Genomic DNA, 72,089 nt, shown 5'->3' on the forward strand with positions numbered 1-72,089 from the left:
CATCACTAGAGGACTTAAAATTCCATTATAGTTGTGTTGTCCAACCACGATTAAAGGATTTTATGATAAGTTAAAACTAAAATTATTCATTTCTTTCATAAGACTCCATAGGAGAACAAGCGAGCCAAAGACGATAGCGGTGGCGTAAGATTCATTGGGAGCTCAAATATTCACCCTTTTCATTCATTTGAATCCTAAATCGTTAACATCTTCATTCCTTACGTGCATAAGGTTCTTCAGCTTCGAAGTACGATACTCTTCATCTTTGGATTTCATTCCTTTTTCTGGGTTTATGTTGCTTTCTTCATATTTTGTTCATGTTGTAAATGCTCAAGTCAGTATGAGAGTACATGTTTCATTTGCTTTAGGTTTAGATTTGCATATGCATATGCTTTATTTTTTGGATTAAATTTTGCTGTGTCATTCACAATATTATTCGTGTATAAATTTCAGAAGTTGTTATGGACCGTAGTTGGATGAAAGTTGATATATTAGGTTCGATTTATGAGAAAGAAGTTCTTGAATTCCTTGAATACACTAATAAAAATCTTCCCGACAATAATGGTATCTTTTAATGTTCTTGTGTTGTTTGCGCTAATATCAATAAAGGTACAAAAGAATAAATATTCCATCACCTTTGTTGTGATAGTTGAAATTCTGGTATGACAGACTCGGATGTCAATCCCGATGTCAAGACATCTGATATGTTATTAGTGTAGCAGAGGCAGAACAGAAAGATCCCTCATTTATTAATTACTCCTAAACAGGAGTCAATGAGACATGGGATCACACATGTTCAGTAAACATAACCAGATTATAACATTTATATGGTTCTGTTCAAGACCAGCTAACACTTCTGAACCTGATGTTATAAACAATGTCATAACATTCATAAGTGAACAAACAATGCAGAAGTTAAATAACACAGTTAATTGTTAACCCAATTCGGTCTAACTACCTACTCTGGGGACTACCAAGCCAGGAAGAAGATATCACTATCAGTAGTACTATTTTATATAAACAACCTCTGGTTTACCTAGTCACTACCCAATGCAACCTTTATCTCAGAACTCCATCCAAGACAAGAGAACCTCTGCTCACTCCCTAGAGATACCTAATTGTTACAACCCTGCAACAGCTATTTACACAATTAACAATGAACAATAACTTGATCTTGCTTCACAGCTTCGATCAAGAATACAATACTTCTCTTACCTACAGGTTTCGAGAAGGACATGGCAGCCATCCCACAACCTGGGTGGTCTACCTATTGAAACCCTAATGACTACATCGTTTCTAAACAAGGTTTTCTATAAAAACTAGGTTACAAAGTTTCCTATTTATAACCTGATCCCAATTGGACTTGGGCTTACAAATCGCTGCACTCCTTGCTGTTACAAACCTGCCGAAATATTCTACTATAAATAAGGTCTTTTATTCATGAGTTTCCTAATTTATCTCCTAAATTAGAAACTGCTAAATCTTCAATCTTCTGATTTGATTCTTCCTGAATCTTCAATCTTCTGATCTGATTCTTCAAATATTCTTTTGACATTTAAATTTGCGCCACATAGGATTACAAAATATTCTGCGAATATCCTTATCTGTTGAGTACAAACTGAATCTTCCTTCCAGTTCTGCAGGCGCGATGTCATGAGTTGATGTCATGACATTCCATCTAACATCTTGCTTGTACCTGTTTTGTTCTTTTTATATTTGCAAGATTCACAATGATATTATGTTTTACTTCTATTATGTTTTAGCCAAACATAGATGCCAATCAGCCAATAAAAGCACTAACAATCTCGCCTTTTGGCATATTTTGGCTAAAACTTAAACATTCATTAAAAGTGCAGCAAAACATAACTACTTCAACTTTCAAGACACCAAGGAAGAACAGAATTTTACATTCTCATAATTGGGCTTTAATCTATACCTTCGGTTCTTCAGGACTTGAACCACATCATAACATCGTTAGTCTGCTACAAAATCCTTTGTTTCTTTTTACAGTAGCAAAATCAGAAGATGGTATTCTCTCCCCATTTTTAGACACAATATGACAAAGAATGGACTGATGTCATAATATGTAGTGGAACACCTTCATGCAACACTGATGTTCACGAGGAAGATGATGGGAAAAGCCCTGCGTCTTGAAGGACCAATGGTGGCATAAGGGACCCCTTCATTAGTCTTGTACCAGAAACCGAATCCTAGCATAGACCTAGAGAGAGGACGTGAGTGAAAACTGTCCACCAGTCCTAGTAACTCAGAACACAAATCATAACGAAAATGATTCCTATACTAAAGGTTGTATATTGTGGAACATCTTTGTTGTTATTGCAGAAAAACCCATGGTAGAGACCATCAACATCCCCAGCCCATGTTTTTCTTTTTCTGAAGAGGTTTTGGTACAGCAACCCATCACAATACCAAACCCAGACACGACTCATAAGAACACAAACGAACGACATTTTGAGAGAGTTTGATTTATGCAATTCATGGAGATGCTATTATATAGCCATTGGAGATTATAGGAAATAACGATGGTCTTTGGTCTTGTTCAATGGTCAAACAGTTAATTAGGAAACAGTTCCAAAAGCAATTACTCTTTCCAAAGCAGTTTTTGACAGTTTTTCTGATAGGAGTTATCTTGAAATACCAGTGCATGCATAGTCATTGATTGTAATTTACACCGACCACTGATGTGTAGATAAACTTCAAGTCAGATTTCCTTGTTTGACTTAGAAGATTCAATGTCTTTAAACATGTAATGACATCCTGTCAGACATTGTCACTTTTCTTCCCTTTAAGCACATAGCTCAAGATTCTGTAAAAGATTAAAACAGAGCATCTTTTGGACCAAGTACCAGACTCCCTACTTACTCACTAGTCATAGACATAGACTTCTGTTGTTCTGAACACCTTGAGAGTGTCAAACATACAGCTACCTCTTTAGTGTAGAGAAGGAATTGTGGTTTCCAGTTGCCCATGGTTAGCGTTAACCATTTACAAATAACTGACAAAAGTATCACATTTTCTTCATGATGTTAAAGTATTTTTAACCAAGAACCTTTTCTTGACAAAAGAAGTTACTCCCCCTATCTGAGATAGTCTGAGCTTCCCCACGGAATAAGCTTGAAATGATGAATGGAAAATAAAAGACTCATCTTCATATCTTCAAGAGCCGCACCCTCTGTTCAACTATCCTGCTGAACACACTCACTATAGCAAATTTGTTCCTTACATTAAATACTTACACTAGAAGTAGAATGTCATAACATTGTGTCTGACATTTGTACTACCAGTATTCTCCATAAGTTTCATCTCTTTCTTCAATAGACCCTTGCCTAACAACTTATCTCCTCCAGAAACGATCAATTGATGACCTCTTGATACTAGAAGCACACACAGAGAGGTTGCCACAATCTTAACAAACAGAACTGCCCACTCCTTGAATTTTTTTGAGCATAACCTTACCGTGTTTGAATCAGATCATGGTCTGCTTAAGAAAATTCAAAATCCTTCTTGAAATGATGTTTTTCAATCTCACACATTTATTAACATGCTCATTGAACATAAGAGATTCTCCTTAATCCTCAGCTGTGTTGATCCGATCATAGAACTTTTGTCTTCATAGTCATCTTCATTAAGTGAAGTCTTCATCATGAAAGTAATTATGTATTGCCAGAACACATTACTTACATCCAGATCAGAACCTGCCCATTCTAATCCACATTATGCCTGAACTGCCACTTTAGACAATAATGTTGCTTTTTCAAACTTCTAATGTATAGTCCCAGTCCTTGTTCCAGGAAATATGTACCTTGTGATGTTGATACCACTCAAGACACAAGTTCATCTGAACTCAAACAAACTCTGACTATCCATAGAGATAACACTTATCTATAGAGGACTTGGAACACAAGAAACAATTTGTGTTCACAACACACAAGACTCTTTATTCTTTACCAAACAATTGTAAAGAATGACCTCAGACTTAACAATGCATGACCACTACCCTTAAACCCTATGATTGACTCAATTAGACAATCATAACCTAGACTCTAGACACTTCTCATATCCGAAAGAAGAACATGAGAACTCAAACAAGACTCAAACAAAATGAAAAGACTTTATAATCCTGAGCAATATAAACAACATACCTGGACTTTAACCAAAGTCTTCATCAAGAAATGTTATTTGAGGACGAACTGCACCAGGTGGACTTGTGCATAGGTTGGATCATGCACTAGATCAGAACAAGTGATACACACCATCAACTCATGTCGACAAATTATAATGCAAAGAATATTCTTTGCTGGTCTTTTAAGAACAAACATGATTTGAGTTATGTTTTGAGGTTTTTGTGTGACTTTGTTCTTCTTTCTTCAAGATTAGTCTTTGAAAGACTTTGCAAATGGATAGAAGCGGAAAAACATTGTCTTTTCTGATCTTCATACTCTTTTACCCCCCCCCCCCCCCCGAGATATACAACTTTTAGGACATCTTTGATGTCCGTCCTTGAAGTTCCCTTCATTTGGAATTTGCCACAGTTTCCAAGTTTAGAAACCTCAGTTTGCTTGCTACACAAGATTCAGATTGCCACACTCTGCAACTTGAAATAGAAGAAACTATGATTGTATAACCATAAATTGATCTCCAATATACACGTCTGAGTTGTTTTATACAGACATTCTAAATATCCAGTTCCCATCAAGATATTTAACATAATCAGTATGCTACATCAGAGACTCTTGCCTTCTTCTTTGATGTGTGAAGATAATTGAGAACTCAAGGCTAGAATAACTTCTTCTCAGTCCAGCATCCATGTTCTAAACTTAATAAGTACTAAGTCTCCCATCAAAGTACTTACCAGCTTTTCAGTTAGAATTTTCTACTCACACTAGGTCATTCTGATTGATTACCTCTTCACATTTATACTTTATTTTCTTGGCAAATAAACACAAAAGAACTGAAGATCTTGAGATGATGTTATAACATTAGATATGACATCATCCTTCATGGTTCTTGGTTAACATCTTTAATGTCAAATTGATAACACTCGGGGTAAGAACAGAATAATCCAATTATCAGCAATATCCAGACATATCAAGGGATAAAGTAGCCAGCATCTCAACAAGCTTTTCTTCAGACTTTCATTCTGATTTTGAGATGATGGATGCCATAGTCTGTACCTATAGAGGAGATTCTCTCAGTTAGGTTTCTGGAACAGACTTAGTTATAACATGACACTAATTTAGTCAGATTCATCTGACTTCCTTGATTTCAAACAGACTACCCTTTATGGATAACAACTAGGGCAGTACATATTCTTAACCATATTTCACTGTGATTGAGACACAATATTCAGCTCCAACAACTGCTCTATGGTTATGAATACTTATCTGGTTTCGTTGATCAGAGGAAACTCGCAGATATAGGCTCTTCTTAAGTACAACACAAAGGATTAGAAAGGAATACCTTCATGAGTTTTCTTAGTAGCATTGAGCACATGTTTATCGTGTCCTGATTAACTTAGCCAGATGTCTCCTCTTCCAGACCAGGAGTAGGTTCCAAACCAATATTCTCACACTACATTAGTTTAGCACCAGAACATCTGTTCTTCAGCTGGTAGCTGCATACCAGTTCTTAATGTCCTAACACCTAGCATGACATTTGTTCCTCCTTCTAGGAACACTCAGCCTTGAAATTTTTAAGGTACACACTTGTAGATAATTATGAATATCATTGATTAGTTGACATTCATCAGCTCTAATAAACCATACCATTATGAGTGAACTTGAGAGATTACTCAAGTATCTTTGACACTTTAATTATAGCTGTCAATTTCTGCTATACATCCTGTTGAATATACATAACCCTAGGGTTTCTCAGAGACTATGCAGCGGATAATAGTCATATCTCAATAGAATTCACACAATGCTTACTTTAAGTGTTAGTTGTAAGCATGACAACTACAGATTGATTGCTGCTCAATCTTGCATAATGCTTACTTCTGCATCAAGCAACAGACTAAACCTAAATCCTGACCTGACAAACTCATAAAAATACATAGGTTACCTTATCAATATCTTCACTCCCGCATGAAGGTTTTGATGTGATTCTTCTCTGTACATAGATATCGGTCGAATTAGTTCTGAAATTCAAGTTCTTCACTCCCGCATGAAGTCTTTGGATTTAGCACTCCTTGTTCCAGCATCACAGCTCTTATGCCAGGTTGGTCTAATCATATAGGTCCATCCTCCACTTCAAGGGTCCATACAATATGAACATTCTTTGTTCAAACAATCTTCTACCTTTACCACAACCAGAATTTATCCCTCATGGATCTCAACCAGAAACAGACAGGACGCCTGCTCTGATACCAATTGAAATTCTGGTATGACAGACTCGGATGTCAATCCCGATGTCAAGACATCTGATCTGTTATTAGTGTAGCAGAGGCAGAACAGAAAGATCCCTCATTTATTAATTACTCCTAAACAGGAGTCAATGAGACTTGGGATCACACATGTTCAGTAGACATAACCAGATTATAACATTTATATGGTTCTGTTCAGGACCAGCTAACACTTCTGAACCTGATGTTATAAACGATGTCATAACATTCATAACTGAACAAACAATGCAGAAGATAAATAACACAGTTAATTGTTAACCCAGTTCGGTCTAACTTCCTACTCTGGGGGCTACCAAGCCAGGAAGAAGATTTCACTATCAGTTGTATTATTTTATGTAAACAACCTCTGGTTTACAGATAAACAACCTCTGGTTTACCTAGTCACTACCCAATGCAACCTTTAACTCAGAACTCCATTCAAGACAATAGAACGTCTGCTCACTCCCTAGTGATACCTAACTGTTACAACCATGCAACAACTATTTACACAATTAACAATGAACAATAACTTGATCTTGCTTCACAGTTTCGATCAAGAATATAATACTCAACTCTTACCTGCAGGTTTAGAGTGAGGACAATCACTTCTCTTACCTACAGGTTTCAAGAAGGACATGGCAGCCATCCCACAACCTGGGTGATCTACCTATAGAAACCCTAATTACTACATCGTTTCTAAACAAGGTTTTCTATATAAAACTAGGTTACAAGTCTTTTGATGGTGGAAATTTTCACCATCAAATTTCCACCAGGTTACTACATCAGGTTTTCTATATAAAACTTGAAGCTGACGTGAAGAGAATAACTTTGTAGTTGGATATTTCTTCATTTGAAGCTTGGTTGAAAAGATATTGAGGTTTGAAGTTAGAGGTTTTTCATTTTATACAAGTCATGATGCTGGATAAAAATTTTGGGCAGCACAATCATTTTCACAAACAATTGGTGTGCCGACTTTGAGACTAATTCTAAGGACCTATAAGCATCCATTAGGTTCAAACTTGGCATTCATCTCTTCTCTTCCATTCCCATTATACAACAAGCCAAGAATCAAGTCATTTGAGTGGATATTGAATCAATTATGAAACTCCAAAGTCACGCCCTCACACTGAACAAAGTAGGGCATCTGGCTGGGCAGAATTCCAAGTCACGCGCGTGCATTTCTACAAACACGTGGTGTGCCATCCTTGAGGCCAATTCTAGAGAATTACATGCACCTCTTTGAATCAATCCCAACATCATGATGTTCTCCCTCATGGCCTCCATTGAAAAAGCTTAAGATCGGGAATTTTGGCCATATGATTGTCAAGATATGGAGGTTCCAAGTCATGCCCTTGCCAAGTCACGTTTTGGAGTAGGACATGAGCCAGATTCAAGCCACCCACACGTGCCAGTTACTAAAGGCAGTGTTTGTTACACTTCAAGTATATTTTAAAGGATGCTATGATCATCATTTTAGGAAACCTTCAACATGTCTTTTGTTCATCTCCACGTCAGCTTCAAGTTGATACCAAGATTGAGACAAGTGATAACCTATGGCTAGAGTTATGCATGCACAAAGTCAGCACCATGGACATGGTTGTTCTTGGCATAAGGAGTAGGATTCTACTACATGGAACGATTGGCCCACACACAACCTTGCCTTATTTTTCCAGGCGTAAAGCTTGCTACGTGAAAGAAGAACAAAACTTACCATAGTTACTCAAACTTGTGCATTAAGTGTGTGGGAAAGATAAGCTACACAACACCCACACCAAAACTTTCATACAACCTCAACACACAATATAAACAACACACACCTGATAAGTACAAATTATAGCTATTTTTGCATATACGTTTTAGTGCACTTATCGACTCTTTATTGTTAATTTCGGTTGAATAAACCCAACTTTTGTGTAAATATGTTTAGTTTTTGTATACTTTTATTTTTGATTCATTTATATACCATTTGATAGTTTTCCATTCATTTTGTAGGTATTGAAGTGTATTTGGAGCATGAGCAATAAAGTGTTGAAGACACGGCTTCAAACGCGCGATTTTGAGCAACAGAACCAATTCATCAAAGAATAAGACTCAAAATAAGGATGATACAAATCATCAATTTGTTTGCCATTTTGTCATTGTTAGATAGATCATTGAATAAGCTTTCCAACGCTTTGAACCGGGCGCAAATCAGAGTTACGGTTCTCAAGTTATGGCCGAAACAGTGCAAATTTTTTGCTGTTTCTGGTGTGTTTCGCCGGGCGAGATTGACTGATTAAAAAAGTGAAAAAGTTGCTGCGTTGAGCCGCCGGGCGAAGCCGTTTAGCCGTCGGGCGAAGCGGTGGTGACAGAAACACGTTTTAAGGGCCAAAAACACGTTTTTTTTAGGTTAAGGGTTTGGGTATTTTTTGCTCCCACTCCATCACCAAACATTTTTTAGTTAGATTAGCTTAGAAAACAACTTCGAAGCTTGCATACGGATGATCCAGGGTGGATTGATCATCGATCGGAGCTGACAAATCGGAAGATTTTTGGTCCATTTCTCTTCCTCTTTGTGTATTTTCTCTTTGGTTGGGTTTTGTATATGATTTTAATTTGAACTCATGTATATTTGTTGACCATGGTGTTGTATAAAGTTTGCTTTACAAATCTTTGTTGATTGTTGTCTTAGATTTTTGCTCTGTGCTAGGGATTTGAGTTGTTTTAGAGATAGACTTCTTGAATCCTTATCTAGGATGACTATTTGTTAGTTTCTGGATTTTAGAGATAGATTTAGAGCTAACAATCTTTATGGGTGTCGAAGCTTAATGCTTTCGTGTTAGTTGTGTCGGTTGAGAGATTGTCGATACAATTGATATGGATGTTTGTTGTGTTGTTGAGGTGTGCTGAGAGATTATCGCCGAGATGATATAATAGTTCTCTCTACTTTGGGTTAGAAATGACTTGGGGTGTGAGGGATGCCAGATGACATTGACGAGTATTGTAGGTTGATTGTAACTGGTCGATAAGTTTAATTTTGTGAGAAGTAGATTATATACAATGCTTGATAAGTCTTTTCTTTCTAAAGAATGAATTATTTTGTGTTGATATTTACTTTTCTGTTTTCATATTTAAATTCATTCAAAACCAAACTCATAACTTTGGAAAATGTTGAACGGCAATTCAATGCACTAGTCCCTGTGGAGACGATAATTTTCCGGATAAATATTTCCAAAACTTTTGTTGCTTTCCGCTTTACCGCTCCAACAACACCTTCATTTTCTTGTCACGATTCCATTTTTCATCCTCTTTTCATTTTCTTACTCTCTTCCCTCTACTCTCAAATATCCTCTCTCTCTCCCCCACGAAAAAGTTTGTTACAGTTGCAACAAACTCTCACAACACTCAAAAACACACTTCCATAACTGAATCTCATATCTTCATCACCTCATTCTTCAGGTTCATCACCCCCAATCCACCTTCTGGATTCAAATCAGAATCATCATCACCTTCAAGCATCCATATTTAATCTTCAAGATCCAAGCACCAGCGGTCTATGAACTCTGAGTATATTTCTCAGAGTTCTCTTTGCTCTTTTTGAAGTATTCGTTATCAGCATCAAGGATCTCTATTAGGCTTCGGCATCATCGCACCAAGCTTGGAGGTGCAAGGTTTTCTGGAATTTTCGTTCAAGATCATACAGGTGAGTTCTCTAAAATCCTCCGAAGCGTAGCATCATGTGATTAACTGAATGTTGCATTTGCAAGTATGTGAATTTTGTGATTCTTGCATTATCTTGTTATGTATGCAATGTTGATTATTTGTGTGTCTGGATCTTATATTCAAGCTATATTAGCGTTTACGATCATGTGGATACTTTAAAATTGAGTTTTGGTGAGATTAGTTCATGTTGGGGTTTTTAAGTTGAGTTCGGTTCTTGTGATTAAGTGAGAATTAATGAAAACTAAAGTCAGATTCGAAATCATCATGAAATTTTTAGGGGAAAGGTGTCATCTTTTGGCATTTCTGGAAAAAATCAGGCCACAGCTGTCGTGGACCTTGCCGGAGAAGACGACCGGAGCGGTGCTCCGGTGTCTGTTTCTTTCCAATGCCTTGCCCTCAGTTCGCACACATGGCACGTGTTTATTAGTCTTTATTCCCATTATTTTGCAATTTTGTTTTACTCATATGATAGGGAACGTGAGGTGTTTAAATCTGATTGGCTTACATTTTGCTTTTGTCTTATTATGATTAAACAAGACTTGACCAGTTGATAACTTAGTGCATGTATTCACGTTATATTTTCACATGTAATAAATGCCATAGCCAAAAAATGATATCAACATGCTGAGTAAATAAATGGAATTAGTGAGTGAAATTGGGCCATGCAGTCTGGGCTTTGGACGTTTCTGATTTCTACACCCCTGTGTTGCTGAAGCACTCGCTTCTTTACATGATCTGGGCTTTAGCGCTACTTTCCCCATTGTCGCACGCTCGCGAAAAATGAACAGAGTCGCCACCAATATATTTATCCCATAAGGGAAAGGAATATCAGAAAACCTAACAAAGGAATAAGAACAGGGTCTTGCGACCAGAGAATCAAGGTACGGGAGTCGGTTACGCAAGGGGAAGGTGTTAGCACCTGTGGACCTCCGATTTTTTAATCCCGGGCCATACCTCTGTTCTGTAGAGATACGTGAACTGACTCTTTTTATCGCTTAATGCTTTCGCATTTTTGAAAATTCACAGAGTCGCCACCGACCTTTTATTTTATCCAATTAAGGAAAGGTTTATAAAAGAAACAGAAAAAAGACCTTTAAGAAATTCTGGGTAAGGGGGTAGGTTATACAAAGGGAAGGTGTTAGCACCCTTTGTATCCATGGTTATCCATGGGCTCTTAAGTTTGCTTAGCTCACTTGTTTTTCGATCACTTTTCAATTGCTCTGAAATTGCTCATATGTGGTTTCAAATACCTTTGTAAATTGAATTTTGTAATGATCCGTGTGTGGATGTATACAAAATGCTTGTTTATCTTTCGAAAGATGTTTTGAAAAGAACGTTAACTTTGTAATAATCCGTGTTTGGATGTATACAAAGTATTGTCTTTTTGAAAGTTTTGTTTTGAAAAACAGCAGTGTATGAGAATTTTGTTTGTTTTGATTTGAGCAAGCAAACTAGGAGGTCTACCCTGAGTTGTAAGGTCTTTATCCTATTTCCTTTAAAAATCTATCCTTTCACCGGATATAAACGCAAGGTTCGATTTTGTACTCAAAACAGTAGAATTTTGACTTTTGATTTTGAAAAGAATGAGAAAGGGATTACCTTAAAAGGTGCAAGTGTGATTGTGATTGGATTCAGATATTTTATCTTTGAAGTTAGTGATCTAACGGTTCAATTTTATCTTTGACATACATGCAGTTTATATTTTGCTGGAAATTAAAATGCGGAAATGTAAAGTGCGGAAAGTAAATCTACGCTATTACATCGATTGTGCAGGAAATGTAAACTAGCCTATTTACATGAATTTGACATCCTATACATTTATCTAGGAATTTAAATTGCAAGAAAAATAAAAGGCATATTTTTGGATTTTTTATGATTTATTTTAATTATAATTAATGCATAATTAATTAAATTAAAATGAAGAAAAAAGATGAAAATAGATTTAAACCTAGAAATTAAGTTTAAAATATGTACAAAATATTTGTTAATTAATTTTAAAACAAAACTAATTTTTTTGGAATTTTTGGAATTGATTTGAAATTGATTTAAGTTAATTAAAACATAATTATGCAAATAATTATACAAATAACTAAAACTTAAAGATAAAATTATTCAAAATATGTACAAAATTAGTTTATAATACGTAAATAATATTTAACATAAAGAACAATTTTTTTATGATTTTTTGATTGGTTAGAATAATTAAAAAGCAAATATCTAAATATATACTAATTAATTATGTAAAATATTGAAATTTTGAAGAAAAATAAAATATTTTTATTTCAGAAAATAATATATTATTTTAGAAGTCTAAAAATATTTTTTGTGTATTTTTTTGGATTTTTAAAACTATTTTTAATTAATTTAACAAAGAAATTAAAATAAAAATAAGAAATAAAAGGATACTGATCAGATGTGGAAATTAAATGAGGGAGTATGATGTGCACGCGTGTTCTGAGGCGTTGGATGAGCTGTTAAGCAAGATCAGATGGTCCAGACTTTGAGGCACATGGTACACGTCACACCTGCAAAGCACTTGATTAGTGGAGATTTTAAAAAGTACGCGCGCTGCTGAACCAATGAGGTGGGGACACGTCTTCGTCTTCAACCTTCAGACAAGGCCTTTAACAGCGCTTTTGTAAAAAAGCGCTATAGTAAGTGAACCCTAATTCTGCAAAATAACGAATAGGGGTAAACAAGCAAATAAATTTGGCGCGATGGTACCATTCAACTCGTCTTGTTCCACTGAATTTAACCATGTCTTTAATTTGCTTTAATTTTGGCCCTAATGAAGAACCCTAATTTTGAGCTAAGAAAACCCTAAAATGGTATATGCTACAAACAGCCATTAAAATCCAATTGAAGCTCCAGAAACGACCAGAGCTTCAAACCAAACATAATTATGCATCTACATCTTGTTAAATATGCGTGAGTTATGAGATATAAGTTGGTTTTAGTTTGAACAAACCGTGGCCTAGGTAGCTCGATTTATGAGGTTTCAAGACTTGGAAATGATTGAGATATGTTCAGTAATGCTTGAGGAAGGTGTTTAAGTGTTTAGTTTATATTGAAAATGGATTAAACTCAGAATTCGAATTTTGAATTTCTTTGAAATTTTCAAAGTGTTACAAGCATGGTACAAGCATAAGAATGGCTCTGAATTCGTCTCTCTTCTGTTACTGAAGTATGATAGTCTATATATAAGCATTGAGTGCTTAGAATTGAAGCTAAGAAGCATCTTAGTTGCCTTTGTGGAATTCTTGCATTTTTTATATTAAAAAGCCTTGAATTATTGACCAAGTCTCCTTGCCTTCAATGCACCTGCCTTGCTATTCAATTCTCTGCAGAAAGATGAAGATTCCTTGGGTGAGTCATGCTTGGAAGTTAAGCTACCATTTATCCATCCATTTTCCTTTTAATTTTAATCTTAAAATAAGATAAAATCAAGCAAAAAATGAATAAAAATGGTGTGTGCTTAGTCTTGGTCGTGGGAGGCCCATAACATCATGGAAATGATGTTTGAATGCTGAAAACTTGGCCCCATTTGGAAAAAATACATTTTTGAGCAATGTTGATTTCATGTATTTTCCCAAAATTTAGCCAACTTCAACAAGGTGTAAATCCTTCAATTTTTGTCATATGAAGGAGAACTTGCACTTTTTGGAAACCTCAAAGAGTCCTCTAACCAATGTCTTTGGTCTCATGTCAAAATGATTTTTGATGCTCCTTGTGTGTCCTTTTGAAAAAAGTGTCTTTTTGTTGACTTTGAAAATGACCTGTAATGTCTTTGATCATATTTTTCAAATGGTGAATCCAATGACCATGGGATCAATGGCATTTGAAAGATAATTGAATTTCCTTCAAGATGAGCTTTTGTTTGAATTTTTTGGATGAAGGATGAGAGAGTTATGACCAGTCATAGTTGAGTTGACTTTTCAGGCAAAAACCCTAATTTTGAATCTTAGGGTTTTGTTGATTTTTGATCTTTCCTTGATGAATTATGATCATCCAATGATCAAATGATGAATCCTTTGACAAAATATGGACTTTGACAAAAAATTTCATTTTTGACTGTCTGTTGACTTTTTTGGTCAAACGGGTCGTCTGTTGACTGTTTGAGCTGCTGACGGTGCGTCTGAGTGAATTGAAGTTTGAAAATTTGTATGATGGTACTTTGAGATATATGGATGTGTATGAAATCCATTTGAGCTCTCAAAAACTTGTTGCTCCTGTAAAAACAAGAAAAAACCCTGATTAGGGACTGTTTGTGTAGGAGACAGTTAAGCGTACCTGATTTTTGTGCAGTGCTGAGTTTCTGCTAATCGCGTGATATTCAGAAGACTTCTAGCACAAAGATCTTGGAATTTTGAATTGTGAAAGATTGATTTGATTGATGGTACAAAACACTGAGAATTGTACTGCCAGCAGTTTGGCTGTCAACTGACTGTCCAGGTAGCAGTTAGAGTGAAAAATCAACAGTCAAAGTTAATTTTCTTTTTTGTTGTTTTTGTTTTTGTTTTATGTGAAAAATGAAAGTTTATTTACATGACTTGTTAAAAAAACATAGACATAATAAATAACTAATATACTGTTACCAGTACAGTCTGAGTTTCCTGATTCTGCGCCTGCAAAAAGATTTTAACTCTGTACCAATTGTGTCAGTACTATTTATCTGTAAATAAATAAATAGCATGTGTGAGGTAATAAACGGTATTTGGCGTTTGCGTAAGAATAAATTCAACTGCAAGCCAAATTACTGTATAAGAAAAATTCTAAAAACTAAGTATTTCATATGTCAGGATATTTGTTGAAATAAAAATCCATGATTATATGAGACTCTTAATTTTCAGATTGGAGTTTTCTTGAAAAAAGATGCGGGCAAATTTTGGGGTATAACAGCACCCCTCGCGCCCATCGAACTTGATGGTATCCACCTATGTTTGTTTCTATCTAAAGGGTGTGTCTAATGTCTATGCCTATATGCGAATGAATGCAAAAGAAATACGGGGAAAAGAAGGAATTATTTACAAATGTGCTCGTTCAAGCCCCGCGACTTGATGCCTACGTATCCTTTTCAGGAATCAGAGCGTCGTAGTTCGGCTCTTTAGTTTCTGTTTGTTTTTGTGTTTTTTAGTTGGGCGGCGTTAACGCTCGCGCTCTTGCATAAGGGGACAGCCTAGGATGCAGTAGAGCGGAGATAACAATGCCCTTAAGAAAGGAGAGAAGAGAGAGAGTTTTGAGCGTTTCGAGGAAATCCCTTAAGCAAGGGAAACTCGAGTTACTCTTTAGTTGATGTTTTTTAGAAGTTGGGAACTTACGCCTGAATGGTACCCTTAAGCAAGGGAGATCCAAGCACTCGAACATTCCCTTAAGCAAGGGATGTTCAAGCTTCCATTCCCTTTTTAATGATTTTCACTTTTTTATTAATGTTTTTTAAGTGTTTTCTTTGTATTTTTTAGAGGGATTTTATTTTGAATATTGATTAGGTGTTTTAGGGTTGTAAAAGAAAAGAATGAAAAGAGGGGGACTAGCCTAATTTCTAAGCTTAGAATTATTGTTGTTCTAATCTAAGTCTAATGTTAACATACTAATGGTATTAACAAGGTAGGCCGAAGATCAATGTAAACACAAACATACAAAATTAGCACAAAAGTGAATTAAAAGTACTATTATTTTTCATGGCATTTTTATGAAAGAGAATTCAAAGGATTAGTGTCAAAATTACCCTAAAAATCTACTATTTTTATGAGCTTTTATTGTTTACAAATCCTAAAAATTCTAACAAATTTTAATGGTGGTTATTCATCTAAAATCTAATGAGAAAAAGTATGATTTTACATGTTTTTATCATCTAAAAAAAGGTAGTAAAAAACTAAGTAAAAAATCTAAAAAAAAAAACTATCAATTATATGTGAGTCAGGGGGTGTATTGAATACAGTGGTGTAAGAAAGTAAAACGCAGACCCTAATCAAAGTAAAGGCCCAAGGGAGTTTTTGTTACAGAAAAAAAAAGGGAGCATGCCTGGGCCACATGGGGTGTAGGAAAATGAATTTGAATGGCTCATGGAGTGTTTTCGGTCCATCATCATTATTCAGAAATTTATTCAAATAAAGAAAGAATAATTAAAACAAAGAAGAAAAAAGAAAAAAAATGAATGAAGGGAAATAGGGTTGATTATTGTTGCGTCGTTTCCAATCCTTCCCTCACTCTCGTTTTCTCTCGCACGTGATTTCCGGCGACGAAGCGCCACCGTAAACCACCATCCCTAACCTTACACACCGATTCCGCCCCAAATCAAGCCCTAAATCCTAATCGATCCTCAATCTCCCTCCGATTCTATATCAAAAGCTTCTCAAATCGAGCTCATCCTAAGAAATACCTAGAACTCATAAACGTAATCGAACCAAGATGACACACAATCGGAGCTTGAAATGATAGGGTTTCGTATCAGAGAGTCCTATTCTACACTATGGCAACAAGCATCAAGCGAACTTATGAGGAAGGAAAGGAGTTTGAAGATTTACCTACCGGAGAACCGTCCGGTGCTCGTTCAAAGCTTGAAGACGGAAAACGGCGAAGCACGACCGAAAACTTCTAGTCAGGTATATCCTTTTTTCCTCTGATTTCTTCTGCTATCTTCTTCTTCTTCTCCTGTTCTTTTTCTTTGACTTTTCTCTGTGAGTTCTATCGCGGTGTTTGTGTTGTTCTTGAGAGTAATTGAGATGGTGATGACGATTCAACGAGCGTGTGAATTGAGAGCTTAGGGATTGATGGAGGTTGAGCTCGGGTTGGTTCAGAGTTAAAAGCAAGCTCTGAACAACCTTGGTGATGAGCTTTTCGTGGTGAGGTTTGAGTGAATCGGGAAAGAAGAAGTTGCAGAGAGTGAGAATGAGAGGGTGAAGAAGGTGGAGATGAGTGGATATGTGAGAGAGTGATGAAGAAGATGATTGAGAGAGATGAAGATGATGATGAGTGAAGTGTGAGAATGGCGTGTAGAAGATGTGTGTGGAATGTGAAGGTCTGAATTATGGAGGGAGTAGAAGTTATATAGAGATTGAGAGGGAGAGATTCAGTTAGAGATTGAGAGTGATTGAGGGCCCTAGGATCTGAGATTCGGTTATGAATTGGAGGGTGAAGATTTGAATTAGTTGGAGCTGTTTAGAGAGTTTGTTATTCTGCTTTGGAGGTTAAAAAGTTAGTTACGATTCTGTTAGTGCTTTTAGGTAGTTGGGATTTTGTTTTGTTTTATGGAATTCTGTTAGGAGAAGTTAGAGGTGGTTATAGGAATGTCACAAAGTTAGTTAGGGTGAAAATTCTGTTAGTTGGTGAGCTGGCAGTAGGTTTGAAAGTTTGTTAGTAATTGAAGACTGAAGTTGATGACAATTAGTTGTTAATGCTGAGAACAAATGGAAACTGAGTTAGTCTTTGTATCGGTTTTTGAACTTGTATGGTGTAACAGGCTGGTGCAGATTTTTATGTTAAAGAATTTGATGTCCTGCATTTGTCTTGAACTTGTTCCTCTCAAACCTGACTCGTCTAGCATCAATCTTCGCGTTGCCCTTTTTCTTGTACTGAGCTGGGTATTTTCCGAGTCATGTTGCTCATTGTATGTTTTACGAATTGCTTTATTGTAGACTGATGCAACTGAGATGTATAACATTTGTGCTTGATTGTATGCATACTCTGTTTGGGATTACACCTGCCAATGTGAACATTTAACTTGCAGTAGCCTTCTCTCATTTTCATTGTGTTTTTCTTTTCTGTTATGCTGCTGTTGAACCTATATTGCTTGTGATCTTGTCATATGCAGGCTTTTGGTTTACTTTGAATCCATGCAGCATTTCTGTCGTGAACTGGATATGCCCCTGAACTGTGATGGCTTTGGAATGGCGCTTCAAATGGATTTGGCTCGGCTGCGAACTTGAGTGTGAACTGGAATGCTGAATGCTAGCATGAATTTTATTGGAGAAAAGGTTAGTAAGCTATGATGTTTGAATTCAGAATGTGACCCGGTGTTAGTTCGATGCAGTGTCGTAGTTTGTGTGTTAAATGGTGGACTGTTAATTAGGGAAGTCTAAGGTTGTTAGGATATTAGGAATTGGCTGCAAGGGTGGGAAAAATTGAATGTTAATTGGTTTTTTATTGTTTTGCAATGGGTTATGTAGGGTTTCATGTTTTTTCCTATAGTGAATTTGAATGTGCAGAATTTATTGTATGTACTATAGATGATGCTGTCAGATGATGATGATGATTAACTTGAATGTGGTTTTGAACTGTGTGAATGATGTGAAGATAATGTGTATGTAACTGTTTTGGTCTTTTGCAGGGTCGAGGATGGTTTTATGCAGGTAGTGATGGTTGCCAGTTTGGTTCGAAGTTGTGTCACGGTTTGTGGCTTTTTGCAGCTGAAGCTTATGGTTTTGTTATGTGGAGATTGGCATTTTTCACTCAAAGAATCCATATGAAGTTTAGATCTTAGGAATTGATTTTTTTATGTAATTCTTGATGTAATGGTAATGATATGTTTGTAATGAAGTAATGGCAGGTGTGTGTATAGTGAAGGGCTGTGTTTAGAACTTATGGAATGGATTTATTTTTGCATATGGAATATGACAGTGACTCATGTAACGGCTCGTGGTTCTCCTTGCAAGTGCCATGGTTTCTTCTTTCAAATAAAGTTTGATATTTGTCCTCTTTTCTTTCAAATTCTAAATCAAAGTCATGATTTTCTTTCCCTCCACTTGAATTTGTCTTGTCTTGGATGAAATGCTTCACAATATAATAGCCACTTGAATAGTAATATTCAGTATGAAGTAAAGTGGATTTCCAAGGATTCGGTCCATAGAAAGTCAACCCTCTCTAGTTGACTTTGTTGACTAAAATTCAACTTTTGTAGGAATAAACTCTCTCTTCTCAAATTCTTGCATGAAACTCAATGCCGACGATTTGCCATACCAATAATCACGCATCAATCATAATTTGAAGTAGATTGTCCTTTCCAAACTCCAAGAGTAGATCCAGATTCTGTTGACCACATTTACAAACTCTGATGAACTCCATCATAGGGAAGTAGACCTAGTCCTCGATCTTTAGTCGAAACCACTTGTTAAGCTCAAGCATAAGGGATAAAAAACCCTAATGACCAATGATCCAATGCCAAGCTTTATTGTTGAATGACATGCATGATATGTTAAATGTCCTAATGGAGATATGTACATGAGATTATCAGATGGGAAGTCTAAGCCAGTTAGAAGTTAAAGGGTAGGACAAATTTGGGGTATGACACCCATCCCCCTGAATTAGGCCCAAACGTGCTCTAAATAGATCTTAGTTCATTCTGTAAATTCTAATACACCACCTATTGACAAATAAAAAAACAAATAAAAAACAAATAAAACTAGTTTTCTTTTTACTCTTTTGCTTGTTAATTCAATTTCCATGAAATAAAAAATGATAAAAATAGTTACTAACCATTTAGGATTTTAGGAATATATAGTTTTTTGGAATTGTAATTGGTAAATTTCTTTTAATTTTGATTGGCTAATAGATAATAAAAATACTTAGTTTTTAGTTTAATTCACAAAAAATAGTTTTAGGCTTAGTAAAAATACAAAAATGCTTGTAAATATTTCTTTGAGTAGTGTAGAATTTATTTCTCTTATTTTATGAATATTTTTTCATACTTTGTGAAATACCTAAAATACTCCTAGTTGTTAAAGTTGACTTTAGTCCACTTAAAATGACTTTTTCCCATCCTTTTTACTTAGTATTTTCTATTAGGATATTAGTTTTTAATTAGGATTTAGACTTTCTCAAAATAACAATTAGGCTAGTAAATTAGGTTTGTCCCCCTTTATTCATTCTTTTCTTTTTCGACTTTAAAACACTTAATCAATAAAGAGGCGAATCACATTTTTACTTACCTAAGTGGAATAGAAGTGAGTGGGTGTATTCTTTGATTTGCTTCGACGCCATTGATACATTTTTATGTGATTCAACTCGCAAAATAATTACCTTTAAAAAATACCCAACCAAAAACACTCAAAATACCTAATAAAGATTCAAAATTAAAACAAATTAGAAAGATGATGAGTGACCCCGTAGTGGGAATTGTTCATCATCCCTCTACAATTAAAAAACACAAACTAATGTTTCTTCTCTTCTAAGAAGAAGTTAAGTCCATTCCATACTTAGGCGTGAAAGTCTCCCAAGGTCGGGCATCGTGGATTGTGACCTTAACCTTTGTTCACCTAAAAAAAAACAAACAAAAACATGTGAGCCGAACTATGGCACTCTGATTCCTAAAAAGGATACGTAGGTATTGAGTCGCAGGGCCTGAGCGAGCACAATTATAAATATTCCTTCTTTTCCCCGTATTTCCTTTGCATTCATTTGCATGTAGGCATCGACATAGATACACCCTTTAGATAGAAACAAACATAGGTGGATATCATCGAGTACGATGAGCGTGAGGGGTGCTAGTAACTTCCCCTTGCGTAACCGAATCCCGTACCTAGTTCTCTGGTCGAAAGACCTTGTTCCTATTCGTTTTAGGTTTGCTGACGTTCCTTTCCTTTTAGGATAGATATGTTAGTGGCGACTCTGTTGTTTATTTTTCGGGAGCGTGCGACAATGGTGATGTTGATAAAGAGTGAAGTCGGGCATCACAAAGTCAAAGAGTGGATGAAGATGAATATATGGATGATCGACTAGAGAATGTGTTCCGTGATATTGGGGAAACTTCTTTTTAAGAATTCTCATATTTATGATACTTAATGTTGTGACTAAGACACCCCTTTATATAAGGGATGCACAAGTTTTATACTATTGTCAGCGGTGTTAAAGTTGTTTAATCTAAAGGAAAAAAAATGGATGGTCGGATAAAAGTCTCACGGAATTACTTGATTTGCTAAAGCAAATGTTACCAAAAGATAACAAATTGTCGGATCGTTTCTAGGAGGCCAAGAAGATATTGTGTCCAATGGGTTTGGAGTATATCAGAATATATGCTTGCCCTAATGATTTCATATTATACAGGAAAGTGTATGCAAACGTGCATCAATGTCTGAAGTAAGGTGTGTCGTATTACAAGATGTCGCTCCTGGGATTTTCATCCAAGTGCAAATGTGAAAGTGGCACAATAAATAGAGTCACATCTGTGTCTATTTATCCCAAGAGAGGGAAAGGAAACAAAGAGTAAACCTGGGGAAAGGATAAGCACGATCGGAGCAAACCATAAAAACAGGTAAGGGAGTCAGTTATGCAAGGGGAAGGTGTTAGCACCCCTCCCATCCATCGTACTCGATGGGATCCACGGTTGTTGTCTAATCTATAGGTGTGCAAAAGAATCTATGTCTAAAGCTAAGAGCTAAAATGCATGGAAAAATGTAGGGAAAAGAAATAGTTGTACTCGCACAGGCCTTACCTCGCTGCCTACTTATCCTTTTTGAGGAATCAGAGTTACCGTAGCTCGGCTAACTAATTTCGGTTTGGTTTGGTATTTTTTAGGTGAACAGTTACATTCGCATCCTACAGCAGCTCGACCTTTGGAGACTTATGCCAAGGAGGTAGGAAGGAGATAATATGCTCTTAAGCGGCGTGAGGCAAAAGAAAGAAAGAGTCCAGTTTTTGTTTTAAATATACATGAAAGAAATCCTAGTGCGAAGGGGAATATCTACCTAAGTTGGCATGCAAAAGGAAACTACGCTAAGTCTAGCAACCTACTCAGGAAGGCAACACAAAAGCATAAGCACACAATCGAGCGCCACTCGATAAATAAAAAACTAACCACGGCCTGGGAACTGAGGTAGTGACCAGGGAACTAGGGTTCTATAGCCAACGAGAATGATCATCCGAGGAAACCAAGCAAGGGAAAAAGTGGAGCTTAGCCAAAAGGTCGTAACAACCAAGGATGTGTAAGCTATCATGGGAGGAAAGGGGGGACTTGATAAACTATCATTCTTCTAAATATTATTATGTGCTTAAAAAGAAGCAGGAAGGACTAAAAATAGTTTTTTTATTAGGGTGCCTAATGGTACATTGAATTTCGCTCATACGTATCCTCTAGTGCGATGAGAAACTCAAAGCTATGTAGTTCTTAGTAGAAAATTATTGTTGGTTGGTTGATTTTAGTGAGCGATGGTTAGGTAAAATTCTAGCGGTTAAACTTTTCTTGTATGCCCACACATGGGAGGGTTAAGCGTTTGTTTATATTGCAGTAGAATGGATGGCGAGTATTCGAGCAATGAACATATGCCAATCACTCGTTTACTTGAGGAGCATGTGGATGTAAATCCACCCATTCCTTTTCATCCAATTTTGGAAATTTGAAATTTATTTGACAGAAGACGAATATTCGATCGATATGGCATACACCAACCAACCATTTATCGAGGAACAAGTGCATGTCCATCCACACATTCCTTTTTCATCCAAGTTTGATTAATATTTATTATTTGGAATATCAATATTCGATCAATATGGCATACGCCAACCAATATTTTATTCGTGGAACAAGTGGATGTTCATCCATCCATTCCTTTTTCATCTAGCTTATTTGTGGAAATATGAGTTTCTAATGAATAATAGATGTTTTTTTGGTAAAATGAGTGTGACTTTATTGTGAAAAGTGATTTGATTTCAATACAGTTCAATGGTTTTGAAACGGTCGTCTTGATAACGTCAGATGAAAATATTTAATTAATTTGGAACAAACATCAACAAGTAAATAAACTCAGCAATATACTCATTAAAACAAAAAAAAAAGAAACAAAAATAAAACAATAATAATAAAAGAGCAATCAATATTATAATAAAACTAAAATACAAAGGGGATGCGAAATAGCTTAAGGGGTTTGGACTGAGTAATCTGCGAAATAGCCTAAAGCCGGCTTTGGCTAATATGCATAAGGATTTTCCTTATGCACCATGCATAAGCCTATATAAGCCATTGGATCATGTTTTTAATCCAGTATTGAGTATTGAGTATTGAGTATTGAGTGGTGAGTATTGAGTATTGAGTAATAACAATTGATATCCAGAATTTGATTCAATGATCCAAGGGTCCATAATAATCTATGCACGGTGCATAGATTTTTATCTATGCACGGTAACTGCACCCCCTAAAGCCCATTCTTATAAACATAAACCCTAAGTTTTAGCCATTAATTTTGAATAAAAAAAATTAGAAACACGAGGTCCACCCCCTTTCTTCTCATTTTAAAAAATAAAATTAAAAAAAAAGAAAAAAAACCAAAATGTTAAAATGGCTCGTTTTTATTATGATCCTACTTATTTTATTGAATTTTATTAAAAAAAATAAAATAGAAATCACAAGTCAGAAAAGTCAAAAATCAAAACTCTCTCTCCTACCTTTAATTCCTCCCACGGGTTCTATTTTCTTTTTGTGCCAAGTCTCGAACTGAGTACCCAAGGTTGAAGGGTAAACTTAGAACCAAAGGACTTCTCATGAATTTATTAGATAGTTTATTTAATAATTAGTCTATTAATTAATGATTTTAATATTCTATTACTATTTAATAAAATAGTTGAAATATAAAATATTTCATTAACTATTAATATTTAATGAAGGCTCTCTGATTGTTGGCATGCATTTTGCTAAAACACACTAAGAAAGAACATGTTGGAAGAGATGCTAGATGCCTTAGCATTCGGACATCAACATGTTAAAGATGTCTTGACATCCTGGCATGACATCCATGCTGCAGAAAGCTGATCTGGCAATTGGACCAAGCGTTTTTATTTGCTACAAGAATCTTTAAATCAACGCTCAGAATATTCGAAGAAATCAATCAAGCTGATATTTTTGCCAAGTTGGATTCAATCAAGAAGATTTCCACAGTGTCTTTGATTGGAGACATTATAGGAAATATTGGATTAAAGTCCTAAGTGCTGCATTTTTGAAGCCCGGCCCAGAATAGAATTATTTATATATAGAAGGGTTGTAACCTAATTTAGGTGTGGAATTGATATTGTTTATTTTGGGATTTAGGAATCCTTATTTTTGTGTTCCACTGTGTATATTCACAAACCTTTAGGTGTTGAATATTGTTTGATCTCCGAAGCTTTTAAGCAAGGAAAGTATTTGCATCCTCGTAAGCTTTGAAGCATCAAGGAGTATGCTGGTTATTTTTTTTCTTTTAGATTTTTATTTTGTCACGGGATTGTGACTGGAAGGGATTTGAGGAGGGCCTCATACCTAGGTGAGACTTAGGTAGAAATCATAGGAAGGGTAGTGATTAAGTGAGAAGGGTAAATTGTGATTGTTTAACTTCAAATTGATACTATCGGATATTGATTTCATCCTAGCTTGGTAGTCCCCGGAGTAGGAAGGATTGTTCCGAACTGGGTAAACATATTGTTGTGTTATTTACTTTCTGCATAATTACTACTGCTATGATTATACTTGTTCATAACTCAGATATAGTGTCATGACATCTCATTCGACATCTCATATCTGATACCAGAATTTCATTTAATAAAATATTTAATATTTCAATTATTAATATTAAAATTATTTAATCATTAATTAATAGTTGATATCTTCATCCACAACCTTCATCCCCATAATTAGAAACTAAAACCAAATAAATATGTTCATATCTTCATCCCCGACCTTCATACACCCAGAATTTATGGCTTATATAGTCTTTTCATCCCTGTAAGATGTTCTGTTTTTGGTTTTAGTCCCTAAATCTCTTTATACACTGAATTAGGTTTTACATTTTAAGATTTTAGAGACCAAAGTAAAAAAACAAACAAACACCGCTTACTTGGATATTAAAAAAATGGAAAATGAAAAAAAGGCCGCCACGTCAACATTTTTGTAACAGAATTTTGACATCAGGGACCAAAACCAACAAGAAAGTGAGATATAGGAACTCAGACTTACAAAATTAAGATTTAGGGACTAAACGCAAAAATTCGCTAACTTATAGGGACCAGAAGACTATTTAAACCAAAAAATAAAAGTGTCTTTTTGGTTCCTTATAAAACATTAAATAAAAAGAGCTAAGAATCGAACCTCAAACCCTGAGCATATATTTATGTCAGTTTTATTTACATCTGACGTAACTGATTTATTATTATTATTTAAATAAAACAAGGCGCTTCGGTCACATATATCCGCGGTTTTTTATCGTACGAGGTGAAAGCTTTGTCATAAAAAACGTTATTTATTGTAGTGACAAGAAGAACAGGGGTTAGAAATACCCAATAATTTATTTGTATTTATATTTTGGTAACAGTTGGATCATGGTAACATTTGAATTATGTATCGTGGTAACATTTTACTTTGTATTATTGTTTGAATTACTCTCAGACATCCTTGAACTACATTAGTATAATTGGCATGGTGTTGATATATCTTTAGATTAATCATCTATGGATAATTATCATTAGTAATATTCATAATTGGATAAAAAATATCAATTAACCTCTAAAAATCATCGATTGACACTTGCTGCCAAGACAAATTCTTTCTAATGCTTTCAGGAATTATTCCGAAGATGCATCTACTGAATAACCTCTAAAAATTTATAAAGATACATCTTCGGTACCCATTTTGAAAAATATAGGGTGAATGACTCATTTGTAGGATATTGTGTGTATTTTAAGTGCATTCAGAGATGCAACTTCAAAATATACAAGGACAAATTTGAGTTTTTCAATTTATTCAACCTCACTCCATGTCATGGAGTGGGTAAAATAATACCCAAATGTTCTATAACGTTATGCTTGTGCCTCATTTGTTGAAGTTATTATATATATATATATATATATATATATATATATATATATATATATATATATATATATATATATATATATATATATATATATATATATATATATATATATATTATTGATTTAATATTTTTTTATGATGATTGATTTTTATCAGATTTTATAAGGTTGCTTTTATATGATAATCTATTTGTTTTTGTTTGAGCTATTATATACGTACGAAGTGATATTTTTTGTTTTAAAGTTTATTTATATATTTTTTTTTAATAATGTAATATACATTATTTGTAACTTATTTTCTATAAATTAAAAGATAAAAAAAATGCTTTTAAAAAGATACTACTGCAAAAAGGCATACCACAACGGTTGAAAAAGGGATACCATAACGTCTGATCCACCGTTGTGAAGCAATGGTGTATGTTTGGTGCTTTCTACCACAGTCGGGCGACCGTGATAGTAAGTCATTTAACGTGCGACCTATCATAACAGTTACACTGAACAAGCGTTGTAATATATATATATATATATATATATATATATATATATATATATAACAAGCGTTGTAATATATATATATATATATATATATATATATATATATATATATATATATATATATATATATATATATATATGAGTTCGAAACTCAGTAGCAACAATTTATTTGAAATATATTTAACATGACAAATCAAAACAACCATGACAAATGTAAAGAGATTTGGAAACATAAACTACAATCACATTTGGACCAGATTTTGAAACTTAAACACCATGAAAATAACAAGAACAATAAAAAATGGGAGAACTTGATTAACTGTATGTTAGAAGAAGTTGATCAGGACGACTTCGCTGCGTGGAAGTGTGATATGGAGAAATTCCTATCAAGGTTCTAAACTAGGGTTTAAACTAGGAAAGGGGAAGAACAATAAAAGGGACTTAAAATAAAGGATAAAAGATAAATTTGATTTCTTTGATTGCTTTGTAATGTGTCAATGACACTACATATATAATGTTACTAATGGGCCAATAACTAAAATGCCCAAATACTAGTGGAAACCCAATTCACTAACAATTGAACTAAAATACCAACTAATTTAAAACCTTAAATTAATAATTCTAATTAAACTAAAAATATTAAAATATAACTAAATACTCTCTATCATTGCCGCGGGGTTCACTTGAACCTTGTCCTCAAGGTTCGAAAATAAATATGAGAGTGTGAATATTGTTCCCGGATCCCATTGAGTAACAAGAGTAAGAAGCCACCCTTTGGTAAATGCTATCACAAAACCACCAATGAATGTTGCTATCAGCTACAGAATTTTCCTCTTTCTAGTCACAGTCAATGCACCACAAGCATTGGCAAATTTGAGAGAATCTCATAATTGTCCTTCTCTCTGAAGTAATGAAAGATCTGTAGCTAATTGTGATAATATTCCTGCCACAAATGTGTCACCAGCTCCGGTTGTGTCAACTGCATCCACCTTCATTCCCTTCACTTTACGATAAAATATGAAATCTCGTTCTCCATCACTTCTCAGTGTAACAAATGCTAAGGCAGTACGTGCACCAGAGTCAAAACGCGTCCCTTGGTTGTTTACATTACTTTCCTTGAGTATAGCAGCAAGCATATATCCAAATTCGTCCTCACCACCCTTTCCAATAAAAGTCGATGAACTGCCTAATTGAGTTATGCCTACGGCAACATTAGCAGGAGCTCCTCTTGGAGCCTTTTTAAAAGCAGGGGCATCATCCAAAGAAAGACCAATAACAGTTGGGACAAAATCAATAAGCATTTCCCCAAAACAAACAACTAGAGGCAATTCCTTTGTTTCAGATCTCCCATCACCAGGTATTACATTTGCCTTGCCAGCAATAAACTTTGAATCTGTAAAAGAAACCTTATGCGCTTCTTCGAACCTCCTCGTCTTACAAAAACCGAAAATAATTTGATTGTACGTGATGCTATCCGGCTTATCACTTCCTGAGATGCTCTTTAAAAGTATAACACAATTTGAAACCGATGGATTGTATGAACTATCCACCACATGCTCATAAAGTTTCACAGCATCCTCCATCCTAAGATCAACAGCTTATGGTTCAGCATTATGCTTTACGTGAAAAGCAACTATTTGTTATACAATTTCCATGAAGTCATCAATCGGGGCCTCTTCACTCTGTTGTTTTGCATATTCTTGTGCAATTTATCCCACCATTTCTAAAGGGCTTATATCACCTTCATTATCCAAGAACAATGTCAGCAGATTCTTAGAAAATCCACTCACCAGTGCCACTCCTTTCTGAGTGGATGGCACCGGGGTCGCCTTCGAGTTTCGCAGATTCCAAAAAACTGTCTGAGGCACGGCAGAACCATACACTTTCTCTTTATACTTCCTAGTGATTGCTTGGTAATCTGTTTCCCAAGAGTTTTCAGATGCTTGATTAAACTCCATGTCAGAATTTTCAGACTCCATGTCATAGTGTTTAGATGCTTCATCAAACTCCATGTCACTGAATACAAATATCCTCTTAATCATTTGTTCCTCCTTGAGTTTCCCATTTACAGCCACATCCAATATGCAATCAAACACCTTCGGAAAATCAGTGTTATACCCCATATCCATGTTCCTCACAAATTCTGTTTTGGACTTGAGACTATCCCCCTCAATCAAATGAAGTTGAGGATCAGAACTGAAAGTAATAACCTTCCCTTTCCAAGGTTCCTCACTCAATTCAAAAACCAACAATCCTAACGCAACAGACACCACCATAGGGATCCCATCCATGCTCCCAGACACATCACACACAGCAATACAATTAGTCATCTTTCCTTTTTGGAGCAAATCATCAACTATTCTCTTCCATTGCAGCTCAGCAACTTCCCCACCATCTCCATTACCCAAAGACCCTATAATCTCATGGGTAATCAAAGACCCTATTGCGGATTCGGTGTTTCGGATGTCGACAATGGTGATCCGCTGTCGCACGCGGGTCAAAAACGAGTTAATTTGTAAAACTGTAGTAACGACGGTAACGGTAACTCGAGTATCGTCTCTCAAGGATTCTTGAATTATTAACTGAAATCGAAATTGGAGGGGTTGGTTTGGTGGTCGAATTACAGAAAAAGTGCTTAAAATAAGTGATTCTGAAAATAAGCTGTTTTTGTAAAAGTGATTATGAAATAAGTCAATCTACCGATCTGGTTCCTACTAATCATCGACTATTATAATTTCACTATCCTAAGCGGAATCCGTTCCCGTTCGATTATAATATGATCAACAAGCGCAACAATATTATACCAATTATATTTCCCGTTTGCCGAATTAAGCATTCGGTTAAGCGATAAGCGGGTTAACGATTAAGCATACGATAAACACGCAGATAAATTGGAAAACATAATCAATCGAACCAAACAATATATATTATGAATATCAAATTAAGCAAAAGATAAACAACATATATAATTGAAGGAAGTTTTATTGCAAAATTATAATAATCTCATAGTTTTTGGAACCTGAATACGGAAGATTAACTCGAAGGGATTAGTTCGCCATGGATCAATTCGTACAAGCTTTCAAAATTCGTGAATGGAAGGTCCATGCTACAGTCCGCGGCTGCCTAACCTAAGGGGAAAGAGAATGACCCGTTTTACAATCCAACTGGGTCAAACATACGACCCAGGCCCAAAACCAATTGACCCGAAACTTAACTAAAACTAGTGCTGCAACTTCAACGAATATTCTGGCCCTTCTACAGTCCGATTCTGACTTCGACTCAAACATAAGAATTGTAGCTCTTTCTCTTAGCTTTCCGGCGATTATTAGAACGCCTCAATCGGACTCCTGGAACTCCAGATATGATCGTTTCCCTGCAGACTGTTATTGCTGAAAAATTAATACGAAAAACAAATAAGTGCAAAAATAAAATAAAATATAAAAACATATTAAAACATAAAAATAAATAAAACAAACCGAAGAAATGCTTGAGTACAAACATGGAAGAACGTGCATTAAAATGCACTGATCAAATTCCCCCACACTTGAACTTTTGCACTCCGAGCAAAATGAAAAGAAAGCAGAAAAACATCAACAGTTACTCATCCTAGGCTACAGATCTTCTTCGGGTGAGTTTGCATCGACAGGTACTAATCTTGCACACTAAGGACATCGTAAGAACACTAACCACAAATATGCAGACATAAGGCTCCTAAATACACAAACCAATTCAAATCATATTATTATACCATAGCCTAACTTACTCATCCTTTTTGCTCTTTTTCATTCAGGCGCAATCACATTAAGCCCGTTATCTCCACACACTTATAGCAGGACAACCGGTTAGTGACTCTGATCCTTTTGCACGGGGTTCCGGTACTTGCGTGGCATAACCCTTTGCTTACTCAGATGTAGTTGCGGGGGATCGGACCGTAATCCTCCCTACCAAGTTCAGCACCAGAAACCGCTGAACCAACTAACAAAGAGTTTTGAAAACTTTTTTTTTTTAAAGATTACACAACCGTTGGGTTAAGTGACCGGGTGAGGATCACCAAACTTAGAAGGTGTATTACCTTTTTCTTTTCTCTTTTTTTTTTCTTTTCGGAACATTCACTTATATTCATCGGCTTCCTGCGTAAAGTGTGTGAGAGATGATGCCGACTGCTGAAATAAACTACTCAAGAGTTGTCAAAGAATGAGAAATTAAGGCTAAAACATAATAACAAATTCAAATCAATTTCTGTATGCAGGAGACTTACGGTGTTAGAACGATACCGATCTTGTGAACTTTTCCCAAGTCTCCGCAAACCCGACTCAAATCAGTGTGTAGCCTAAAACTTTCAAGAAGATGCATTTTTTATTGAAATTAAACAAAATACTAACACACAAAAAACAAATAAAACACACAATTTCCTCCCCCACACTTAAACTAAGCATTGTCCTCAATGAAAAGACATTACTAATAAAGTAGAGAGAAGGAAAGAAGGACTCCCTGATCAAGTTGCAGTGTAGTCAGGTGCTTCTAAAGAAAGCTCCTCTATGCTGACATTTTCAGGCACCGAACTTTCATGGAATAACTTCAGCCGCTGCCCGTTAACCTTGAAGACTTTGTCAGTACCTGCACTTTTTATTTCTATTGCACCATGAGGGAAAACATTAGTAACAACAAAGGGGCCAATCCATTTGGATCGAAGTTTCCCAGCCATAAGCTTAAGGCGGGAGTTAAACAGTAAAACCTGTTGGCCCACAGAAAATTCCTTCCTAGAAATCATTTTATCATGGAAGTGCTTAGTTTTTTCTTTATAAATCCTAGAGCTCTCATAAGCCTCTAATCTAAGCTCTTCCAACTGTTGCAATTGGAGTTTTCTTTCAATACCTGCTTGTTGCATCTCCAAATTACAACTCTTCACCGCCCAAAAAGCACGATGTTCTATCTCAACAGGAAGATGACACGCCTTACCAAAAACAAGTCGATAAGGAGACATCCCAATGGGTGTCTTGAAAGCTGTCCTTTGAGCCCAAAGTGCGTCTTCTAGACGACGGCTCCAGTCTTTCCTGTTTGGCTGCACCATTTTCTCTAAAACCTGTTTGATCTCCCTGTTGGAGATCTCAGCTTGCCCATTAGTCTGTGGGTGATATGCAGTAGAGACTCTGTGCACAACTCCATACTTTCGGAGTAAGGCTTCCATGGTGCGGTTACAGAAATGAGTGCCTTGGTCACTTATGATAGCTCGCGGTATTCCAAACCTGCAAAAGATATTAGACCTGACAAACTCTGCAACAACTTTAGAATCATTAGTCCTAGTGGGGATAGCTTCCACCCACTTTGAAACATAGTCAACAGCAAGCAAAATGTAAAGGAAACCAAATGATACAGGAAAGGGACCCATGAAATCGATCCCCCATACATCAAATACCTCACAGAAAAGCATAGGCTGTTGAGGCATTTCACTCTTGCGAGTGATGTTGGTACCTGCTATCTGGCACTCTTTACAAGTGCGATAAATCTCAAAAGCGTCCTTAAAAATAGTTGGCCAATAGAAGCCTGAATCAAGGACCTTTCTTGCAGTCCTTTGAGGACCGAAATGTCCGCCGACTTGAGATGCATGAGAAAATTTTAAAATAGATTCAATCTCATTGTCGGGGACACATCTCCTGATTACCTGATCACTACCAAACTTCCATAGATATGGATCATCCCAAACATAATATTTGGCATCACTTTTGAGTTTGTGAACCTGTGATCTAGATGCACTTGTAGGAAAAACACTAGCAACAAGAAAATTAACAATGTCAGCAAACCAAGGTGTAATCCCATGCAAAAGAAACAACTGCTCATCAGGAAAATCATCCTTAATAGGAAAAGGATCTTCATCTCTCTCAATCCTGCTCAAGTGGTCAGCCACTAAGTTCTCAGCTCCACTTTTGTCTTTAATCTCAATATTAAACTCTTGTAGCAGCAACATCCACCGAATCAATCTCGGTTTTGCATCCGGCTTCTTCAGCAACTACTTTAAAGCTGCATGGTCAGTAAAAACAACAACCTTGGAACCTAGCAAATAAGATCTGAATTTGTCAAGAGCAAAAACAATAGCTAGCAGTTCTTTTTCAGTGGTAGTGTAATTAGACTGTGCAGAATCTAAAGTCCTAGAAGCATAGTAAATAACATGGGCAGCCTTGTCAACTCTTTGTGCAAGGACAGCCCCAACAGCATAATTCGAAGCATCACACATAAGCTCAAAAGGAAGTGTCCAGTCAGGGGGCTGAATGATGGGAGCGGAGGTCAATGCTTTCTTCAAGAAGTCAAACGCTTGTTTGCATTTGTCATCAAACTCGAAAGTGACGTCATTCTTCAACAAGTTCGACAGCGGAAGAGCTATCTTGCTGAAATCCTTGATGAAACGCCTGTAAAAATCTGCATGACCAAGAAAAGAACGAATCTCGCGAATGCAAGAAGGGTAAGGCAGTGTAGAAATCACATCAATCTTAGCAGGGTCAAAAGAAATTCCTTTTTCAGAAATAATGTGACCAAGAACAATTCCATGCTCAACCATAAAATGACACTTTTCATAATTCAACACAAGGTTAGTCTCGATGCATCTTTCTAAAATCAAGTTTAAACTGTTCAAGCATGCATCAAAAGAAGAACTATAAACAGTAAAGTCATCCATTAACACTTCCATGCAATTTTCAATAAAATCAGAGAAAATACTCATCATGCATCGTTGGAAAGTGCCAGGAGCATTGCAAAGGCCAAAAGGCATCTTCCTATAAGCAAATGTACCGAATGGGCACGTGAAAATGGTCTTTTCTTGATCTTCAGGTGCAATATGAATCTGAAAGTAACCTGAAAAACTATCAAGAAAACAATAATGTGATTTACCAGCTAGCCGTTCAAGCATTTGGTCAATGAACGGCAAAGGAAAGTGATCCTTTCTAGTAGCCTGGTTCAGTCTCCTGTAATCAATACAAACTCTCCAGCTGTTCTGGACTCTAGTGGGAACAAGTTCATTCTTTTCATTTTTTACCACTGTGAGTCCAGATTTCTTAGGTACAACCTGCACTGGACTTACCCACTTACTGTCAGAGATAGGATAAATGATACCTACTTGCAAGAGTTTGGTTACCTCTTTCTTTACAACATCAAGAATCAAAGGATTAAGCCTCCTTTGGGGCTGCCTTACTGTTTTCGCTCCATCCTCAAGTAAAATCCTGTGCATACACATCGAAGGACTAATACCTGGAAGGTCGGCTAATGTCCACCCGATTGCTTTCTTGTGCCTCTTCAATACCTGCAAAAGTCTGTCTTCTTGATTTAAATCAAGGTTAGAAGAGATAATAATAGGAAGTTTTTCATTATGCTCCAAGTAAGCATATTTCAGGTTCCCAGGGAGCTCTTTTAGCTCTAAGGACGGGGGCTGAATGATGGATGGAAGGCTTGGGGCAGCCGGGATGTCAAGAGCATCGACGGCAAAAACAACCTCATCGGTAACAACTTCACCTGTAGGAAATGTATCAGGCTGCAAGGAAGCATCAATCTCAGCACAAAGGACACAAACGTTAGTGTCAGTGCAGTCAGGACATGAATAATCATCATCAAAATCAGAGAGAGATGGAAAATCAAATGCAAATAATTCAGAATAACTCTCATCAACTAGTTCAGAAATCAACTCAATGTTAAAAACCGAATGCTCCTCCACAGGGTGTTTCATGGCATCGAAGATATTAAATTTTGCGACGATGTCACCAAATTCCATGGACATGGTTCCATCATCAACATCAACTTTTGTCTTCGCCGTTTTCATGAACGGTCTGCCTAAGATGATGGGAGCTCTGCTTGACTTAGTTTCTCCTTCCATGTCCAGAATGTAAAAATCTACAGGAAAAATTAAATCGTTAACTTGAACGAGGACGTCTTCCACTATGCCGGTGGGACGTGCATTGCTCCTGTTCGCCAGTTGAACGATTAAACCTGTATGCTGCATGGGACCAAGGCAAAGGTTATTATAAATAGAAGTAGGCATAACATTAATGCCTGCTCCTAAATCAAGCAAACAGTTATCAAATTTCTTATCCCCGATGGTACAAGGAATAGTAAAAGTTCCCGGGTCCTTGCACTTTTGTGGCAAGACCTGAGAGATGGCCGAAACACTTTGTTCGGGCTGAATGAAAGCAGAGATGCTTCTTCCCAAGTTGACTCTGTCACTTCCTTTTACTTTTCTCTTGTTTGTACACAAATCCTTCAGAAACTTTGCATACCTTGGAACTTGCTTAATCACATCAAGAAGCGGAATATTTACCGCTACTTTTCTGAACATATCCAGAATTTCTTTTTCTTTGTCTCCTTCCTCAATTCTTTTATTTTTCAGAACTCTATGCGGGAAAGGAACTGGTGGCACATACTCCTTTTCTTTATTTTTTTCAATTCCGACCACAACAGAAGGAGAAGAAAGCTCAGCTGGAGGAGGTTCAGAAGAAGAAAGTTCAGAAGTTACCTCAATGATTTTTTTATTTTTTTCAGGGGCTGGTTCTGTATCCTTTCCGGATCTCAAAGAAATAGCGCTCACATTAGCATTACCATTCGGATTGACAACACTTTGTGCTGGAAGTTGGTTCGAACCTTGAGCTTGCATATTATTTATTTGAGTAGCAAGTTGTCCCATCTGTGTGGTCAAGGTCTGAATGCTAGTGTCGGTTCTTTGTTGAAACTGAAGGTTGTTCACGGCCATTTGCTTAACAAGATCTTCCAAGGATGGTCCGGAAGTAGTAGCTGGAGGGGTGTGATGTGGCTGGGGTAATGGAACGGTAAGCTGTTGTTGGGAAGGTGATTATGAAATAAGTCAATCTATCGATCCGGTTCCTACTAATCATCGACTATTATAATTTCACTATCCTAAGCGGAATCTGTTCCCGTTCGATTATAATATGATCAACAAGCGCAACAATATTATACCAATTATATTTCCCGTTTGCCGAATTAAGCATTCGGTTAAGCGATAAGCGGGTTAACGATTAAGCATACGATAAACACGCAGATAAATTGGAAAACATAATCAATCGAACCAAACAATATATATTATGAATATCAAATTAAGCAAAAGATAAACAACATATATAATTGAAGGAAGTTTTATTGCAAAATTATAATAATCTCATAGTTTTTGGAACCTGAATACGGAAGATTAACTCGAAGGGATTAGTTCGCCATGGATCAATTCGTAAAAGCTTTCAAAATTCGTGAATGGAAGGTCCATGCTACAGTCCGCGGCTGCCTAACCTAAGGGGAAAGAGAATGACCCGTTTTACAATCCAACTGGGTCAAACATACGACCCAGGCCCAAAAACAATTGACCCGAAACTTAACTAAAACTAGTGCTGCAACTTCAACGAATATTCTGGCCCTTCTACAGTCCGATTCTGACTTCGACTCAAACATAAGAATTGTAGCTCTTTCTCTTAGCTTTCCGGCGATTATTAGAACGCCTCAATCGGACTCCTGGAACTCCAGATATGATCGTTTCCGTGCAGACTGTTATTGCTGAAAAATTAATACGAAAAACAAATAAGTGCAAAAATAAAATAAAATATAAAAACATATTAAAACATAAAAATAAATAAAACAAACCGAAGAAATGCTTGAGTACAAACATGGAAGAACGTGCATTAAAATGCACTGATCAATGGGCTTAGAGCGGAAGAGAGACTCGGCATCACGGTAGCCGGTAGTGGAAATGTGGTGGTCGTCGAGATGAGGCGACGCCGCCGGAGGAGATGAGACTCTCATGGTTGTGGCGGTGAACGGTGGTTGGGGTTTATAGATTGACGCCGGTGGTAGCTCCAGTGGTGAGATCTCTCTCACTGACTCTATTTCTTCAGTTTTCTGGAGTTCTTCTATAGATGCTAAGTCGAGATAGGATCCGATAGCTGGACCTTCTCCTTTTTCGGCCATCATCGAACACAACGCTAAGGTTTGGTTTTGATTTGTACGCGAAAGAGAAAAGACTATGGGTTTGGTGTTTTTGGTGACGAGAAGAGTTAAATGAATAAGGGCTGAGTCATGTAGAATCCTTGGAAATGGAAGATGCGTTGTCATTCCTCCTCTGACTGCACTAAGCATATTTCGTTTTTTTAGTTTCTTTTTCTTAAAAGAGGGGTGAGACACTTGCAAGCGTTTCTCAAAATCTCGTTTAATTGTGTAAAAGGTTTTTGTTGGTTGTAGTTGATGATGATTATGGTAGTAGTATGAATAAGGAGATGATGAATATGTTGAATATGGGTTAGGATTAGGTGGATGTGGTGAATACCCATGATTTAGATACAAACTTGGTGATGATGATCCATGAGTGTAGCAAGGTGTAAAAAGTTCCCATGGAAAAGATGGAAATGAAGATGTGGTAGGAGATGTGAAAGAAGGGTTTGTGGGATAGGTAGGAGGAGTGCTCCAGGAATGATATGAAGGTGTATGATAAGCATAATCCATAGAACGATTTGAGTACATGGATGAAAGCACCAATTGATAGGGAGCAATTCCTATCAAGGTTCTAAACTAGGGTTTAAACTAGGAAAGGGGAAGAACAATAAAAGGGACTTAAAATAAAGGATAAAAGATAAACTTGATCTCTTTGATTGCTTTGTAATGTGTCAATGACACTACGTATATAATGTTACTAATGGGCCAATAACTAAAATGCCCAAATACTAGTGGAAACCCAATTCACTAACAATTGAACTAAAATACCAACTAATATAAAACCTTAAATTAATAATTCTAATTAAACTAAAAATATTAAAATATAACTAAATACTCTCTATCAAAGTGAGAGATGTTAGGGATTTGTTTTGAGAAAAATGGAAGAAAATTTATGAAGAAAAATAAAGATAAAGCGTACAAACTTGATTACCTTTGAGTTTGAATAAAGCTCATGAGAACAAATTCGCTTCATGTGAAAGAGAGATGTTAGAGTTTTGTTTTGAGACTGACGACTATTCTATGCTAAAGCTTAATAACTTCGTCTATATAAATGTGTAAAACTTATCACAGTTGTTAACAAAAACCGTGATAATAAGTAATAACTATTTATAACTGTTTCAATAATTAACCGTCGCGATAATTAATTTTATTTTAATATATTTTTATGATTATAGTGACAATCCTTTTTTGTAAAAAAAAAAAATTGTTTGTGTTGTGAATCGAAGTAAGCAAAGTTTAGTAAACCACAAAGGTTGAGTAATAGGATTATGATTAAAGGAATTTTAACAAATAATTAAAAAGTTCAGGCGCGTATAGGGAATTTTTTTTTTAATATCCACTTTTTTTAAAAATATTTCAAAAATAACCATATTTTCAAAAAAATTACCAAAATGTCATTTTTTTTTTAAAAATTACACGTTGTCGCCAGGGGGGTGGCGACAACACTCAGCCCATAATGGAGGCGCCAGGCCCACTGGCGAACATGTTCAATGATTTAGGTGTTGTCGCCACCCCCCCCCCCCCTTATTTTTTTTTTCATTTTTTTTATGTTATTTTTTTTTGCTGTTTTTTTTTTCTTATTTTTTTTCCAATTTTTTTTATATTATTTTTTTAGCTGTTTTTTATTTTTTTTAAGTTGGAAAAATAATAGCAATAAATTAAAAACTACCAAATACATTAGCCATTAATCATAATTAAAAAGGTACAATTAAATTAAAAACAACACAAAATACATTAACGATACAAATAAAATTCCTATTGAGCGCCACGTGGACCATGGTACGATCCGCAATCAGGTTGTCTAATAGGTCGCGTAGAAGGGTCACGAGTTGGTAGTGCTCCCCTATTCCTGCGACGCTCCCCTCTATTTAGTTCCTCTTGTGTTTGAGTCGACGGCCCCTCAATGCATTCCGGGTCTACAAAATCTGTGAGCCGTCCTTGACCTCTAGTATTCCCGCTATAGGAAAGGCGGGTGCCCGCATGGCCGTCAAAGCTTTGTCTAGGTGGGTTGAAATTTCTCCTAGTGGGTGCGGCCTGGAAGTTTGGATTTTGGAAGTTGGTGGTGGATTCGGTTTGGTTAAAATAGATTGGTTGTGGTGGTGTATTGAAGTTAGATGGTTGGCTGGGGTATTGTGATGTTGGTTGGTCGAATGTGTTGTAAGGCGGGTATTCTTCTTGTATGCCTATGTCGGGGGTTAGTGGTGGTGATGTGGAAGAACCCCCCACATGGAGGTCTTGGAAGTGTGATCTGGAAGAGCTACCGACATGGTATTGTTGGGATTGTTGTTGTTGTTGTTGGTAAAAAGGCGTTTGTTGGTGGATTGGTTGGTGGTGGTAATTTTGTTGTTGTTGTTGTGGTTGTTGTTGTGGTGGGTAATGTTGTTGTTGGTAATTTGGTGGTGGTTGATGATGTTGGAAATACGGTGGTGGTTGTTCTCGATGAAAATTTTGTTGTTGTTGTTGTCGGAAAATAGGTGGTTGTTGTTGTTGTCCTCCAAAATATGGTTGTTGTTCTCGCGGGTCAGCCAAATAGAAAGGGGAAAACACAATCATTTCGGGATTTGTGACCGATCTGTACAAGTTGACATATTCAGGCGTTGGTTTCATTTCTTCCGGCGCCACAGGAAATTGTAAAACAGTGGTGGAACGTTTAGCCTATATTTTACGATGATCTCTAGCAAACGTCTGCCAATTTTCTACGTACCACTGTTCGCTAACCTTCGCCAGATGCCAATGTCCCAAAGAGTCAAGCTTAGGGGGGTCAGGGATACCTTGATGCATGCCGAATTGGAGCTTCACACGGTCACTTGGGTGCATCTCCACAGTGGTGAACCGTATGATGGGTGTTTTTGCCGTCCAAACAGCCGCCTCTTTACGGTCGGGTACGTGGTCCAAACCCAAGTAAGGTCTCCAAAGAAACTGCAACAAAAAAATATTAATTTCAAATTATATAAGATAGTTAATTTTACAAATATATTTAGAAGATGGAAATGTTTAGTGGTGTTACATCTTGGGGTCTTAATCGATCCAATAGTTGGCGGTAAAAAATGATTTTGTTTACTGGTGTATTGGTGTAGTCCATCCCGGTTGCATTAAACCTAAAAACATTCAAAAATAAAAATCAATATAGTTACAATTAATAATGGAAAAAAATGCACTAATTAAAATAAGATCATTAAGTTACCTTGACGCATAAGGGAAGACGTAAATGTGCGGATTTGCTGGGGCTAATACCGGCATTCTCCACCATCCCCATGTTTGTAGAAAGAATGCACATCCACTAAATGTACAACTATCCCTTTTTGCACATTTGCACAAAGAGCTATAGAGGTATGCCAACACCGCCGAACCCCAACTATACGTCTTAATTGCATCAATGTCCTCAAGTAGACACAAGTACATAAAATTAACACTATTCCCCGTGCCTTCGGGAAATAGAAACCTACCAAATAACAACATAATATACATTCTATTTTTTTGTAGTTTACTTTCTTCGCTAGAGTCTCGATTCAACTCAAGGCCTTGATAAGCTAGTTGAAGGCCAAAAAGCTTTATACCTTGGCCCCTACCTCTTTGTCGCCCCTCACCCTCTAGAAAATCAACACCCAACAATTCTACGCATAGAGCGTTTGGTTGTTGGACATTTCCAAACACAGATTTTCCATCTGTGTTGAGACCCAATAACATGTACACGTCCTCTAGAGTGACGGTACATTCACCCATTGGAAGGTGAAAAGTATGGGTCTCAGGCCTCCAACGCTCGCAAAATGCTAATATAAACTTCATATCGATTGAGGTACTTATCAAGTTAATTACCTTCCCAAACCCCGCATGCTCAAGATAAGGCACAATCCAAGGGTCCGGAGGACTTATCGGTCCCGCACGGGTCCTAAATCTCGTGATATCCTATAAAAAAAACGATGAACCATAAGTATTTGAATGTTTGAAATTAGTAAATATTATTAGAAAATTTAAGTGTTTAGAACATAAATAAATTGAATTTACTCAAACTTACATAATCGGCGATGTTTGCAATGGTTCCTCGATGCTCTTCACCCATTGTTAGGAAAGACATTTTTGTTGATGATGAAAACTAGTTGTTCTGATGAAAGTTGCTCTGATGATAGTTCTTTGGTGATGAAGAAAATGAACAAGTTTGGGAACCTATTTATAGCCAAAACAAAACACAATTAAATGTGTTTGGTGCAATAAAAGTCTGCCACAATTAATTGTGACAAGACAACTCGCCACCCCCGGGTGACGACAACACTTAAAAATCAATGTTGTCGCCACCCCCTTTGGCGACAACTATAAAAAATCAATGTTGTCGCCACCCCCTTTGTCGACAACTATAAAAAGTCAATGTTGTCGCCACCCCCTTGGGCGACTGCCTGCATGCATTAGTCTTGTCACATTTATTTGTTTCAGACTTTGTATTGCGTGTATTCTTGCATGCATGCTTGTGTAGGAGGTGGGGACGACCATAATTGCATAGGTGTGTAAGAGATTCCCTAGCCTGCATGCATTAGTCTTGTCACATTTATTTGTTTCAGACTTTGTATTGCGTGTATTCTTGCATGCATGCTTTTGTAGGAGGTGGGGACGACCATAATTGCATAGGTGTGTAAGAGATTCCATTGTGGCATGCATTAGTCTTGTCATGTTTATTTGCTCTTCAGACTTTGTATTGCGTGTATTCTTGCATGCATTCTTAACGTTTCTTAGCACTGATTTTGAGCAAATTGCAATCTCCTTTTGAATTTGAATCAGGCACTGAGTTATCTTAACTTTTTTTTTGTTTTTTTTTTAATTTTTTTTATTTTAACATATTTAAAATATATATATATATATTAAAATAGCGCAGATGGGAAACATTAATTCATGGAAAACATTAATTCATTCATTAATTAAAAGGTACATTGAAAATAACCAACAAAAAAAATAAAACATCTAAGAAATTACTACGGTTAAAACAATGTCATTGGGTCCATGCATCATTTGAATGGCATCAATGTTGTATTCCACGTTATCCCAGAAACTTATCGTTGCTCCAGTCACAGCATCGGCCCTTGTTTTAAGCCTCTTGATGCTTCTTATCTGTTCGGCGGATTCGTACTCCCCCTCTAAAAAAGACACGAGAGTGCTCTTGAGTTTCTTGAGTTGCTCGACGGAAGAGATATTCCAAAACATAGCCGGCACGGGAGGTTTGACAGGTGAGAATATGACATGTCCGTTCCTTCTGCGATACTCCGGTTCAGGTTCGGCACGCCATGTTGATCTCCGGGGCGGCGGCTCTGTTGTCCGGTGACATCCATCTGGCCTAATGCGAGACATTGTTGTGTTTGTGTAATTGTGTGTAAAATCAACCATAGGAGCCCCTAATTTATAATAGTAGTGGGTAGAAAAAAAGTATTGTTGCGTACTGTTTACAAGAACGCCTAACTTGTATGATAAATGAAGGCACACTGATCACTACATGGCTTGATGGGACTAGACGAAAGCATGCGTATTTAACTGTCCAAAATACGGACTGAAAAATCAATGTTGTCGCCACCCCCGTTGGCGACAACTCTTAAAAATCAATGTTGTCGCCACCCCCGTTGGCGACAACTCTTAAAAATCAATGTTGTCGCCACCCCCGTTGGCGGCTTCCATAATTGCATAGGTGTGTAAGAGATTCCCTAGCCTGCATGCATTAGTCTTGTCACATTTATTTGTTTCAGACTTTGTATTGCGTGTATTCTTGCATGCATGCTTTTGTAGGAGGTGGGGACGACCATAATTGCATAGGTGTGTAAGAGATTCCATTGTGGCATGCATTAGTCTTGTCATGTTTATTTGCTCTTCAGACTTTGTATTGCGTGTATTCTTGCATGCATTCTTAACGTTTCTTAGCACTGAGTTTGAGCAAATTGCAATCTCCTTTTGAATTTGAATCAGGCACTGAGTTATCTTAACTTTTTTTTTGTTTTTTTTTTAATTTTTTTTATTTTAACATATTTAAAATATATATATATATATATATATTAAAATAGCGCAGATGGGAAACATTAATTCATGGAAAACATTAATTCATTCATTAATTAAAAGGTACATTGAAAATAACCAACAAAAAAAATAAAACATCTAAGAAATTACTACGGTTAAAACAATGTCATTGGGTCCATGCATCATTTGAATGGCATCAATGTCGTATTCCACGTTATCCCAGAAACTTATCGTTGCTCCAGTCACAGCATCGGCCCTTGTTTTAAGCCTCTTGATGCTTCTTATCTGTTCGGCGGATTCGTACTCCCCCTCTAAAAAAGACACGAGAGTGCTCTTGAGTTTCTTGAGTTGCTCGACGGAAGAGATATTCCAAAACATAGCCGGCACGGGAGGTTTGACAGGTGAGAATATGACATGTCCGTTCCTTCTGCGATACTCCGGTTCAGGTTCGGCACGCCATGTTGATCTCCGGGGCGGCGGCTCTGTTGTCCGGTGACATCCATCTGGCCTAATGCGAGACATTGTTGTGTTTGTGTAATTGTGTGTAAAATCAACCATAGGAGCCCCTAATTTATAATAGTAGTGGGTAGAAAAAAAGTATTGTTGCGTACTGTTTACAAGAACGCCTAACTTGTATGATAAATGAAGGCACACTGATCACTACATGGCTTGATGGGACTAGACGAAAGCATGCGTATTTAACTGTCCAAAATACGGACTGAAAAATCAATGTTGTCGCCACCCCCGTTGGCGACAACTCTTAAAAATCAATGTTGTCGCCACCCCCGTTGGCGACTGCCATAATTGCATAGCTGTGTAAGAGATTCCCTAGCCTGCATGCATTAGTCTTGTCACATTTAAATGTTTCAGACTTTATATTGCGTGTATTCTTGCATGCATGCTTGTGTAAGATGTGGGGACGAAATTCCATTGTGGCATGCATTAGTCTTGTCATGTTTGAATCTTGTGCAGAATTATTGCATGTATTCTTGCATGCATGCTTCTGTAAGATGTGGGGACGAGATTCCATTGTGGCATGCATTAGTCTTTTCATGTTTGAATCTTGTGCAGAATTATTGCATGTATTCTTGCATGCATGCTTGTGTAAGATGTGGGGTGTAACACCCCATATTTTCTAATTTTAATTTAATCGGAATTTGTGCTGGCAGGGCCGTATCTGGATGATGATAGATCGGTCGGTGGATGATTTCCACTGGTGATGTTTGGTACCACATGCATAGAGTCAGTTGCATTCATATGCATGAATTTGATAACATGACTGAATGTATTTCATTGTTATGATTGGTATTGTGTGTTTTGTGTGGTGATGGATTATCTGAATATAAATGGATTGGGTGAATAATATGACTATTGATGTGTTGTTATTTATAATGCAATAATATTTGTTAATTGCGAATGAGACTCACCCTTACACTATATTTTTCAGATTGAGGATAGCGGCTTCGACCCGGTGAGGATTAGCTCATGAGTCAATGTGTCAGTTAGCGTCGGGTCATGCTCTGATAGATGTAACACTGGGGAACGCTGTTTTTAGTTTATGACATTAACTCCATTTTGTTTAATTTATTTTGAAGATTTAAAGCATGAATGATGGAATGCTAGTTGATGATTTATTCCGCTGTGTAAACATGATTTATTGATTTATGAGATATGTTGAGATGTTTCTTCAGTGAATGCATGACTTATGACAGATGATATTTATTTTATTATGAATTGTGACGCCCTTGTGCATGTTACTCTGATTTATTTAAATTGTTTAATTGCCGCAGGGTTTAGAAGGGTGTTACATGGGGACGAGATTCCATTGTGGCATGCATTAGTCTTGTCATGTTTGAATCTTGTGCAGAATTATTGCATGTATTCTTGCATGCATGCTTGTGTAAGATGTGGGGACGAGATTCCATCGTGGCATGCATTAGTCTTGTCATGTTTGAATCTTGTGCAGAATTATTGCATGTATTCTTGCATGCATTAGTCTTGTATAAGAGGTGGTGCATGTATTATATGAACTACTTCACAGATTTACAACACAATTCTCCCAGACATTTCTTCTTTCACCCATAAACTTCACAAACATTCATCCCACATATTTCTCACAAACACATATCAAAATTATGGCATCCACCTCGCAATACAAAGTTCATGTTCATATGAACGGTGAGACTTACCACTGCGACACAAACGATTTTCTTTTTAGAAACACCAACTCAACACGTTTTGCTCTAAATAGACAAGCGGACTTCTCTTATCTAAAAAGGAAAATCGAATCCAAAATAAGAGAACCATTCTCTCAAATATTTTACCAACAATTCCTGGTTGAACCTAACAACTCGGTCAAGTTTTATCAATCACAGATAACAACTGACATAGAGGTTCAAAACATGTTCCTTACCCATGAGTATTTTGGTTATGATTATCTGGAACTGTACATAGTGGTCGAACAAATTGTTCCTTCACAAAATATTCAGTCACAGGTTATTGATCCTGTTGTTGATGACGAACAACAGCCCGAACATGTCATTGACGAAGAAACTGAACTAGAAGATGTTGTTGATGAGTTGGTGAATCGTGATTCCGAAGACGACGAACAAGTTCCAGTACCTGATCCAGTACCAGATACACATGCATACTGTTATACCCCAAAATTTTCCCGCATCTTTTTTCAAGAAAACTTCTGTCTAAAAATTAAGAGCTTCATATAATCTTGGATTTTTATTCCATAAATATCTTGATTTATGAATACTTGGTTTTTAGAATTTTTCTTATACGGTATTTTGGCTCGCTGTTGAATTTATTCTTACACGAACGTCAAGTACTGTTTATTACTTCACACACGCTATTTATTTGGGATTTATTTACAGATAAATAGTACTGACGCAATTGGTACAAAATTAAATCTTTTGCAGGCGCAAAGTCCGGGGATTCAGACTGTACTGGTAACAAGTAAATTATTATTAACTTTTGTTTCCCACTAATTTTTGTACTATATTCCATTATTTTTAAAATCTTTTCCTTTCTTCTCAAATCTCTTTCTTTCAAAATCAAATCCTAACTTTATTCTATATATCTCTCTTTTCAAACCCTATCATACACTTTCTTTCAAATCCTACTTCCATTCAAATTTTCCTTTTGTACAGAATCACTTCATTCCCCAACGTCTCTATCCCTCTTTTCATTCTATAAATACCTCTCATTTTTTTCCATAAAATCTCACATCAAATTCTAACTCATCTCTCAAATTTCTACTTCATATTCATTCTCTCTTCTTCCCCGGCAAAATGGCGAAGCGGATGGAAACGTGTTTTCTTATGGTCATCACCGTCGTGGTGGTAATCATGTCCTTCTTCTGTCTGCATAGTCCTGAAAAATGCGGACATGGGATGTTTACACTCCCAATCATCTATATGTTATTATTCGTAGCATGGGTTATTAATCGTCATTCTTAAAGTTTGTCGTATCTTTTATTTTTTTAATAACGTACTGTTCACTCGTCGTACTGTTCATTATAGTATGTAATATTTGTACTGTCAGTATTAAATGTCGTACTATCTGTCGTACTGTTGTTTAATTATTAAGATAATATTTTGTGTGTTTTTTGCCAGTTAAATATTTATTTTTCTGTGCATTAAATGTTTTTCAGGGTTATTATCGGTAATTTTGCTCGCATACAGTATATATTATTTATTTATTATGTCTGTGTTTTTATAACAATTCATGTAAATAAATTTTCACCATTAACATAATCAAAAACAAAAAAAAACTAACTTTAACTGTTGAATTTTCGCCTTAACTGCTACATTAATACCTGAACAGTCAGTTGACAGTCAAAACCGCTGACAGTGCAATTCTCCGTGTTTTGTACCATCAATCAAATCAATCTTTTGCATTTCAAATTTCAAGATTTTTGTTCTAGAAGTCTTCTGAATATCACATGATTAGCAGAGACTCAACACTGCACAAAAATCAGGTACGCTTAACTGTCTCCTACACGAACAGTCCCTAACTAGGGTTTCTTGTTTTTTTCAGGAGAACAAGTTTTTGAGACCTCAAATGGATTTCATGGACCTCCATATATCTCAAAGTACCACCATGCAAATTTTCAAACTTCAATTCGCTCAGACGCACAGTCAGCAACTCAAACAGTCAACAGGCGACCCGTTTGACCAAAAAGTCAACAGACAGTCAAAAATGAAATTTTTTGTCAACATCCATATTTTGTCAAAAGATTCATCATTTGATCATTGTTTGATCATAATTCATCAAGGAAAGATCAAAAATCAACAAAACCCTAAGTTTCAAAATTAGGGTTTTCTCCTAAAAAGTCAACTAAACTTTGACTGGTCATAACTCTCTCATCCTTCATCCAAAAAATTCAAACCAAAGCTCATTTTGAAGGAAATTCAATTATCTTTCAAATGCAATTGGTCCCATGGTCATTAGATTCACCATTTGAAAAATATGAATCAAGACATTACGGGTCATTTTCAAAGTCAACAAAAAGTCACTTTTTTCAAAAGGACACACAAGGAGAATGGAAAATCATTTTGATATGAGGCCAAAGGCATTGGTTAGAGGACTCTTTGAGGTTTCCAAAAAGTACAAGAACTCCTTCATATGATAAAAATTGAGGGATTTATGCCTTGTTGAAGTTGACCATTTTTTGGGAAAATGCATGAAATCAACATTGATCAAAAATGTTTTTTTTCCAAAAGGGGCCAAGTTTTCATGATCCAAAAATGTTCCCCATAATGTGAAGGGCCTCCCACGACCAAGCCAAGGCCCATAGCATTTTTGTTTCTTTTTTGGTTTAATTTTATCACATTTAAGATTAAATTGAAAAAAGAAATGGAAGGATAATGTTATGTAGCTTAGTTTTTAAGCATGAGTCATCAAAGAACATTCAAAGCTCTGCCCCAAAGAGATGGTACAGCAGAAGAGAGTGGAAAAATCAAGCCATGGTTGCTTGAATTCAAAGCTACATATATTATAATATTCAAGAATTCAACAAAATCATCAATGCTTCCTAGCTTAGTTTTTAAGCACTTTCTTTGCCTATAAATGGAGTATAACACTTCATCAATAGAGAGGACACGAATTAAGGACCAGACATATGCTTGTACCATGCTTGTAATCACTTGAAATTTTCAAAGAAATTCAAAATTCGAATTCTGAATTTAAGCCATTTTCAATACAAAATAAACACTCAAACACAATCCTTGAACATCACTGAATCTATCCAGATCGATTGCAAACCTTGAAACACTCAGAATCATCCACTAGAGCTCACGGTTTGTTCAAACCAAAACTGACACGAATTCAACCATACATGCATGTTTAGCACGATGTAAATGCATATTTATGTTTAGATAGGTGCTCTGAACGTTTCTGGAAACTTAATTGAAGTTTGAACACGTATCCACGAAGATACCATTTTAGGGTTTTTGAACTTTATTTTAGGGTTTTTCGTTAGAGGCAAAATTAGACCAAATTAAAGGCATGGTTGAACTCAGTAGATCATGACGAGTCAAATGAACAGGTCGCGAAAAATTTCTATGCATGTTTACACCTATTCGCTATTTTGCAGGGATGAGCTTCATCTATTACAGCGCTTCTAGGCAAAAACGCTGTTAAAGGGGTGGCGAGAGGTTGAAGACGATGATGTGTCCTCACCTGAGTGGCTGAGAGGCGCACGTTTTAAAATTTTAAAATCTCTGATCCAGTGCTTTGCAGGTCTGTTACACGCCATATGCCCTTGTTCCAACCACCATCAGATCATGCCAGCTACACATCTAACGCATCAAAACACGTCCATATCATAGACCTCATTTAATTACCACACAGGATTACTATTAATATATTTTTCTATTTTTATTTTATTTTCTTTGCAAAATTAATTTAAATAGTTTCAAAAATAAAAAAAAAATATAAAAAAAATATTTTTAGGCTTCTAAAATAATCTATTATTTTTTGACATAAAATATTTTATTTTTTCTTAAATATTAAAATATTTTGCTTAATTAATTAGTATATATTTATATGTTTGCTTTTTAATTATTTCAACCAATCAAAAAAATCAGAAAAAATTGTTCTTTATATTAAATTTAGTTTATATATTATAGACTAATTTTGTACAAATTTAGGATAATTTTCTCTTTAAGTTTTAACTATTTATGTAATTATTTGTATAATTATATATTATTTAACTTAATGGTTCTCAAATCAAATTTCAAAAATTCCAAAAAAATTAGTTTTGTTTTAAAATTAATTAACAAGCATTTTGAACATATTTTAAACTTAATTTTTAGGTTTAAATTTTATTTCTACCTTTTTCTCATTTTAATTAAATTAATCATGCATTAATTCTAATTAAAATCAATCATCAAACAATCCAAAAATATATCTTTTATTTTCTTGCAATTTAAATTCCTAGATCAAGTGTATAGGTTGTCAAATTCATGTAAATAGCGTAGTTTACATTTCCCGCACAATCGATGTAATAGCGTAGATTTACTTTCCGCATTTTACATTTCCGCATTTTAATTCCAGTACATATAAAATTGCGTGTATGTCAAAGATAAAAAAATTGAAGCGTTAGGTCACTAACTTCAAAGATAAAATATCTGAATCAAAACACAATCACACTTGCACCTCTTAGGGTAATCCCTCTTTACTCTTTTCAAAATCAAAATCAAATTCTACTGTTTCAAATGCAAAATCGAATTTTCGTTTACATCCGGTGAAAGGAAAATTTTCTAAAGGAAATAGGAAAAGACCTTATAACTTAGGGTAGACCTCCTAATTTGCTTGCTCAAATCAAAACAAACAAATGTCTCATATACCGTTGTTTTTCAAAATAAAACTTTCAAAAAAAGACAATACTTGGTATATATCCAAACAAGGATCATTACGAAGTTAACATTCTTTTTTTCAAAACATCTTTCGAAAGATAAAACACTTTGTATATATCTGCACAAGGATCATTACAAAGTCAATTTACAAAGGTATTTGAAACCACATACAAGCATTTCAAGGCAAGAGAAAAGTGATTCAAAACAAGTGAGCTAAGCAAATTAAAGAGCCCATGGATAACCATGGATACAAAGGGTGCTAACACCTTCCCTTTGTATAACCTACCCCCTTACCCAGAATTTCTTAAAGGTCTTTTTCTGTTTCTTTTATAAACCTTTCCTTAATTGGATAAAATAAAAGTCGGTGGCGACTCTCTGATTTTCAAAAACACAAAAGCAAAAAGAGAAGAGTGTCAGTTCGTGTATCTCTCCGCGAGAGGTACGGTAAAAAACCGAGGGCGACAGAACTGGCGACTCTGCTGGGGATCTTAATTTCTAAAAACAAAATGTTTTCAAAAGGGGTTACCTTTAGAGTTTAGATCACTTCGATGTTTTCAATTTCTTGACTTGATTGCTTTTTTATTCAAAGGTTTGTTTGGGTATTTTGCTTATGTGAAAGATTCTAACCCGAATCTCGAGATACCTTAAGTATGTGACAATAGACCAAGGAAACTGTACGGCATGTACCGATACGGTTGATCTGGTAGTCACCGTTAGTGCGATACTTTGGTTTATACTGATGTCCCTTGAAAACGATCAAGGAGTATGTTAGGCTTCCGAAATGTCATTAAACACTAATTTGTCTTAGAACCTTTAGTTGAACTTGACTTGTGGCCTATTAAATGGCTAGCTTTGAAATTGATCGAAGTTAGTTATCCTCGAGGAATATTTTGATCGGCCATCCGAGCGCCGTATTGAGATGTTGTCTCCAAGGATCATAGAACCCGAATACTATTCTAGGACAGGTTTTAACCAACTCAACTTCAGTGGGGAGTGTATCACCTATGAACTTCATGCAAGCCTTTAAACCTAAGGCTATTGTTTGATTTGTTTGTGTTTACCACATGTTTGACATCATGACATCATAAGCATCATAAGCATATCATTTTCTCACTAATCATTTCAAGGATCAAAGAGTTTACCTTTGTTCTATTATTGCAGGTAATGGCTCCCGCTACCAGAGATTACATCCGAATCAACATCTCAACAGTACCATCTGAACTAAAGGACTTAATATCAGAATTTCCCAGGAATGCTCAGTTCACCGAAAAGCACGGTCACGTACTCCATTTGGTTACCTCAAAATTTGAAGAAGACATGATACGGGTCCTGTTCCAGTTCTTTGATCCCGAACATCATTGTTTTACCTTTCCTGATTACCAATTGGTGCCCACCCTGGAAGAGTTTTCTGAACTAATTGGATTACCTGTTCGAGATCAATTACCTTTCACTGGTTTAGAAAGGATTCCAAAACCTGAAATCATTGCTGCTGCCTTACATTTGCAAAAGTTAGAAATCGAGTCCAATTGGGAAACAAAGAGTGGAATCAAGGGTTTGCTTGCTAAATTCTTAATGGAAAAGGCTCGATTACGACTAAAAAACAAAAGTTACCCAGCTTTTAAGGAGGTTGTGGCTCTTTTGATCTATGGGTTGGTTTTATTCCCTAATCCCGACCAATTCATAAGTGTGCACATTATCAACATTTTCTTAACCCGTAACCCGGTACCAACCTTGCTGGGAGACATTCTACATTCTCTACACACTCGTACCATGAAGAAACGAGGAACTCTTATGTGCTATGTACCACTACTGGCTAGATGGTTTACATTACACCTTCCCCGATCAGTATTGAGAAATGAACAAAGGATGCAATGGTCTCGCAGGATTATGTCTTTGTCTCATTCAGATATCCGGTGGAACAACTTCTTTCAGAGAGACATTACTATCATTGACCATTGTGGAGAATACCCTAATGTGTCACTCCTTGGCATCAAAGGAGGCATCACTTACAACCCCTCTTTAGCTTTGCGCCAATTCGGATATGCACAGAGAAACGGTCCTCATGACATGATTATCCGTGGCATTGTGTTTGATTACGAGGATGATTCGCACAGACATCGACGAAGGTTTATACATGCGTGGGGCAGTGTATATAGAGTAGAAAGCAAAACTTTAGGGCAATGGAACTCTATTCCTATGGAACCTTACCTCAGATGGGTGCGTGCTCATGCTCAGAAGTTCATCATGCCATATCCCGCTATTCTACCTGTGACTATTGAGCCAGAAGTTGAAGGAGACGAACCTCGAGTTATTCTACATCCGGATATGCCAACTGACCTGGAAGAGTTGCAGAAATCTTGGGTTCAACTAAAAGAGGAAAGAGACACCTTCAAAGCACACTGTCAAGATTATGAGAGGAAAGTATTGGAGCTCACCGAACAACTCCAAGAAGAACAGCAGATCAACACATTCCTGGGTGCAAAGAGAAAGCGTCCATGGGAGACCTGAGGGATCCTTCATTTTCTTTATTTCTGTTTTGTAAGCCCGAATGAGGCAAAAAGAAAAAAAAGAAAAAAAAAGAAAAAGAAATAAATTGTTTAACTAATAAATGTTTGTTTCTCCTTTGTTTGAACAAATCTAAATTCCAAGATCCTTGAAAACATTGCATATGCATTTCATTCATAAACATTGCATAACAGGTTCACATGACAGGTTTCTCATCTCCTCGCTGTTTATTTCAGTTAGAAGAGATGGAATCTGAAACAAGCATCAAGAATCTCGAAGCACAGAACGCCCAAGTTCAGGAAGCAATTCTGGAACTAGCAAAGGGGCAACAAGAACTGAAAGCCCTGATAACCAAGAAGAAGAAGAAGCCCAAAGGATCTGTAGGCTTGAGTCATCTGAAAAGGAAGATCAAAATCCCAGTCAAAAGGTCCAAAAAGCCACCGATCCCTGAAATAGTCGGTGATGGTGAACAAGGAGACAATCACAGCAACCAGGGTTCTGCCAAACCCTCTCTCTCTTCTAATGAAGAATATTATCATTCTGGAGACGAGCAGGATGATGACAAATACCAGCAGTTGGAAGAACGCATGAAAGCTATGGAGATACAAAAGATACCTGGTTTAGATTTCGATGATCTGGGACTCGTTTCAGATATTGTTATCCCTCCAAAGTTCAAAGTTCCTGTCTTTGCAAAGTATGATGGAGTTTCTTGCCCAAAACTACATTTGAGGTCCTATGTAAGGAAGATACAACCTCATACGGCAAATAACAAATTGTGGATTCATTTCTTCCAAGAAAGTCTGTCGGGTACACAACTCGAGTGGTACTACCAACTGGAAAGTACAAAGGTTCATACCTGGGAAGATTTAGCTGCTGCTTTTTACAAACAGTATCAATACAATGCTGACCTTGCACCAACCCGTACTCAACTAAGGGGCATGTCTATGGCACCAAAAGAAAGTTTCAAAGGCTATGCACAAAAGTGGAGAGATCTGGCTGGAAGGGTTCAACCACCCTTATCTGATCGCGAGCTGGTCGACATGTTCATGGGCACTTTAACTGGCCCTTTCTATAGTCATTTGCTGGGAAGCTCATCATCAGGTTTCACTGACCTGATATTGACTGGAGAGCGTGTCAAAAGCGGCATTCAAAATGGAAAAATTCAAATAGGCTCTTCCTCTGGTACTACAAAGAGGCCCATCAGTGGGAGAAATGAAGTCAATACAATGCACAGTCAGAAAGGTCGCAAAAATGAGCATCACCAATTTGTAGGGGCAGTTCTGATCTCCGCATCTGCACCTCAAAAAGATCAACCGCCAAAATATATGCGTCGACCAGATGCACCAAGAAGAAATTTCACCAGAATCAATATGCCAATCTCTCAAGCATTGCAGCATTTGTTAAAAGCAGATCTGATCACATTAAAAGACCCTCCAAAAAATGTCAACACTTCCTCTCCGAGTTATCGCCCTGATGCAACATGTGCGTATCACTCTAACTGTCCAGGACATGACGCAGATCACTGTTGGGCCCTGAAAAATAAAATACAAGACATGATAGATGCTGGGGAAATTGAGTTCGATCCTCCAGAGACTCCAAATGTCATCACTGCACCTATGCCGAAGCACGACAAAACTGTTAACGCTATCATAGACACTGTTTACATGTATGATGTGAGAGAATTGTCAACTCCACTCCTTGAAGTCAAAAGAAAGCTAATCCAAGCTGGTTACTTTCCAGGTTGTGACCCTGATTGCTTTTATTGCGCACACCTACCCAATGGTTGTGAAAACCTGAGAATGGGAATTCAAAAGTGGATGGATCGCCGTATCATTATGTTTGAGAGGCTCCCTTCTATGGATAATTTATGCGAAGTCTTTTCAAATGGGATGAGAATAGAAGATGTCTCAGTGGTTTCCAACGTACCATTGAAAATCCCTATCAAAGCTCCTTTCAAAATTTCTGCTGCACCCAAAGTGGCATCTGTCATCATTATCAGTCCGACTCCGTTTCCATACTCCTCAGACAAAGCTGTCCCGTGGAGTTATGACACTAATGTTTATGTCCATGGAGTTAAGCAAGATAATTTGACTGAAGAGACCGTGAATTTTACTACTCCAACTGTTGATAATATTGTGGGTACTAGTAAGATTACGAGAAGTGGAAGGATCTTTTCACCAGAAATTTCTCCAAATGTTGCTACTAATCCAGCCCAGGTCCCAGTTTCTAATCAAGATATCAACGCTCGAGGCAAAGAGCCACAAGTTGAACCAGTTCAAATACCGGCGGAAGCCACTGTTGAAGATCCGTCAAAGCAAGAAATGGAGGAAATATTGAAAATCATCTGCAAGAGTGATTACAATATTGTCGAACAGCTGGGGCACACTACTTCAAAAATCTCAATGCTGTCTCTTCTAAAGTATTCAGAAGCTCATGCCAAGGCCCTGATGAAGTTCCTGAAAGCTGCACATGTACCACAAGAGATTTCAGTCGATCAATTTGAAAATTGTGTTGCCAATCTAACAGTGAATAATGGTCTCGGTTTCTCTGATGTTGATCTAACCCCTGCTGGAAAAAATCACAATAAAGCCCTACACATCTCTATTGAATGTAATGGCACCACTCTATCTCATGTGCTGGTAGATAACGGTTCCTCTTTGAACGTGTTACCAAAAACAGTACTAGAAAAGCTTGACTTCGAAGGAATTGGGTTACAACCAAGCGATGTTGTGGTAAGAGCCTTCGACGGGTCAACAAGAACAGTGTACGGAAAGGTGAATCTCCCAATCAGAGCTCAGATCTTTGATTCTACCTTTTACGTAATGGAAATTCACCCAGCATATTCCTGTTTACTAGGACGCCCTTGGATACATGGGGCAAATGCTGTAACTTCTACCCTACATCAGAAGTTGAAATATCCAGTAAAAGGAAAGATTGTCACAGTTTACAGCAAAGAGGAATATGTGATTAGCCACCTGAGCAACTCCAAGTATGTTGAGTTGGATGACGAATTCATCGAAACTCCCTGCCAATCTTTTGAGGTGGTTTCTCCAGATGTCTCTACTACCAAACATATTTCTGCTACTCCAACTACAACTATGGCTTCTCTCAAAGATGCCAAAGCTGTGATCGAAAAAGGTGGTTGCACAGTATGGGGACAGCTCCTCGATGTACCTTACAAGTCCGATAAGCTAGGCCTGGGCTATGCTAATGGAAATCAGAAGAACGATCAAAGTCCTCGTTCTGGAAGATTAATGTCACACTTCGTCAGCCAAGGAGTAAACGCTATTGAAGACGAAGGAGTGTTCTTAAACCATATCATTCAGCCATATCCAAATGAAGTTCCACCTGTTTCCATGGAAGTTTGGGATACTTTGGGAGAACCAAGCGGCGGGTATGATTTTCTAGTAAAATATACTGCACCTCAAAGTTCTTTTATTGCTATGGAAGACATTACCCCAACTGGATGGGGTGATCAGTTTGAAGATAGCAAAAGTTTCACAAGTTCCATCACTGAGCAATACCAAGGTCCACCTAGTCCAAAAGAAGTTTGGGATACACTAGGAGAACCAAGTGGCAAGTATGACTTTATGGTGAAGTATTCTGCTCCCCTAAGCTCGCAGATTGCCATTGAAGACATCACCCCAACTGGATGGGACAACCATTGTGAAGAACATATGACATTCACAAACCCTGACGCTCTTGAAGAAGTTGGGGAGACACCAGATAATGAGAATGATTTCCTGACACAATACCCTTTCCCCCAGAATGCACAAGTCTCTCTGGAAGACATCATTCCAACTGGATGGGACAATCTTATCGGGTATCTCGCTCAGCCAACAGAGATATCTCAGCCTGGGCTCTCGTATCCAGCAGAGTATATTACTTATCTCGAAGGATCAACAGCTCATTTCCCCACCGATGAAATCAATGATGTGGAAGATGAAGAAGACAAATGCAACTGGAGCAGCTGGATACTCCCTGCTCACAACAATGGATTGAACAACTGGGAAGCTGAGGATGTGATCTCCTTGGATCAGGAGTAAATACAATTTCCTGTTTTCGTTGTTTATATTGTTCGAAGATAAAAATGGTTCTTGTACTATCGAACCATGAATTTGAAAGCCGTGTGCCTTGCCCGAAGCACACTGGTCCTTTTATAAGGGTTTGTCATATCATGATCATGTTCATTCAATAAAATCATGGGACGTTTGCATATTCAAATTTTGTGATCCTTTTTCTTTCTTTGCTTTATTCATTTTTCAAATAGCTATGTGTTCTTACACACACCCACATAAATAAATGCAGATTCACATTCACTCTGGATCCTGTTGATAACGATTCTGCTATTGCCCGTCATGACTTTGAAAATCCGATCTACCAAACTGAGGACGAAAGTGAGGAAGATTGTGAAGTGCCAAGAGAACTTGCAAGGCTGTTAGAACAAGAGGAAAAGACTATACAGCCGCATGAAGAACCAATTGAGGTTATCAACTTGGGCAGTGACGAAGAAAAGAAAGAAGTCAAGATAGGGGCTGATCTACAAGACAGTGTCAAGCAAAGACTGATTCAAATGTTACAAGATTACGTTGAGATATTCGCTTGGTCCTATGAAGATATGCCTGGCCTTGACACGGACATTGTGGTTCATCGCCTGCCAATCAAAGAAGGTAGCACTCCAGTTAAGCAGAAATTGCGGAGGAGTAGGCCCGATATGTCAAAGAAGATCAAAGACGAGGTTGAGAAGCAATTCAATGCTGGCTTTCTGAAAGTTGTGAGTTATCCTCCCTGGATAGCTAACATAGTACCTGTGCCTAAAAAAGACGGGAAAGTCAGAATGTGTGTAGACTACAGAGATCTGAATCGGGCAAGCCCCAAAGATGATTTCCCTTTACCTCACATCGATGTACTGGTTGACAATACCGCATAATGCAAGGTATTTTCCTTCATGGATGGATTCTCAGGGTACAATCAAATCAAGATGGCACCCGAAGACATGGAAAAAACAACTTTCACAACACCCTGGGGAACCTTTTGTTACAAAGTAATGCCCTTTGGTTTAAAGAATCCAGGAGCTACATATCAACGTGCAATGGTAGCTCTGTTCCATGATATGATTCATCAGGAGATAGAGGTGTACGTCGATGATATGATTGCAAAGTCCAACACCGAAGAAGAACATCTGGGTCATCTACACAAGCTGTTTGACAGACTCAAGAAATACAGGTTGCGACTGAATCCGAACAAGTGTACCTTTGGAGTAAGATCCGGTAAACTTTTAGGTTTCATCGTCAGCAGCAAAGGTATTGAAGTGGATCCTGCCAAGGTCAAAGCCATTCAAGAAATGCCTATACCCCGTACTAAGTAACAAGTCAGAGGATTCTTGGGACGTCTGAATTACATCGCCAGATTTATTGCCCATATGACTACTACTTGTGTGTCGATCTTCAAACTGTTGAAGAAAGATCAAGTGGAAAGATGGAATGACAAATGCCAGTTAGCCTTTGATAAGATCAAAGAGTATCTTCAAAAACCGCCAATCTTGTTACCACCTGTGGAAGGAAGACCTCTGATAATGTACCTAACAGTGTTAGAAGATTCAATGGGGTGTGTATTGGGGCAACATGACGAGTTCGGCCGAAAGGAGCATGCAATCTACTATCTTAGCAAAAAGTTTACCGATTGTGAAACAAGATACTCACTGCTCGAGAAAACTTGTTGTGCCTTAGCATGGGCGGCTCGCCGACTAAGACAATATATGCTAAATCACACCACTTTCCTGATCTCCAAAATGGATCCTATCAAGTATGTGTTCGAAAAACCTGCTCTCTCTGGAAGAATAGCAAGATGGCAAATGATCTTAACAGAATATGACATCCAGTACACTTCACAAAAAGAAATCAAAGGAAGTGTGGTAGCTGATCATCTGGCTCATCAAGCAGTGGATGATTATCAAGCATTGAACTTTGACTTCCCAGATGAAGACATTATGCTAGTCACTGACTACGAGCAACCAGAACCGGAAGAAGGACCCGATCCAGGATCCCGATGGACTATGGTTTTTGATGGAGCTTCTAATGCGCTTGGCAATGGCATCGGAGTTGTGATCATTTCCCCTGCAGGAGGTTATACACCATTCACTGCCAGATTATGCTTGAACTGCACTAACAATATAGCCGAGTACGAAGCATGTATTCTAGGTCTCAAAGCTGCAATCGATCTAAGAATCAAATTCCTGGAGGTCTACGGAGACTCGGCCCTGGTGATTTATCAAGTCAAAGAGGAATGGGACACGAAGCACCCGAATCTAATTCCATACAAAGAATATGTGCTGAGTTTGATTCCTTATTTCGAAGAAATCACTTTTGAACACATCCCGCGTGAAGAAAATCAACTAGCTGATGCCTTAGCTACCATGTCATCCATGTTCAAGGTCAGGTGGGACAATGAGGCGCCGATGATCACCATTTACAGACAAGATGAACCAGCCTATTGCAATGAGATCAATGCCGAAGGAACGGAAGAAAAACCATGGTTCCATGAAGTAAAAAGATATCTCGAAGCTCAGGAGTACCCTGAAGGGGCATCCATTAACGACAGAAAGTTTCTAAGAAGATTTGCTGCCAAATTCTTTCTAAGTAATGGAACCCTATAGAAACTCAACCATGACTCGACTTTACTTCGTTGTGTAAACAAGAAGGAAGCAGAACAGATTATGGAAGACATACACGATGGTGCCTTTGGTACTCATTCAAGTGGACATACAATGGCTAAAAAGATCCTAAGAGCAGGTTATTACTGGTCTACCATGGAGACAGACTGCCATCATCACTCCAGAACCTATCACAAATGCCAGATATATGCCGACAAAGTACATGTACCTCCAGTTCCGTTAAACGTCCTGACGGCTCCTTGGCCTTTTGCAATATGGGGTATTGATATGATTGGAGAAATCAACCCTACTGCCTCCAACGGACATCGCTTTATCCTGGTCGCTATTGATTACTTCACAAAATGGGTAGAAGCAGCTTCATTTGCTTCAGTCACCAAGAATGTTGTGGCCCGGTTTATCAAGCACAATCTCATTTGTCGGTATGGCATCCCTGAAAGGATCATCACAGACAATGGCACAAATTTAAACAACAGAATGATTACTGAACTCTGCACACAGTTCAAGATCAAACATCATAATTCCTCTCCATATCGACCAAAGATGAATGGCGCGGTGGAAGCTGCCAACAAGAACATCAAGAAAATCATACAAAAGATGACAGTAACCTACAAAGACTGGCATGAGATGTTACCTTTTGCTCTTCATGGTTATCGCACATCTGCGCGTACTTCAACAGGGGCAACTCCATTTTCATTAGTCTATGGTATGGAGGCAGTTCTTCCAATTGAAATTCAGATTCCTTCCCTAAGGATTATGAAAGAAGCTGATCTAGATGAAGACGATTGGATTCAGACTCGGTTGGACCAGATAAACTTGATTGATGAGAAGAGACTCGCAGCTATTTGTCATGGTCAGTTGTACCAAAAGCGTATGATCAAAGCCTTCAACAAGAAAGTCAAGAGTCAGGCATACCAAACCGGTGGTTTGGTTGTCAAACGCATCATCTTACCACAAGGTGACCCCAGGGGCAAGTGGACTCCCACTTATGAGGGACCGTTTGTAATCAAGAAAATATTCTCCGGCGGAGCCATGTTGCTTACCACTATGGATGGCGAGGATTTCCCACACTCTGTGAATGCGGACATAATCAAAAAGTACTTCGCTTAAAACAACTCGCTAAGTTGAAAACCTGAAAGGGCAATTTAGGCAAAAAATGAGCGTCTCGGTGGATTGAAAACCTGAAAAGGCGATCCAGGCAAAAATTAGAGACTAAATAAATATTATCCCGGTAGGCTGAAAACCTGAAAAGGCAGCCTAGGCAAAAGTTAGGGAATAAAGGGTACAACTATGTTCCGTTCAGCTGCCTACTCACCTTCAAGGTTCAACACATCAAAGACACCGATCAGTCCAATTACTTTCTTCCAACAAGTGAGGGATGAGATGCTCGAAGACAGATTGGCAATAGCAGAATTGAAACTTGACTGGATTATTTTCACATAGCTATTTCTCTACTTTTCAAAGCTTTATGACAATTTCCTACTACTAGGATTTTTGTCTCCTTGTACTAATCAGCCTATCATGGCTCTTTTCCTAAAAATCAATACAGATCAGGCTCAAAAATTAACATTTTCACTTTTTTGTTTTGAATACGTAAACGTCCTAAATGATAATTTTGAATGAACATGTGCATTTGAATATGATTGATGTTTACCAGAAAAACAGGAATAGCATTCAGGTAATGTCCCAATCATTTGGACATCATCCCGAAACCAATATCAGAAGAAAAATCCCCAACAATGATACATTTCTCAGCAAATTCCTCAATGAGATTCGAGAAATCTTATTCCCCAGCAGGGCTGTTCCAGATTGCTATCCCCAGAAGGTGTGATCTCCACACCAGGACTTGGTCAAATAGTGCATCGGAGGATTATGCATCCTCTTCATTCCCATTTTAAAGGGCATCAAAGTCATAATTTTCAAATTACTTTTCATCCCCGAGCGGTAGTCAAAAATCCTTCAACAGGGCACCCTGGTTCTCAAAGAAGGTCCCCAGCCGAGGGTACTCAAACAAGACGACAGAAAAATCATCAACGATCACAATGCCTTCATTTATTTTCCCAACCAGAAGCTTGATACGCTCAAGACTACATAAGTCATACATCATCATACATCATACATCATACATCATACGCATATTCATATTCATACACATCATATAATGTTTCATGACAAACGCATACATAACATGCATATTTCTCTTTTAGTTCAAAAATCTCATACATTACATGCATCATGACATTGCATGTCACTAACTTGATTTTTTTTCAGGTGGATGAATATCCTCAGCAAAGTTGTTCTCGATCACATACAGTGTTCCCCTGGATTCTATTCAGACGGACATTTCTCTCAGATATAATCAAGCCAAAGATTCATTCTGAAGAGATCTCTCTTTCCAAATCACCTATCAACTCAAAAACATACCAACACAGATCTAAGTTGATACCTCAGACGGTTCCAGAACGATCTACCATCAAAGATCTAAAGCTGATACCTCAGACGGTTTCAGAACGATCTACCATCGAAGATCTAAAGCTGATACCTCAGACGGTTCCAGAACGATCTACCATCGAAGATCTAAAACTGATACCTCAGACGGTTCTACAACGATCAACTTTCAAAATCTAAGGCAGAAAAACTTTGGATAGTTCCGTAACAATCATCCTCCTAGACTTAAAGCGGTAACCTCGGACGGTTCCGAAACAGTCAACGCAGAGGTTTTCAAATCCTTCATCAAGATATAATCAATGGATTCATTCTGATGAACAAACCATCAACACACTTGCCAGATGGCATCTGAAAGCCCATCTCAGGTAATGTTTCAATCTGCCAACAACATTTCTTAGACAAACATTCAAAGACAAATTCCAACATCTCTTCCGGTGGAGGTAAGTGCAAATTTTCAGGGCATTTAAAATATTCAATCATCTTCTACCTTCAGATTTCAAACAATCTCTTCAGGTTTAAGAAGATTGAATAGGGGCAACTGTTATACCCCAAAATTTGCCCGCATCTTTTTTCAAGAAAACTTCGGTCTAAAAATTAAGAGCTTCATATAATCTTGGATTTTTATTCCATAAATATCCTGATTTATGAATACTTGGTTTTTAGAATTTTTCTTATACGGTATTTTGGCTCGCTGTTGAATTTATTCTTACACGAACGCCAAGTACTGTTTATTACTTCACACACGCTATTTATTTGGGATTTATTTACAGATAAATAGTACTGACGCAATTGGTATAGAATTAAATCTTTTGCAGGCGCAAAGTTCGGGGATTCAGATTGTACTGGTAACAAGTAAATTATTATTAACTTTTGTTTCCCACTAATTTTTGTACTATATTCCATTATTTTTTAAAACTTTTCCTTTCTTCTCAAATCTCTTTCTTTCAAAATCAAATCCTAACTTTATTCTATATATCTCTCTTTTCAAACCCTATCATACACTTTCTTTCAAATCCTACTTCCATTCAAATTTTCCTTTTGTACGGAATCACTTCATTCCCCAACGTCTCTATCCCTCTTTTCATTCTATAAATACCTCTCATTTTTTTCCATAAAATCTCACATCAAATTCTAACTCATCTCTCAAATTTCTACTTCATATTCATTCTCTCTTCTTCCCCGGCAAAATGGCGAAGCGGATGGAAACGTGTTTTCTTATGGTCATCACCGTCGTGGTGGTAATCATGTCCTTCTTCTGTCTGCATAGTCCTGAAAAATGCGGACCTGGGATGTTTACACTCCCAATCATCTATATGTTATTATTCGTAGCATGGGTTATTAATCGTCATTCTTAAAGTTTGTCGTATCTTTTATTTTTTAATAACGTACTGTTCACTCGTCGTACTGTTCATTATAGTATGTAATATTTGTACTGTCAGTATTAAATGTCGTACTATCTGTCGTACTGTTGTTTAATTATTAAGATAATATTTTGTGTGTTTTCTGCCAGTTAAATATTTATTTTTCTGTGCATTAAATGTTTTTCAGGGTTATTATCGGTAATTTTGCTCGCATACATTATATATTATTTATTTATTATGTCTGTGTTTTTCTAAAAATTCATGTAAATAAATTTTCACCATTAACATAATCAAAAACAAAAAAAAAACTAACTTTAACTGTTGAATTTTCACCTTAACTGCTACATTAATACCTGAACAGTCAGTTGACAGTCAAAACCGCTGACAGTGCAATTCTCCGTGTTTTGTACCATCAATCAAATCAATCTTTTGCATTTCAAAATTCCAAGATTTTTGTTCTAGAAGTCTTCTGAATATCACATGATTAGCAGAGACTCAACACTGCACAAAAATCAGGTACGCTTAACTGTCTCCTACACGTACAGTCCCTAACTAGGGTTTCTTGTTTTTTTCAGGAGAACAAGTTTTTGAGACCTCAAATGGATTTCATGGACCTCCATATATCTCAAAGTACCACCATGCAAATTTTCAAACTTCAATTCGCTTAGACGCACAGTCAGCAGCTCAAATAGTCAACAGACGACCCGTTTGACCAAAAAGTCAACAGACAGTCAAAAATGAAATTTTTTGTCAACATCCATATTTTGTCAAAATATTCATCAATTGATCATTGGTTGATCATAATTCATCAAGGAAAGATCAAAAATCAACAAAACCCTAAGTTTCAAAATTAGGGTTTTCTCCTAAAAAGTCAACTGAACTTTGACTGGTCATAACTCTCTCATCCTTCATCCAAAAAATTCAAACCAAAGCTCATTTTGAAGGAAATTCAATTATCTTTCAAATGCAATTGGTCCCATGGTCATTAGATTCACCATTTGAAAAATATGAATCAAGACATTACGGGTCATTTTCAAAGTCAACAAAAAGTCACTTTTTTCAAAAGGACACACAAGGAGCATGGAAAATCATTTTGATATGAGGCCAAAGACATTGGTTAGAGGACTCTTTTAGGTTTCCAAAAAGTACAAGAACTCCTTCATATGATAAAAATTGAGGGATTTATGCCTTGTTGAAGTTGACCATTTTTTGGGAAAATGCATGAAATCAACATTGATCAAAAATGTTTTTTTTCCAAAAGGGGCCAAGTTTTCATGATCCAAAAATGTTCCCCATAATGTGAAGGGCCTCCCACGACCAAGCCAAGGCCCATAGTGTCGCACCCCAATTTTTGACCCACGCATTTTCATTCATTCATGATCATGTCGCGCTCGTATTTCATGGGCGTTCATATTTCATTATCGCATTCGTATTTCATTTGCATTATATCGTCGCATCGTTGCATATTTGCAAATTAGACTTTTATTCATAAATTAAAAATATAAAAAAAATTAGCCTTTTAATAGTTTAGATTAAATTTAATTTTTATTTTTAGTTTTGGTATAATTTAGATATTTTTTTTTTATTTCTATTTTATTTCTATTTTATTTTATTTTTTATTATTATTAATCTCTTTTTTTTGTTATTATTATTATTATTATTATTATTATTATTATGATTATATATCATTAGTATTATTATTATTATTATTATTATTATTTTAGTATAGTTTTTATTTTTAGTGTTATTATTATTATTATCCCATTATTCTTTTGCAAGTGAAAACAATCAGAACAATACAAAAATGCCATGCATCAGTCCCCATCCACTCTCCATGCCAAACACAATAGTCCAAGTTTCTGCAAAAATAGTCCAAATACTCTGCATTTTGCTGCATACACAGTCCAAGACTTGCACCATTTTGTTCATAGCAAAACCTGCAATGGAAAAGCACAAAAACAGCTTCACAAAATTGTTCAAAACCTCTCCAAATTTTCCCCCCAATTTTGATCTCGAAATCTCATTCAAACCCTAATGCTCCTCCTATATAAAGACAACTTCATTCATGAAAGAAGGGGGAGCCACAGAAGAAACGGAAGGAGAAACCACAAAAAAAAAAACTCTGCAAATCCTTCAACAGACCCCTCACCATTCTTCACCTAAACCAACATACACCCCTCACCATTCTTCACCTAAACCAACATACACCCCTCACCATTCTCTTCACTGAAACTCACCTCCATTAACACAAACCTCACTACTGACTTGTATACACAAACCGCAGCAACAACACAAGACCTCACCACTGACTTATATACACAAACCTTACTCAACAATCCTCAAAACTTAATCCTCTACCCATAAATCCTCTACCCATAAATACACCCTCAGTATCAAGTTACAAACATTGTGAAGCGCTCAAGTTCAAATCCCTCTTTGAATCCCTCACCATATCTTCAAAAACAAGACCCTACCTACGGCTTCAATCAACTTCGTTCAATATCTTCATCTCAAAACCGAAACAACAAATACAACAACTCGACATCATCATCGCAAACCTCCAACACTGACGAGAACAACGGCAACGCAACAGCATTCAAAGTTCACAGAGATTGCTCACGAAGAAGAGAAACAAGTTCACCGTGGAAATCTTCACCTCCGAGAACATTCGGAGTTGGTATTTTTCTGAAATTCTTTACTTCTATTTGTTCTGATATTTGTGACACTCAATCTGGAAATAAAGTTGTTGTTTTTACCCTGTTGAAATAATTTCCATTCTTGTAATAATCTTTGAATATCGCTATGTGTTGATAACAGATAAATCGAGAGATGAGAGATTGTTTGTTGTGATCGTTGTTGTCGTGAGTATGAGAATTGGAATAGGATTGTTGTTATTGTGATAAGAATGGAGAGAGATAAACAGAGAGTAGAGAGAGTCGTGAGAAAGAATAATAGGAGGCGGATCCTTTTTTCTTGCCTAGGGTTTGGTTCTTGTTTCATTTGCTTTGGGCCTCTTAATTGATAAACTCAGCCCGTTTTCGATTTGCCTTCTACACCCCTTGGCCATCGACTTACTCCCTGTCTGCTTGTTCAGTTTTGATGTTGGGCCACCTATTCAGCCCATGTGAATTTCACTCTTTGCAACTATATTGTTTACCATTTTATTTAGCCCATCTTGTTTGATTTTATTTTTGTTTTTATTTTCTAATGTATATTGAAAAATACAAAAAATGTGTTTTAATTAGACTTTTATTTCTCTTTTATTATTTTAAAAAAAAAACCAAAAATATTTTATTGAATTTTATTTTAATATTTCACATACTAATAAATCTTGGTCCAATGCCAAGTCGTCTCAAATAACTCTCTATCCAACGTTGAGATTCTTTTTCTTACAAAAATATTTTTAAACCATACCGAAATATCGAGTGACAAGAAGTGTACACCTCTTGAATACCTCGATTCTTTTGGATTAACACCTTTTTTTTTAAACCTTTCTTAATCAAATCAAAACGATCAAGTGACAAGAAGTGAACACCTCTTGAATACCTTGATCTTTTGAATTAAAATACATTAATCAAATCAAAGTGATCAAGTGACAAGAAGTGAACACCTCTTGAATACCTTGATCCTTTGAATCAAAACATATTAATCAAACCGAAAGATCGAGTGACAAGAAGTGCACACCTCTTGAATACCTTGATCTTTTGAATTAAAATACATTAATAAAATCAAAGTGATCAAGTGACAAGAAGTGAACACCTCTTGAATACCTTGATCCTTTGAATCAAAACACATTAATCAAATCAAAGTGATCAAGTGACAAGAAGTGAACACCTCTTGAATACCTTGATCTTTTGAATCAAAAAACATTAATTAGCAAGGACAACAAGTGACAATGGGGCTCGCTCCTGTTGAATACCTTGGGTGAAAGACGCGCTAGGTGAACACCTATGCTCAATCCTTTGCTAAACGTCCCTTTAAACAAATCTCAATTTTATTCAAACCTTTTGCCTTTTGGCCTTTTCATTTAAAAACCTCTTTTCATAAATGAGACACTTAGTAAATTTCAAATGCGAACATACTTCCACATGTGAAGATCGAATATCTTCCACTCGAATGCGATGATGGTCAAAATCTCGTCTCACTCTTGATTTAGTCATCCATTCTTGTAGTGATCTCATATCCATGTGCGCGTAGTATTTCCATTTGAGAGCGATCGAGTACCTCTCGCTAAAATCAACCAACAAACTTTTCGTGGTTCTTCGCCCGAACTACGATTGCTCTGACTTTCCCATTGCACTAGGGAATACGTAGGCACAAGATACGAACGTCTTGGCGAGCATAATAATAAAAAATATTTTCTTTTTCTTCATAATAATAAAAACCCTAAAAAACATTTCTTTCATCTTTTCTCGATTAATAAGCTAAAGAAGGCAAACATTACGCCAACACTCAAACACAAAACTAACTAAATGGGTCCCATCGAGTACGATGGCGGTGAGGGGTGCTAATACCTTCCCCTTGCTTAACCGACTCCCGAACCCTTATTTGGTTGCGATGACCATCTTATCCTATTTCTTTTTCTCTATGTGGGTTTTATCGATATTTTCCCTTTCCTTTTTGTAATAAATAAAGTTCGGTGGCGACTCTGTTGTACTTCGAGCGCGCGATAAACGCTCGAGTCACATTTTTACCGCTACAGAAAGTGGCGACTCTGCTGGGGATAAAAATTCTAAGAGGGTCAACCCTAGTTTAGTTTGTTTTATGCTTGAGTGTTTACTTTTGTTTGTTCTTATATTCTTTATGCTTATTCTTATGCTCTTTATATTTTATTCTTGTATTATTTATGTTTCTTTACTCTTGCTTTACTGCTTTTTATTTATTTCTGTATATATTCAATTGTGGGTATGGGAATGATATTTGAGTGAAGCTCTCAACCCAAGCTTTGAAAAACAAGAGAAAAACATAAGTTAGGAGGTGGTTGTGTAGTGCTAGTCCCCAAGGTGAACACCTTGAATGGCTAATATGAGAACCCCACTTGGAGGAGACTTAGTCATGAAATTTGTCATAAGATGGTTCGCCCATCGCATGGCAGAAATCTGATTTCGTCGCTAACTCCAAGGACCTTTAGAACCCGTTCCATCTGTAGAGGTTATGTTATATCCAAAAACTATAGGGCTAACCTTGTGAGGGGATTCTTGGGTAAAGAACTTAGAACTATCCTAACTTAAGGAATCTTCCCCAATAAGTTTTTTTTGCTTTCCGTCCAACATTGCATGACATATCATTTGCATCATGCATACATCCATGTTGTCCTTGTACCTCATTCCAACTATCTCTTTCATTCAGTCACCGTCAATCATCAAGCCGATTCCTCGACACATTGGACTAGAAGCATGTATCCGAAGACTATGGAAGAACTTCAACAAGACCAAAAGTTGTTGAAAGTGGAAGTTAGCCAGTTGAGGGAGCAGATGAATCATATCATGGGAATTCTGGAAGTCTTAATGAAAGGAGGAAAAATCTCTCCACCGATCATTGCACCAGAAGTGCATGCTCCTATAGCCCAAAGGCAGTATCATCCATTGGTTGCTCAAGTGGAAGCCTATGGCCCGTCTCCTATGGATCTTCCTCAACCTTCCTTCTCAAAACTTCCTAATCAACAATCTTGGTCTATCCCTCAACAAAGTCAAGGAAATCAGGGGCAAGGCAATAATCTGGACAAAACATTGAGGAAACAACAAAAGAGGCCTTACCGCTTTGATTCAATTCCAATGGTGTATGTTGAAGATCCTTAACCTCAAGTTGCTAACCAAAATCAAAATCGCAGTAGAACGACCTATGATCCTATTCCTATGACTTACACTGAGCTATATCCTGTGTTGTTCCAGAAAGGTCTGATTACAACAAGAGCTTTTATTCCTCGAAATCCGCTCCCAGAAGGTTTTAGATCTGATCTTCATTGCCCTTTCCACCAAGGTGCAGCTGGTCACGATTTGGAACATTGCTTTGCATTGAAGGCTAGAGTACAAGAATTGATGAGAGCCAAGATACTTTCTTTCAAGGATATCAATCCCAATGTTGTCAAGAATCCGTTGCCCGAGCACAACAAAAGTGGCTGAAGACCGAGCAAGATGTGTTATTTCCTAAAGCCAAGTGTTTCAGACAGGATAGCTCCTCCTCGTCATTGATTAGTCACTAGGCCTTGTTTCCTTCTGTTTGCAATGTCCTTATTTTATTTTGTGTACTGCATTGAACTTTGTTTGTTCCTGAATGTTAATTTTAATGAAATGAGCATTACATATTTGAATCAATCCATTTACATCCATTGTGTTTATCTTTATACTTTATCTTTCAAAAAAAAACAAAAATATATACCTTGCTCACTTTCTTTATCAAACTTTTGTTTTATGCAAAGATTGGAGGGAGGATGATGACAACGAAATACCCAAATTGTTGAACTGTATGCTTTTAAATAATACTTTGCTGATGATGTAAAGGCATTGTTTCAATCCCCAAACACTGGAGAAATAAGGAAGTTAATCCCTAGTCAACCCCTTTGAGCCTTCGAAGTTGGAGTTTCTTTTTTAAAATGAAAAAACCCGCAATTTTAACCTGGGGCAGGGTAGTTCTCAGTTAATTTACTTGTGCATTCAAATTCAAGATAATCATTAAGTACACCTTTCAATAAGGGTTTCAACCAAAAGTGACCAAGATGGTTATCATTAATCATTATCAAGGCAGTCACTATCTTTTCAATATAAAAAAAAATTCATAGAAAAAACCCGCTAAGTCAAAACCTACGAAGGAGACTTAGGCAAAACTGGGGCATCCCGCTAGCTGTAACTTCAAAAGAAACAGTTCAGGCAAAAGTTAGGGATATAAAGCGAAAAAGAGAAGTCAATAAAGTCCTTGAACAACAATAAAACGTTGTGACTATCAAAAGGAAGAAGTGACTGCCATCTCAAAGATTCCCTTGGTCTTTAAACCATCATCATTATCATAGGTGCAAGTCCAAAAGCCTTTTGGAACCTGAATGCATAATTTGAGTTAACTGAGCGTAGGATTGAAGTTCATCACGAAGAATGGGGTGGGTACAAATGTTTTTGAGCTTATATCCTTTGTTTCTAAAACCGTGAACCAAGCCACGTTACAACCTTCAAAAGACCTAATTGAAGCAAGGTTTATTTTGAAAGCATACTACAACAAGGTTGCGTTAACCTGACTCCTAAAGATTTTTGCAATTTGTTTTTTTTACCATACCTTTTGCTTTATCCATCACTTTGAATATCTAGACCATTGTGTTTGGACCTTTGATTCATTTTCTTTACATCAATAGCATCATTCCAATAAATGACTTTGATTTCAAAATATGCTTTGAGCATTGCATTAAAATTACCATTTTTGAATGAACATTTTATTTGCAAGCAAGTACTCATCCTTCAAGGATTCAAACAGTCAAGAGACTTGATCAGTGATCCTATCAGGGGCACGTTACTTCAAGATCCCGTTCTTCAAGACCTATACTGGGGGCAAGTGTTCCCAACATTCATTTCAAGAACTGAAGCAACGATCAGATAACAACCAGTCAATCAAGGGCAATCTCCTTCCATAATCCCCAAGAAGTTTACAGTTTATCAGTCCTTCTCAAAAGAATCATCAGTATGACAAGACCATGTTCAACCATAACAGAGTTGGCAGTGTTACCCGTGTTGAGGAATCACAGTCTCAATCTTCCCTCACAAAAGAGTCTGGTCAGTTGTTGTATACAATTGCATTACATTGATCATTCACATATCATGCATATAAAATTCAAAAATCATGCATCTAAGCAAAATTCATACTCATTTACGTCTTACATTGAGATCTAAGTCCAACTCACTTGGCACCTACCAAAACAGTGTTCGCCCGTCTACTTTTTCTTTCATCCGAAGCCTGTTATCGGATGTCATAATCTTTCATTGCCATCCAAAGCCTGTTATCGGATGTCATAATCTTTCGTTGCCATCCAAAGCCTGTTATTGGATGTCATAATCTTTCATTGTCATCCGAAGCCTGTTATCGGATGTCATAATCTTTCATTGCCATCTGAAGCCTGTTATCAGATGTCATAATCTTTCATCGCCATCCGAAGCCTGTTATCGGATGTCATAATTCTTCATTGCCATCCAAAGCCTGTTATCGGATGTCATAATTCTTCATTGCCATTCGAAGCCTGTTATCGGATGTCATAATCTTCATTGCCATCCAAAGCCTGTTATCGGATGTCATGACCTTTCGTTGCCGTCCAAAGCCTGTTATCGGATGTCATAATCTTTCTTTCATCTGAAGCCTGTTATCGGATGTCATAAGATTTCATTTTCATCCAAAGCCTGTTATCGGATGTCATAAGCTTTCATTGTCATCCAAAGCCTGTTATCGGATGTCATAACCTTTCATTGCCATCCAAAGCCTGTTATCGGATGTCATAATTCTTCATTGCCATTCGAATCCTGTTATCGGATGTCATAATCTTCATTGCCATCCAAAGCCTGTTATCGGATGTCATAATCTTTTGTTGCCATCCAAAGCCTGTTATCGGATGTCATAAATCTTTCACCGCCATTCAAAGCCAGTCATCAAATGTCATGTTTTGTGTTGTCATCCAAAAGCGAGTAATTGGATGTTACAATCCCCGGTAAAGTGTTTTCACCGCATTCAATGTCACTCTCGAATTTATCTGATTATTGACATCGTCTAATGCCACCCTTAGACGTTCATACTTTCATTTACCCAGAGATTTTATCCCTCTTTTCTAAGTTTCTCTGTCAATAGTGACACTATATTCCCCACAGAATTCAGAGTGTCTCATATCATATTGTATTCAAAATAACAAAAAAAAGAGTCCATGCATTGCATTTGCATGTGAAGGAGAAAAATTGTGTACTTTGTATTTAAGTCTCTTCACATCTTCGATAGAAGAAACTTAAATAGGGGCAACTGTCGCACCCCAATTTTTGACCCACGCATTTTCATTCATTCATGATCATGTCGCGCTCGTATTTCATGGGCGTTCATATTTCATTATCGCATTCGTATTTCATTTGCATTATATCGTCGCATCGTTGCATATTTGCAAATTAGACTTCTATTCATAAATTAAAAATATAAAAAAAATTAGCCTTTTAATAGTTTAGATTAAATTTAATTTTTATTTTTAGTTTTGGTATAATTTAGAATTTTTTTTTTATTTCTATTTTATTTCTATTTTATTTTATTTTTTATTATTATTAATCTCTTTTTTTTGTTATTATTATTATTATTATTATTATTATTATTATTATATATCATTAGTATTATTATTATTATTATTATTATTATTATTATTATTATTTTAGTATAGTTTTTATTTTTAGTGTTATTATTATTATTATCCCATTATTCTTTTGCAAGTGAAAACAATCAGAACAATACAAAAATGCCATGCATCAGTCCCCATCCACTCTCCATGCCAAACACAATAGTCCAAGTTTCTGCAAAAATAGTCCAAATACTCTGCATTTTGCTGCATACATAGTCCAAGACTTGCACCATTTTGTTCATAGCAAAACCTGCAATGGAAAAGCACAAAAACAGCTTCACAAAATTGTTCAAAACCTCTCCAAATTTTCCCCCCAATTTTGATCTCGAAATCTCATTCAAACCCTAATGCTCCTCCTATATAAAGACAAATTCATTCATGAAAGAAGGGGGAGCCACAGAAGAAACGGAAGGAGAAACCACAAAAAAAAAAACTCTGCAAATCCTTCAACAGACCCCTCACCATTCTTCACCTAAACCAACATACACCCCTCACCATTCTTCACCTAAACCAACATACACCCCTCACCATTCTCTTCACTGAAACTCACCTCCATTAACACAAACCTCACTACTGA

At 36.8% G+C, this 72,089-nt stretch overlaps 1 protein-coding gene across 1 annotated transcript; it reads right to left on the reverse strand.

Moving 5' to 3' along the window:
• Window positions 1–28,071: 28,071 nt before the first annotated feature.
• Window positions 28,072–40,018, reverse strand: LOC131597573 (uncharacterized). The gene is made up of 5 exons (XM_058870264.1): window positions 39,798–40,018; window positions 39,339–39,429; window positions 39,185–39,250; window positions 34,568–34,616; window positions 28,072–28,802 (listed from the first exon to the last, which is right to left on the reverse strand). Exons 1-5 carry the CDS (start codon window positions 40,016–40,018, stop codon window positions 28,072–28,074), a joined length of 1,158 nt encoding a protein of 385 aa, XP_058726247.1.
• Between the last annotated feature and the right edge of the window lie 32,071 nt (window positions 40,019–72,089).

Source organism: Vicia villosa, linkage group LG4, assembly GCF_029867415.1.
Source record: "Vicia villosa cultivar HV-30 ecotype Madison, WI linkage group LG4, Vvil1.0, whole genome shotgun sequence".
Classification (NCBI taxonomy): Eukaryota; Viridiplantae; Streptophyta; class Magnoliopsida; order Fabales; family Fabaceae; genus Vicia; species Vicia villosa.

Excerpts from the sequence above, each read along its gene's own strand:
- LOC131597573 (XM_058870264.1), bottom strand. The coding sequence starts at position 40,018 with ATGTTATTGGGTCTCAACACAGATGGAAAATCTGTGTTTGGAAATGTC. Across the intron at positions 34,617-39,184 it reads AAGAGGCGGCTGTTTGGACG|GCAAAGTTTCTGAAGGATTT; the intron begins GCAAAAACACCC and ends GTTCCAAGGTAT. Across the intron at positions 28,803-34,567 it reads CAAGAGAAAAGTAAAAGGAA|GGTCTTTGATTACCCATGAG; the intron begins GTGACAGAGTCA and ends AATCCGCAATAG.